The sequence below is a fragment of the Cinclus cinclus genome, chromosome 15 (assembly GCF_963662255.1).
Source record: "Cinclus cinclus chromosome 15, bCinCin1.1, whole genome shotgun sequence".
NCBI lineage: Eukaryota > Metazoa > Chordata > Aves > Passeriformes > Cinclidae > Cinclus > Cinclus cinclus.
This window is the reverse complement of record NC_085060.1, coordinates 14655443-14727317: the sequence shown is the minus strand read 5'-3', so window position 1 is coordinate 14727317 and position 71875 is coordinate 14655443. Positions and strand designations below refer to the sequence as shown.

At 45.6% G+C, this 71875-nt stretch overlaps 2 protein-coding genes across 2 annotated transcripts; one reads left to right on the top strand and one right to left on the bottom strand.

The window, feature by feature from the left end:
* Positions 1-17439: 17439 nt before the first annotated feature.
* TENT5D (terminal nucleotidyltransferase 5D) lies at positions 17440-18615 on the bottom strand. Its single transcript, XM_062502989.1, has one exon. The coding sequence runs from the start codon at positions 18613-18615 to the stop codon at positions 17440-17442; it is 1176 nt and encodes a 391-aa protein (XP_062358973.1).
* A 28344-nt stretch (positions 18616-46959) lies between these two features.
* Positions 46960-53308, top strand: CHMP1B (charged multivesicular body protein 1B). Its single transcript, XM_062502744.1, has 8 exons — positions 46960-47064; positions 49226-49323; positions 50033-50179; positions 50971-51039; positions 51194-51301; positions 51639-51682; positions 51981-52053; positions 52622-53308. Exons 1-8 carry the CDS (start codon positions 47049-47051, stop codon positions 52664-52666), a joined length of 600 nt encoding a protein of 199 aa, XP_062358728.1. The 5' UTR covers positions 46960-47048; the 3' UTR covers positions 52667-53308.
* Positions 53309-71875: the final 18567 nt, after the last annotated feature.

The window sequence follows — 71875 nt, the reverse complement described above, 5'->3', positions numbered from 1 at the left end:
AAAAAAATCCAACTCTTTTTTAGAGCAGATTTCCCTGTTTTTATTTTTTTTTTCCCTAAACATTTCTCCCCAGGTGTGGCAAAATTCCATTCCGAGCCAACCCATCCTCCGAGAAGGGGAGCCAGGCTGGTGCCCAGCATCCCTCCCCTGTCACCATGACAACAGCATCGCCCAGGGCAGCGAGCGAGAAACCCTTCGGAAACCTCCGGAGCTCAAGAGGAATGGAAATAATTACCACCCCAGACTCTTCGTGTCTCCAGGGACAACTTGAAGGACCAGGGTGACGCAGGCTCTGATGTCACCCGGCGGAGCCACCGTCGGAATTCGGCGGCTCGCGGTGCCACCGGTGTCACGGAGAGAATGACAATGAGCCGGGAAAGGTTGGCTGTGCGGGAGGACCTGCAGCGCTAATGAATGTTAACAGCTCCTAAAGAGCCCGTGCTCTGCATGCTAGTGACGGGCCCGACAGGAAAGTCATAATTGTGATATCAGAGGGAAAATAAATGGATCAGCTCCCGGGAGATGCGCCTCGTCTGCGTGGCAGGGTTTCATCTCGGTATGGCAAACGGCCAAAGGTGGCACGAGAGGGAAACATGGAAGTGCAGGTGATCTGTCAGCTGCAAGGAGCAGTTCTGGCTGTTGGTATTTGAAAGGGTTTTTCCTTGGAAGATGGTACAAAGCCTCACTGTTTCTCCTGGTGGCTCCGGGTGTTCCCACCTCACACCTTCTGCAGTCATTCCGTAGAATCCCAGGAGGGTTTGGGTTGGGAGGGACCTTAGAGATCACCTATTCCACCTCCTGCCGTGGCAGGGACACCTTTCACTATCCCAGATTGCTCCAAGCCCCATCCAGCCTGGTCTTGGACACTTCCAGTGATCCAGGGGCAGCCACAGCTCCTCTGGGAAATCCACTCCAGGGCCTCCCCACCTTCACAGGGAGGAATTTTCTCCTAATATCTCATCTAAACCTCCTCTCCTTCAGCCTAAAATTGTTTTCAGATCACATCTGCCCAGCTGCATGAGGAGCAACTCATTGGGCACTATGAGTGGTACACAGGAGTCTTCTTCACTGCCATTAAAAAAAAAAAAATTCAAGTCCCAGATTTTCAGAGCAGAAAATTTTAATTGGAACAGCGGTCAGGAGCACAGGTTTCTTCTGCAGTGGTTTGGAGCATCAATAACAATTAATTTCTGGAGCCCATTACGTGGGTTATTTGTGTAATGAGCTCAGGCAGTGTTTGGAGTCACTGCAGCTATTCCAGGTGAGAGCAGCTGAATTTCAGGTGTGATGATCTGCGCAGAAAATCAGACTCCTCCCGACCTCAGTGAGGGGTCTGAGCCCTCACCCAGGGGCTGCAATGTCACCACTGCATTGAGGGTTTTAGGGAACATCACAGCTTGGCTTCCCACAAGGAGAAAGCAGCAAAGACCAGGAAAATCAGGGGAGCAGCCACTTTTAGGGGAATCCCAAACACGAGCAAAGGGAATTTTGGCCGTGAGAGGGGAATTCTTGCCCAGCCTACCCTGAAGAACTTCAGCTGCTCCTCCAGGCTCAGCAGCGTTTGTGTTTTTCCAGCAAGCTAAAAAGTGCAGGCTGCTCTCTGCCCACTTCATAACACTCAGCTGGGAAATCCCAAGGATGTGGAGCAGAAATAATTGGATATAAAATGATAAAGTAGCATTATTATATATCACAGACTGAATCAATACATGTCAGGAAGCATTTTGCTGCCCCCAGCTATCAGCAAAGAAAGTTCTCCATGGCATTCCCCTAAGTTTAGTGTTTTCTTTCCTCCTGCACACTCTGCACCTGTGAAGGAGCCCGTGCCTGGGGCAGGGAGATCAGGGAAGGAGAACTTTGTTACAGAGCCACCTTAGAGGAAGGCAATAATCCCCTAATATGATTTTCCCTAACCAAATTTACCCTTCCTAACCATCCTATAAAATATTCACTCAGCCCCCACCCCCCTGCCTCAGAAAGTCAAGAGAAAAGCTTCCAAGTGTGTGGGTGAATTAGATGGATGAGCAGGTACGTTAAAATCCAGGATTTTTAACCCACATTATGAGGATATTTTCTGAACAGGCACCCAGGAAAGCACAGCCATCGGTGCCCAGATCCCCTCTCCTCAGTAGATTTCCACCCTGATTAATAAATGGCTTTCCCTAAAATAGCCTCATCCTTCCCCAGAGCTCCTCTCCATGCTGTGGTTTTCCATCCAACCCCTCAGAGCAGCAAGGCAGGGGCAGGTAAGGAGCCCCTGGCACACCTGTGACATACCTGGGAACTCTGACAAACCCCCAGCCTGAGCATCCTCCACTCTGCTCCCACAGAAGTTCCTTTAATGACTGCTCCAAGCCCCAAAGCACAGCTCAAACCATGTGGGCACAGCTGGAATAAGGTGACAAAACACCCAAGCAGGCAGCAGTGCTGCTGCACAGCTCTCCAAAAGTTCCCTCTCCCTGCTCCTGAACAGCACCTCTGGAGCAGCCCTGCCCCTTTCTCTGCTCATTATCCCCACAGAGATTTCCCACCACCAGCAACTCCTGGGATACAGCTCATTACAGCAGATTAAAAAAGCCACCACAGCCTATCAGTGCTGCAGTAAATAATACCAGAATTTTTTTCTTTATTTATTTATTTTTGAGTAGTAGGCACTATCTCAAACATAACCTCAGCTCCTGTGAACAAAGATCCCTCACCAAGCAAGGACAGGATGCCTGGAGCTGGAGCAGCCAAGGTGTTGCTCACCAGGTTCAGGTAACAAATGACCTGCCTGCTAATTAAAAGCTAATTATGTCCTGCAAGAAATTGCTACCAGATGTTCTGAGTAAATAAAATCAGTGGCTGGGCTAGTCCAGTCTTTTCTTCCAGCCCTGGGAAGGGGTGCTCTTATAAGGGTCTCTGGAATTTCTTTGCCTTAAATTCTATGCAAATCATAATTAATTTATTAAAGTTTTTTTTCGTTTGTTTGTGCCTTGGGTGCAGTGTTGTCTCCTGGCTGGCTCTGCAGGCAAATGTCCTTTTCTGTTTTGCTCTGCCATTCTTTTATTTGAGTAAATCTAACTTAGGTGTTTCTGTCTTCCTGAGAAACAAACCAAGGAGTCTGCAAAAAGCCTTTGGGAACTCTTAATGCTTGTCCCTGGTTACCTGCCAGGGGAAGAGGCTGGGGGAAGGAAAGCCCCAGGAACCCCACCCCACCTGGGGTGATAAAAGCACCTCTGTCTTCCAGTGTGGTTAAAATTCCAGTTCCAGCTCTAAATAAGCAGAAATTATCCTTCCCCATAGAATGCAAATCTCTAAATCCTCTGAGCAGACACAGCCTTCAAAACCTGGGCAGGGAAATTGTTTTTAGGGGGAATTAAAGGATGGAAGAAGCAGCAAATACCCCTCAAGTGATGAAATAGACCCCAAATTATTCTTGTCTGGCAGAGGTGATCTGGGGTCATCCCAGGCCCCCTGGCAGCTCCTGTTTCCAGTGCCACATCCAGGCTGCCACCTGCAGGTGCCATCACAGAAAAATTAACTATTTCTGGCCAAACAGCCAGAATTTGGCTGTTGTGGATGTGAGGTTGTGTCTTCATTTTCCTGTTTGGACACTGTGGAAGTGGGACAGGTCTGAGCTATTCTGGGGTGAAAGGATGCAAATTCCCTTAACACACACAATTCCAGTGCTCTCCTTTACTTCCCTGTGATGAAAGTCCACTGCATTCCTTTTATTTCCCTCTCAGCACAAATAACTTTATATGGTGAGTGTAGGATTTTCTCTTTATGAAAGGTGTGTGTTGACCCAATTATAAAAAGTTTGTAGGATTTGATGTTCCTGAAATTATGCAGCAGTTGGAAAGAGGGGACCAGGAAAAAATCTCCAATGTTCATAGCTCAGGTGGCAGAGTTGGGTTTATGTGGGAGGAAAACCTTGGATGAGCTCAGTGAGGCCAGAGGAGGAGGAGAGGTGGGAGAGGTCTCCTGGGTGCCCTTCAGGATCCTTCCCTGTGCATTTTGCTGCCCACATCCCATTTAAATGCCAAAGCAGAGCCTCTAGAACCACATGCCAAATCAAGCAGGACACATTTATCTGTCCCAGCCCACCTGGAAATGTGACCTGGGATGACACAGAGTCCCAAGGCACTGCAAACTTACCTTGTGCAGTGTTTTACAGCCTGTAGGGATTGCTCATTTAAATGTTTTGTCTCCGCTCCCACGATGTGCACAGCAATATCCCATTATTGTGTTCATTTATCAATATTACATTATCGTGTTCATTTGTCTGTGACATTTCAGCAGAGCTCTCGCAGACTGAGCAGCGCTCACAGTGATGCTAGTTTAGTTTTCTCCTCTTCAGAGCGAATTTTTCCACACCTCACAGAGCTGGGAAGGCTCATTTTAGGAGAAATCTCATCTTCTCTATCACCCAGTGTAGATTCATACTTTCCTTCAATCTCAAATCACCTCTGACTGTGGCAGCCTGGGCAGGGAGGAATCAGTCCTGTGGACACTCTCAGGATTCTCTTCCAAGTTTGGCACCATTTTATTTCCCAGTTTGAAGGGCCATGGTGAGATCCCAACAAACACCCACAGCAGCCAGGATCAGGTTTAATCATTAATGTGATACAGGCCCCTCCTTCCCACCCCTAAACGAAATTCTTGTTGAGACTTCAAATGGATAATTGACTGGAGCTAGCTAAGCTCCTCTGATGCAAAACAAGCTGCAGGATTTAAATCAATACAATACAATTCCCCACTTTTATCCCAACCAGCTGAGCCCCCAAGGAGAGGGGAGGTAGCCATAGAGTGGATAGAAAAGGTGTTCCCTTGCCAAACCTTCCTGCCTTACCCAGTGGGTAAATTCTGATCCCAATAAAGCTGGCGGGGGAATATTTCTTTCCTTGATCACACAGTTTTACTCCCTCAATATATGTCTGTGTTGCCTGGACTAGCCAGGGGCTGGATGAAGAGGTTTGTATTGGTCAGTGGAGTTCCATTTCCAGGCATTTCTCCTGTCCCTGTGCTGTTACAGGAGGTTGTGCTGGGCTCTGTTTGGGAATGGAGGAGTTACGAAGGAAGGAGTTGCTCCCTGTGAGGGTGGGAAGCCTTGGAATGGATTTCCCAGAGAAGCTGTGGCTGCCCCTGAATCCCTGGAAGTGTCCAAGGCCAGGTTGGACAGGGCTTGGAGCAACCTGGACTAGTGGAAGATGTTCCTGCCCATGGCAGGAGATGGGGTGGGATGATCTTGAGCATCCCTTTCTACCCCAACCATTCTGTGACCCCACAAAATAGCCTTTATTTTGCATTGTGCATAAAGTTATAAAGTTTAAATTTGCTTTGTAGGCGAACCACTCAGGCACTTGCAGCTCATGGGACATCACCCCTGGCTCAGACCACGCTCCCCTCACTCCTGCCACCATCCCAGACAGCTCCGTTGGAAATTTCCAGCTGGGATTTGTCCCTTCCCACCTCTCCAGGGATCCTCCAGCCCAGCAGCTCCTGCAGCAGCCCAGTTGTGCAATGGTCTGATGGCCCTTCCCCTGCATCAGGCCAAGGCTGGGGAGGTGCAGGGGGATCAAGCTCTGCCCAGGAGTGATTCTATTTCTGGCTGGTGCTGCTGAGCCTCTGCCCTGCTCTGCGTGGGCTGGGGGGAGAAAAAAAAACCACTCACACGGTGATTGGAGAGATTTTGCCTTGAATGGAGACGTGCAAAACCCCTGATTTGGGTAGGGATGGGATCGATGTGCAGCTCTGCCCTTGAAAAGCAGGAGGAGGTGCTTGTGCCTCTTCCAACAGAGAAAAACTCCTGACTCATTGATGCCTCACCTACACACGCATCCCAGGTCCTAAATGGAATTCTCAGGATGCCTCAAAGTCCATTAAAACCGGCAGAGTTCCTCCTGGTCAGGGACAGCAGGCTGGAGTTTGTCTTTCCATGCATTAACATCACGTGCCAGAAACGTGGAGCTGAGCGTCCTCGCCTGACCCTCAGATGGATCAAAAGATCAATCAGATTTCAGTTTGCATCATTTATCTGTAATTTCAGATGCCTTTAAGCAGCAAATTTACTAAATTCTTTATTATTTTGACTTAATGAGGAAGCAGCAATCATTTCTTCCCTCAGAGTGGGAGCATGGAGATATTTGCTCTTAAATTCAGTGCCTGGCGTGGGTTTCTTCCCAAACTCTGTCCTCACTTGCTGAGCAAATATTTACCAAGCTGCAGAGAACAAGGTGGGAAAGGCCAACTTCATTTATTTAGCCTAAACCCCTGGGCAACACAAATTCTGGGCTGCCCTGATGCCATTTAAATATTTATATCAAGCCATCAGCTGTGTGACCTGTTCCCTTCTTTATTAAACAGATCCTCTGGATAAATGAATGAGGCTTCTGCCACTTCCATTGGGATTTAGAGCCAAATCCCACAGTTTGCTGTGACTTGGGGGTGGCATTCTCTCTTGCCATAAGTAATCCCCTGATGATGAACTTTTCTCCCAGTCTGATGGATCACTTTTCCAAAAGTGTTTCCAAAGCATTTCCCTTCAGGATGAGAGCTCACACTCCTCCACTCCCTGTGCTGATCTAATCAGACTTTTGGGAAGAGGAAAATTCAGAATGTCTTAGCCTTTATTATATTTTAATTTATTGTTTTTATAGCTTTCCTGATTGGTTTTGAGTTGGTTTTTTAACTCTGCTTTTCCTCAGTCATTTTTTACCTCTGTCTGTAGGAACCTGTCACGTTCTGCAGCCTCTGCCCTCTCTCATTTTTCACTCAGCTCCTGGAACTGGGATCTCTCCAATTCAGGGTTATTAATCACCTGCCAGGATCCGAGTTGGCATCTCCACAACAAACCCATAACAAACCTCCTGTCAGCAGAGCTCCCCATTCATGGTTGGGGTTGTTTTTCTTTTATTTGCTCCACTATAAATGTATTAATTATGTTATAGCCTCACACCCTGACAGGCAGTGGGTGTTGTTTTCCAGGGATGACGCAGGAAGGTTTGTTCTCAAGTGCTGCCTCCTGCTCCTGACAAAGCCACTGGTGTGGATGTTCCTACAGAACCTCCTCTTCCACAAATCCCTGAATCCATGAATCCATGAGGGCTGTGCTGATGGAATTTTCACCCCCTGGCACACCCTGTTTCAGCCTCTGCTCATCTTCCTCACCTCCTCAAGAATATTCCACCATGTGAAGACTCTTGAAATCCTCATTATCAAGTTTTCCTTAATTTGCCAGGAAAAAGTCCTCAGCCCTTCACCCGGGGTTTTATAAATCCTTCTGGACTTGTGGAGCTGTCCTTTGGGCTTTTAGTTGCAGTTGGTTTTATTTAAAAGAAAAAAAAGTTTGGTTTATGTTTCAAAACCCAACCAAAAAGTAATACAGTGGTTGCAAAGTGTTTAAAATGCATCCAATGTAAAATTATATTTAAAGAGAGAGAGAGAGAGAGAGGGAAGAGCTGCCTTCCATGTGCCCCCACACCTCCCTGGGCAGGGGTCACCTCCTTTTCCCTCACCCCAGCACTGGCAGCACCTTCTGCACTTTTGGGGTTGACCATGGGGAGCACTGGGACACCCCAAAGGTGTTGGCTTGGTAATGCTGGTTTAGCATTCCAAGATCCAGCTGGATTTCAAGCATCGTTTCCCAGCTGGGCAATGGACTCTACCCTGAAAACCATCAGAAAATTGCTGAGTGCCCACCCCTGTGTTCATTATAGAGCCAGGAGCTGAAAAAAGCCACTTTGTAACCTTCCCAAGGAAGATTCGGGTGGAACTAAAAAAAGATACCTGTAATAAACCTGCTCTGAGCTGGGCTGCTGCTCAGCCACGTCATCAGCAGAGGAAGCAGTTCTATTTCATTAATTTTGCAGAAAATGTATGGCAGCTTCTGCCTAATGAATACTAATAGACCCTTTAAAGCTCATTTACCAAATCCTTACAATTAAAGGACAATGGGTGGCATCACTTACAGAGCACATCTGAGCAGCCCCAAAATATTCTATTTGTTTATCCCAATAATTGCAAAATAAAACACATTGATTGCTCCATATTTATGAATTCAAGAGCTTTTTGGGTCTGTGCTCTGTGTAATGAAGGTTATAAAAGCATCTTAATGCAAGATACAAGGAGAACTCAAAAACTGCATGAAATTTGGGAAATAAGACCTTGTGAGTCAGTCATTTACTCATGTTCTCTCCATCCAAAACACAGGGAGGATGATGCAAGCAGGATGTGGGAGGATTTGTGGATATTTATGAGCAGGTGCTCTTCAGCTGGAGTCAGGTTTGAACTAATTGGCACCTGGGGCAGAGGCTGCCAGGGGATTTCAGTGGGAGCAGGAATTCTGCTGCAGAGTGTCCTTGGATTTACAGCAGGATCTGTACCAGAGTCACCTCAGGCACAGCACTGAGCAGCACAAGGAGTCCCAGGATGGTTTGGGTTGGAAAGGACTTAAATCCTATCCCATCCCATCCCATCCCATCCCCTGTCATGGACAAGAACATCTTCCACTGTCCCAGGTTGCTCCAAGCCCTGTCCAACCTGGCCTTGGGCACGTCCAGGGATCCGGGGGCAGCCACAGCTTCCCTGGAAAATCCATTCCAGGGCCTCTCCACCCTCGCAGGGAGGAATTTCTTCCCAATATCCCACCTAGCCCTGCCCTCTGGCAGTGGGAAGCCATTCCTGCTCCATTCCCCTCTGACCATGAACAGGCTCTGCTGGTTGCAGCCTCTTTCCATGAGATCTTCCCAGCAGGAATCTGGGAGAGGAGCCCAAACCCACTCTGCTGAGGTGGAAGTGCCCAACTTCTGGTCCCACTGCTTTTCCCAGAGCTGGGGTGGGTGCAGCAGTTTGGGCCCTCGAGTCCAAACCTTGCAATAAAGGATTTCCAGTCAAGAGCCACCTGCTTCCTTTTATTTCCAATCTGGAGTAATTTCATTTTGACATTGTTTCCTCTGCAAAAACGTCATTTTGCCAGTTTTTTCTGCTTTAGAGCAAAAAACAGCTGCAGCAGAGAGCAGGCAGAGGATCCTCAAGAACTCCAATAGCTGTAAAGGAATGTCAGAGGTGGGTGCATGGTTGGATCCAGGGATTTTCCACATGGGGTGATGGGAACAAGGGATAAATAGAAGCTTCACCAAAAGGGGAAAAAACAATCCCATTACATTTAAAATGTGGAGCTGAACCCCAACTGCACTACTTGTCTTTGCTGAAAAATATCCACCAGGCACTTGGGTTTGTTCTCAGGGCTTTATGCACATCTCCACAACATCCATCTCCCTGTGGTTTCCATATTCCCTGGTTAAACCTGTGCCTCCAGCAGTGCTGGATCTGTTGGGTATCACCTGCTAACGAAGGCATCCATCTCACCAAGGTGAGGGGAACCAGACTTATGTGGTTCTCAGTGGCTCTTTAGTGATTTTCATTATTTTTAACTGATTTCTCTAAATCCAGAAGTTTTGCTTCCAGTTTTCAGCTTTAACGTGCCCATCCACCCCTCCTCTTATTTCCCCTTATTCAGAAAACACCACCTGCTGCTCTGGGGAGGGATCAGCCTCCCAAAACACACTGATCATCCCCAAAGTGCTGCCAGCCCCAGCCAGTCGTGGTGGCAGCACCTCTGGAACAGCTGGATGCTGATGATCAGCCCCAGGCCCACCTGCCCATCCACTGAGATGTTCCTGGGGGGAAGCAGCTCTGTAAGGCTGCAGAGCCAACCTGTGCAGCCTTCAGGACAGGGATTTAATAATTCAGTGGTTTTTTTCTTCCAAGCATCGTTTATTAGCTCTTTACAGAGCTGTTTGCTGCTCAGTCAGAAACTGAAGCCAATATTCTTTGTGACTGTGTGGCTCTAATGCTGTTAAACTCCACCAAACATCCTCAGCAGTGATTTGGCCCCAGGTATGAGCAACTGAGGAGGTAAACAGCAGCATTTTCCTGCTTGCTTGTGGATCTCAGGAGCCTGGCAGGCTCTTGTTGCAGCAGATCCTGGCTGGACATGGTCACATTCCCCATGGAACCAGTGGATTGTGCCAGGCAATGAATGGTTTGGACACCCCCCAAAAACTCCTCTGAGTCATTCTGAAACCTTAAAGTGCTGATCAGCATTGCTGGGACTGATGAGAAAGCCCTGAGAAAGAGGGAGGAAAGCTTTCACTTTGCTCTTTTAAAAAAAAAAAAAAATTATTTTTTTGTAATTATCTTTTATTGAACAAACTCTTTTCCTTCAGTGGATCCTGAGCTGGGAGCGCTGCTGAAGTCCCACACATGGGGATGGCACCAGAAATATTTCAGGCCACAGCACTCAATAAATCAGACTGAATACATCAGCAGTCCCTTGCTCTCCAAATAGTCTCTTTTAGCCAGTGCAGGAGTGGGATTAGCCACCAAACCTGCCCTGGGAGAGTGGCAGAAAGCTGTAACACTTCACCCTGGTCCTGTCACATCTCGGCGTGTCCCCTCCGAGATGTAGAGCTCGGCCATTCCCATGGAAACATCGCCGGCCCAGGGAAGGGATGTGGCCATGATTCAGTGGCCCTGACACTAATGAGATAATTAGCTGTGTTAAAAGTCACGTCTGGGAGCAGCTACTTTGTTTCCAGGGTGACTGAAGTGCCATAAACGGTGATGTCCAGCGGTGTTTCCATAGAGCAGCAGTCCTGGCAGAGTGGGACAGGGGATCCTTCGTGGCCACCAGGAAGGACATGGACGTGGCCAAAGGGGCCGTTCTGCCTTCCAGACTGGCAGAGCTGAGATCACCCAGCCTCACCCAGACCAAGGGAGCAGCTCCAGGCTGGGATCTTCTTCCTTGGCTTCCCACTGGCGTTGAGCACCCCTTGTTTTGCACTTTCACAGAAGCGCAGATTGGTTTTACCTAAACCACTCTCTCCCAGAGATCTTCCTTAGTTTTTGTCCTAGAACCTATTTTGTTGTTATGACCTGACTTAGAAACCATGGGGAAAAAAATCCCATTTCAGTTCAGGAAAGCACCCAAACGTACCCAGGGCAGTGTCTCAATTAAAGCACACATGTCTGGATCACATCTCGGATGGAACTTGTGACATTTTCTTTTCCTGCAATAAGAGTTGAGAAATTCATTCGCTGGATACACTGTTTCCACATTTTTCCCAACCTAAATGATCCTAATGTTCTGCAACTGAGTGTTTGGGATGGTATTTTGGGTTTTATCAATTTTAAGGAAGTGTGATGGGCTGTGGGTACTTTAACATGGGAAGGTCACAGCTCTTTCTCCTGATCTGGGGGTGAATCAGCCATTCAAGGCAGGTGGTGAGTCCAGATCCTTGCTTGGGCAATGCCATTCCCTGGGAACAGCCAGGGATAAGCAGGCACTACAAAATAAAGGGATCTAATCCAACATCCATTCGGATCCGTGAGACAGAACCACGAGCTGCAATTCCAGCCCATTGCCTGGAAAATGTCAGGAGCTGAGAAAACGCTGGAGGAAGGAATTGTTGGCATGAATGGTGAGAGCATTGCAGGGTCACATCACCTGGAGCTGGGAATCGTCATCCTCCTGCTGCTCCATGGGGAAAGTGGGAGGGCAAAGCCAGCCCTGGGCAGCTGCTGGGACATGGAAATGCTGCTGGTTTTGTGTGTGCAGAAATCCAGGAACATATGGGCAACATCCTGTCACTGTCTATCCCGGCAGCAAACCAGGAGTGTGAACAAACTCCTATCAACAACAGGATGGGAATATTTAAAGCTAAATGAAATAGAGGATGGGGGGAAGGGATTCCTGTTGGAGGGTGGGCTGGGGAAAGAGTGGGGCTGCATCGTGAAGGGGTTTGCTGTTCCCATGCACCCCGACATGAAAATGAAATAAATGACATTAACCTGGAGATGTACAAGCACACAGTGCCCATAAACATAATGATCTGCATCCAGTTCTCCAGAGGACTTATTTTTACTTTTATTTTGGAATCCTAAGCAGACTGAGTCGCCTTTGAGTGTATTTATTATGGTCTTGAATTGCTTTCCATGGTAACTAATTGTGATTTCCGAGGCACAGGTTCTGCAATGGCTCAGGATGAAATGGAGCTGAATATGGAGGCAGCTGGGAAGAAGAAAATCGCTTGCTTATGAAATAGTATTTAATGATGGGGATTGATGGAGCAGAAAAAATGGGGGTGGCAGGGACTAGAACACAACGTAGCTCCCAGCTTCATGTATTTCCTCAGATTTTGAATTCCCCAGGAAAGCATCTGGTGAATATTTAAGGAAGGGAAACTCCCCTATATGTGCTGCCTTCTCAGTTTCCCACTTCCAATTTTATTGAGGCAAACTCTTAAAAATCCAACTGTATTTAAAAAAAAAACAGTCAGGAAATGAAAATTATTATTGAAAGGTGTTTGCTGCTTAAGATAATGGGACGGATTTTGCAAAAATTTACCCACTGCACAGTGAAAAAGAGGTGGAAAAACCCTGTTTTGAGCAATGATGGATAAAATTGAGGGAAAAAAGGTTTCCCTGGAGAGCAGGGGTCTCGCTGCCCTCCCCCACCCAGTGCCTGGGATGGCTCCAGTGCCCAAGGTAGAGCTGAGCAGAGCTGGGGAAAACACTGATGATAATTTTGAGCTAACTGGGAATTTCCAAACTCTCACATGGGGTCAAAACCTCTGGAATGTTCCTGCCCCTCCTTTGTAAGACTCTGAGAGTCCATGGGATTTAACAGCTGTGACAGCTCCCCCAGAAAAAGAGTAATATTGTCTTGTCCTCTTTAAAAACTCTGAATTAATGAGCAGTAGTGCAAAACCCAGCCCATGAAACAAAACAAAACAAAGCAAAACACAAAACAAACAAAAAAACCAACAAACCAACCAATCAAACAAACAACAACAACAAAAAAACCCACAAAAAAACCTAAAACACCCCAACCAAACAAAAACAAACACTCTAAAAAATCCCAAACCCACTCCCAAAACTCAGAAAATCCAAGCAAACAACCAGAAATGGAACTGTGATGAGTCTGGTTGTGCTGCCCAGCTAAAACCCACAAGTTTGTGGGAGTTTCTCCCACCTTGGTCCAACATCACCAGAAATCCTGGATAAATATGGGATCAGATTTATGGGGATGTGCATATGTAAAGTCCAGTCCTTTGTCATTGAAGTATTAATTTCATTGACCCAGCAGATAGTGAGGTTTTTATTATATAAATATAGAGATGTAGGCACTTCAAATGTGAGTTTTGACAAGAGCCTGGTGACAAGGAGCACATTCCAAGGGATGGGAGATCCACGGGAACCCCTCTGGAACCTTCCCTGTGGGTCTGCCAGGCTGAACCTGAGCCTCTGCTTTATCCACCTGAGGAACTGTAACCAAATTTCCATCTCTCTTGCAGTTACCACACTCCAGTTTGGCTTCCTGGAGAAACCTGCCTGCTCCAGCTGGAGCAATCAAGGGATTACAGGAAACCACACGTTAAATAAAATGTTCTTTTAATGATCACCCCCCAAATACCCAAAGGCACCAGTCAACACCGTGGACTAATGACCTACAAATAGGTGGCATTCTTACACATTTGTAGCATTACAATATTTTTTTCCACAGCTTCAGATGGCACATTAAGAGGAATATTTCATCTGCAACAGCTTTGTCCTGAACGCCCTTCCATGTGATTATTTAATAGAAAAAGGATCAAACCAAAACTGAGCTCGCTGCCCTCCTTTCTCCAGGTGATTCTGAAGCCCATATTGAATCCACTCCTGTATAACTCCAAATTTATTCCCAATTTATCACTGTAACTCCTCTAACACCACCCAAATCTCCTCACAGATCCTCAGGCTCCAGGTAACACACGGAGAGGCAACACCTGCACTGAGGACAATTTGCATTTCTTTTATCCATTGCAAAAACCTCTGTAACGTGTCGAGTATAAAGCTCACAAAATACATTTTAAAGGAACTACCATAAAGTATTTGCTTCAAATAGACCTTTTACAACAAAACACAAAATTCAAAGGACATTTTTTAAGGAAAGCACTTGAAACTGGAACACTTAGGTCCTGACAACATTAGATTACTTTAAGCTGTAAACCCTAAGAAGATTTGTGATTAAATAAAATCAGCATTACAATTCCCAGGCATTACAATAATTGAACAGATTGTAACAACGAGATATAATTATAATGCAAACATGAAGCTCAGGAGACTGGCACTGAGAAAACTCTCAATTCTTTGTAGATTTAGATCTGCACATGATAAAATCAGTAACAACTGGAGAAGAGGTTCCAATATTTCATCCTACACACTGATATCAGTGTTTTGCAAGCAGAAATCAATACATCATCCCCTTTTTAATATTACTTTACAGAGTCATTATGACCTTGAACAACAAAAAAAAAAACCTCCAGGTCAATTACTGCTGCCAGGTATCAATAGAACATCTGGAAGGAAATAATTAAAACCATCAGGTTTTGTTAATTGCCCAATAGGTGTAGATACATGAGATTTTATATATGTAAGGCTAAATAAATTACATCTATATATGCTTACATATGCAAAACCACAGCCTCAACCTTCAGAACTGAACTGCCTCTAGGTAAGAAATATAAGACCTTTTTTCCATAAATTTAAAGGGTTTATTTATACCTGAGAGATTTTTGCATATTGATGTCTTTGTACCTTTGCCTGTAGGTGCTCCCCTAAGTTTTTCCTCTTTCCTGGGGTACAAAGCCCATTGCAGCCAGGTGCATTCTTCCCACCAGCTCCCTGGACTTTGGCTGAGCCCTTCCCTACTTAACCTGGATCAACAGAGAGGTGACAGAATTCCATGTATATTTAGATAAGGTTCTGTACAAGTGCACAGGCTGGTTTATACAAATCCACAGCGAGTTCACCACTCCTGACACTTCCACAATATTCCATTTAAAAATTGTTTTAGTCCTTTACCCAATGCACGTTTCTACTTGTTGGTAAGAAAACACCTTAGTGAAGAATTTTTCTGGGTATTGGATCACTGGCCATGCGAGACACGCTGAAAATGCTCCTTCCTGCCTGACCTGTTCCCTGGTTCTTGGGAAGATGAACCCATTTTTCTACCCAGCAACCATGGAAACCAGGAGTGGAGGAGTAATAAATCAATGTGGCAACACTACATTAAGGTCACAGGTCAGTGCAGATGGACTGAGACTTTCCAACATATCTAAAGAGATTAGGAGCCCCATTCCTCCTGAATTTTAAGGCATTTGGATGCCTGGTTCCCACAGATTCCCCAGTCCAGCTCTCAGCTCCTCATCCCTGCAGACCCCAAGCAGTAGCAGGGACATGACCCATGTAAGGCTCTTACAGAATTTCACAGTGCTATTTAACATGGCAAACACCAAATTAAATGGAAAAGTTCCCTTTGTCATCCCGACAGTTCAATTAAACAGAAAGAAAAGGAATCCACCATGTCTCACTCCATTTTGAATGAATGAATTCCCTAGAAGTGCTTTCATGCAAACATGGTGTTACCATAGTTGATCACAGAGCAATTAGAATTGGTGGTTTTATTAAATATAGTTTAACCAAAGGAAAGGTCTTAGTGGAAGTGGAATAAAGTGTGCTTTCAGACACCAAATTGGACATACCTGAAAAATCAGCAAAAGTAACAGTACTCTGTTCATGAAAGACATCACAAAATGAATCAGCTTCATCAGCAAACCCTTCTTATGTTGCAGAAATACAAGTTTTTGCACTGTATTTTACAGAAGAAAAGTTGACTTTAGTGATGATGATATTTGAACAATTCCTTGTTCAAATGTACAGGAATATAATGGGGGAAAGGGAAGCTACATTTCACTGGCAACCAGACTTCATAGACCTTAGAAAATTTAGAAATGCTTGATTTAAAACAGCACATTTATGGACCACATTCCTCTGTAAAATAAATCAAACTCTTGTTCCCAAGTAGAAGAAATTCCCAAGGCCTGACACCTGCTGCAAATGGATGCAATGCAGCCACTGCTCTGGAGCAGGAGGAGATGAGGACGAACAGTGACAGGGACAACACAGTGACACACAAAGTTGATGTAAGAAAGTCTGCAGCTTGCATTTCCAGTTGGCTGTTCCCATTTTATAGCCACACCCCTTCCTAAACCTCCTTTTCCCACTAATCCTTCTTGTTCCACATTCCTTTCCCCATGTTTGGATTTGGTGACACCACCTTAGATCCATCTGTCCCAAACCTGCTCATCCTGGAGCAAACCCTCTGCCTGCCGCTGCTACAAACAACTCTGCAACCCCAGGGTGTGTTTCCCTTTCCATGTTTCCCTTTCCATAATTCAGGAGCTCTCTGGCACCATTTCCAACATTTCATGGAGCAACTGGCACAGGGAGGCACTTATGTGACATGTTTAAAACTTATCTTTGGTAAACACTCACACACACACAAATATGTAACTCCTGTTTTGCTTCCTGATCGTAAATCCTCATTTGCTACTGGTGGATGTGTGCAGGTACCTAAACACAGACAGAACTTTACCAGTATAAAATAGTTTTTCAAATGCCACTGCCAAGGATTTGTTTTAATTCACCTAAAAATAGAGCAGTCCTGGGCTTTTGGAGTTTTATCCTGACTCTGTTTGTTGTGCATTAAAGCAGCTCTGATCAATAACAAATTAGCAATAGAAAGTGAGCCCGTTCTGCTGAATTTTCACCTCCTTTCTCATTCTCTTGCCTTGGTTTTCAAGACCAATTTAATCAAAATAGTTGTACCTCTTACAGCTTTTGTTATCTGTGGGGCAGATCCTGGGCTCTGACGCTGCCTGACTTAAGCAGTCAAATCTTTCACTGGGATCAGTGGAAATTTTGGATACACAAAATGAGTCTGCTCTTGGTAGGGGCATTTCCTACTCACCAGTGCAAACCAGTACTCTGGGGAGGGGAGTGACCCCAAGTCTCTGACTGACCTGAGGAATGATAGCAGAGCTCACACCACCAAGAAATGACCCATCAATGTGTATTTTCAAAGGTGCTACAAATAAATGTTGCTGGAACTGCATGGATAAAATCAAGGGATGATTGACTTCGACATACCCAGAGCACTGTCCCTTCGAACATCAGGCATTTCTACAGAGAGGTATTTCACTGGCTTCAGTTTTCATGGACACCATTTGCATTTTGCTTAAGAATTTTTTGTTTGTTTGTTTGTTTTAGAACCCAGAACTTAGTGCATTTTGTTTTTATAAAATTAGAATAATTTATATCCTTCTCTTTTCATTGCAAAAAAATACAGCCCAAACACACGTCAAGGTATAAACACTTCACGAATGACAGACGCTTCACTTATTTCACCTGCTTGATGGTGAGTTAGACATTGATCAACCAAACAACTTTGGCAACTTGCACAAAAATATGTCCTTAACTCAAAAGTGCTGATAAAACTCGCTTTAATGAGGCCTTTATTAAGGAGAGAACTGGAAAGAGAGGAGTGGAGAGTGCTTGGAGGTCAGATCATTCCTACACCATCCCGCTCTGTAGCTGTATGTGGAAAGGGTAAGGCTGGTAGAACACAGGGGGTTGTCCATGAGCAATGTAGTAGCTGCTGAAGTTTCTGTCACTGATATAGGGAGCAGGCTGATAGTAGCACGTGACATTGGCCGCGTTGGGGATGATGTTTTGCTCTCCGAGCACTTTCAAAGCCAGAATTGTGATCATATTGAGGGTTTGCCTTCGCTCGTGCCCCATGAGGCAGACCGTGCTCTTGTTCACCACCCCACGCAGGGTCATCAAGTAGTCATACTTGCTCTTCTCCTCCCCGATGAAGTGGTTGCGCAGGTAGGACTCGATTTTCCTCTGCTGCTCGGCAACGTCGGGAAAATCAATGAAGAACCTGGAGCACATGTAACGTTCCAGAGATTTAATTTCAGCCTCATCCGCCGGCTTAAAGTCACGGACCAGGAGGTTGCTGTACTTCAGGAGGCCGCCCCCCCTGATCTCCTCTGGGTTCCGGGTGGAGATCAGTTTGTACCTCAGGTGGTCCATGGCTTGGTTGAAGTCCCCGTACATGCTCTCGGCGATGACGGCGGGGTGACAGTCCTGTGTCAGGGGCCGGTCTGAGGCTCTGTAGATGGCCAGGATGGAGTCCAGGATGATCTGGAAGGAGTCCACGCTGAACTCGAACTGCCGCCGCAGCGAGCTGACGAACTTCAGCTCCACGTTCTTGCCGCTGTTGTTGGACAGCGAGATGAGGCTCCAGCGGTCGTGGTCGGTGGAGACTTTGACCATCTTCTGCACGTAGGCATCTTTCATGGTCTGAGCTGTGATTTTTTGCTTGTTAACACATTTTGGCAAGAAGTCCAACAGGCAATTGAGAACTGCTTCCTTAACGACCTGGAACTCAAACTCACTGGGAAGCTCCACTCCAAAAATGATGTCCAGGTCCTTGTAACTGGTGCCATTGTGCTTCACCAGGATGTGACTGGCAGTGGAACCGTTCAGGCGGATGTCCCTGACATGGATCTGCTTCTCAATAAGCTGCTCCTTTACCATATGGATTATATGCTTTGGCTTTACCTCCAGGGTTGGAAAATTTCCTCTCCCATGAATAGGTATAGCCTCAGTTAAAACCTGATCCAGGACTTTAATCTGATCCCATGTGAGATAACTGAATCTGTGGTCCGAGTCCTCAGTCATTGTGGTATCAGTTGGCTAAACAGGGAGAAACAGGAATTAGAGACAAATGTTAGAACTTCCTGGAACAGCAGAGAGGACATTTCACTTGGTTATACCAAACTTCCTCCCTCAGTGTAGTGACAGAGCTGTTCATTTTAGAGACACAACCCCAGTTAACGGTCTGAGTCAACCACTGCACTTGTCGCAGGCTTTTAATTGAATTTTAATGTACTCAGGTTTTAATCCTGCTGAGAAGCCACCACGTTATTGTATAATCCATGACTCAAAGTAAATGCAGAAAAACATATAGACCCAATTTAAAACTACTCAAAGGTTAATAACATGAAGCACTTGGTGGTTTTAATGGAACTCCAAATAAATTTCACCATGAAGAGCTAAAATGAGCAAAATTAGCAAAATTGTTCTATCTGCCCTGCCTAGACATTTCCCTTGATCTTCAGTGATTTGAATATTTCAAAGTACTTAAAGACCAGGACATTTTTTTTTGTGAAAACCAGGAATGTTGCCACCTGCTCCCTGTTTTTATCCAGCCATATGGCTTGGATGAACTTTGGTCTCTGTGGATCATCTAAACATACGCATCCTTTAATATCACTTGTGGTTTAAGGACTGGATATCTGATAATTGCCAAGCTGTTTCCATGATGTTTCTGGGGAAGATATTTCCCTTCTAAGCCACAAGCCATGTTTTACATTGATGTGTTAATGCTGCAAGTCATGGTTTGCAGATCTGGTGAGAAAGCCCCATCCAGTCTTGTGGAAAAAGGACCTCAGGAAAGCCCATAAAGAAGCACCTACAGAACACATGGGATAAAGCTCAGCTTCGGGAATTTCTCAGTTTAAAATGGTATCTTGACATCATAGCATCACATTTAGCAGGGAGATGAGACACTCACGTGAGATCTACCACAGTGAGGCACCAGCTGGGTGGAAGAAGAGCCTTTGGGAACCTGCCTGCACCCTAAAACATCCAAAACACCCCCAAGTGTTTCTGCAGCCAGATGGCTCAAACATATTCTTTCAGCCAAAGCTCAAAAATAAAAATAATGTAAAATCATAGTAAGTAACACTACTGAAAACTCCCCACTGCTGTTTCTTAACCAGTGGTGACTCCATATGTACGCTGTCATATTCCCTTGTCTTCAGATTCCACGTTCTGGAATATTTTAATAATTCCAAGTAACTTGTGATCTGCCAAATGGCTTGGGAATATGGCAGAGCTCTATTTCACATACTTCTGCTGGAATTTCAGCTCCTATTAAACTGATCAGGAGCATATGCAATTCCAAGCACCTTCCTGGCCTCATGACAAAGAATGGGACTAGCCAGATGTTTGAAGCTGAAGGAATGCTTTAAAAGTTGCCTAAAACAGGACTGAAGTTGGGAAATAACTGACAGTGTGAAGGTCTTGGCTTCAACCACGTAGCTCCTGGCATTGTATACACAGTGTATAATTCCACACCTGTAACAGGTATGTTTCCAGGTGTATTCAGAAATATCCACGTTTTTCCTGCAGGCATTTAGAGGACACAACATTTGAACTGAAAAGGAGAGAAACTGCCCTCCACAGCACTGCCAATTTGACATGCTAATGATTTCACCACTAAATATTCATTAGAATTCCCTGCTTATTCCTCTAAAACTACAGCTAGGCATCCTTCAGAGCCTTTATGACAACTCAGTACAAGTCTATCCTAAAAGCCAGCTTTTACAGAGAGCTACTGTTAATTCTGGAAGTGGGACAACCTTGGGTGGAGGCAGCTTGGAAGGAGAGGGTTTTGATCTAATGTTTTTGCCGCCATGTTGTCACCAGAGTCATTCATAGAATCACAGAATTAAGGTTAGAAAATACTTCCAAGATCATCAAGTCCAGATTTTTATGTCAGATTATGGTGAAATTATCAGCCCAAATGATCCCCTAGCAAACTTCAAATTGTCAGAATTGTTGTCTAAGCAGTAGTTTTTATTATGGCATTTGTTTGGTACTGCAAAACTTTGACCTTTCTGAGGCTGATGCTGTGATGTGAAGAAAAAAAAAGGGAGTAGAGAAGGGAATGTTGAAATTCAATCCTCTTTTAGCAGAGGGACCCTCTTCAAACACTTGGAAAGTCAAAAGATGGACATATCCCTAAATAAGCTTAGAAATCCTTCCTTTATTGCTACATGTTTTCAGGTATTTCAGACTTATTGCAATATGCTGGGTTTTGAAATTGAAAGGAGAAGGTAATGTCAGTAAATCTCTCTTTTGTGTTCAAGAGGCATCCCTCAAAATGTCATTTCTCTGAAGTGATTCCTGGAGAATCTGGGGAGGCTTTGGGAGCTCAGTCTCACCATTAATGTTTTATGATAAATATTAAAGAATTATGTGCTGAAATGACACCTTCAACTCTGACAAGTGAGGAAAATGTACTAGGAAAAATCCCCTGGAATTCAGTTTTCAAAAATATAATTAATTTGCAGTTAAGCCTAAACAAACATTAGTAGTAGTATTTTTTTATTATTTACTAATTTGCTACTGGTTTGCAACCCAATACTTTAACCCCGCACTCTCCTAGAAGGATTTTATCTTGTTATTTTCTTCAATCTTGCCTGGCAACAAGAACAATTTCCAGGCATTTTATAGTCATTAGGAACCTGATTTCTCAAAGCAGTGGCAAATTTGTTTACTGAGGTGCTCAGGTTAATGCCAGGAGTTATTATTAATGTAATTAACCTCAGTTACAATACATCAGCAGCAACATTGAGGTTGTAATTAGTCAAAGTGTTTTTTAAAACAAGAGATCCTGGGATGAAAGGAAGGAAGGAAATTCCCTGCATGTGACCACAGCACTTGGATGAAGCCAAGCACAAGAGAGTGTACTGAGCTGGTTAATTGGAAAAGGGGCTGGAAAATCACTTTATTCCTTGGCAACTGGTGCTGTTTGCAGTGGAGGATGATCGATTTACATGGGAAGAGAGTGGTAGGACAGGGCAGTGGTTTTAAAGTAAAAGAGGGGAGGTTTAGATTAAAATTAGAGAGAAATTCCTCCCTGTGAGGGTGCTGAGGCCCTGGCAGATTCCAGAGAAGCTGTGGCTGCCCCTGGATCCCTGGAAGTTTCCAAGGCCAGGTTGGATGGGGCTTGGAGCAAGCTGGGACAGCAGAAGTGGAACTGGAAGCAGATGATCTTTAAGGTCCCTTCCAACCAAACCATCCTGGGATTCTGTGATCCCTGGATGCAGATACATCTCACCTCACCGGCCCCTCCAATCCCAGCCATCCCTCAGCCTTTCCCACTGTACCCTGCCAAAGAATTCCCTTTGTGAAACTCCTTCCACACAAATACCCCAAAGCAACTCATGTGTTCCACATTCAGGGTGTTCTTGCCCTAAAGTCTTCACGTGGGCAAATGGAAGCTGCACAAACATCACCACCATGGCAATGACATTCAAAAGAGGGTGTTTTTTCCACACTTCATAGATATTTTAATTTACTTAGATATTCTCCTAGTGATATTTCTGAAGGATTTTTTTTGTTTGTTTGTTTATGGGATTTAAAATGTTACCATAAACTGCAATAGACCCTGAATCCAATCTGATTTAAGAGGTCTGCCCCACAAAAGGATGAGGAAAAGCAGTTTTTAGGGTGTATTCTTTTATATACACCAGCTAGATAAGCACAGAATAAGATGGATCAGACCCAGTCAAGTTTTGTGATATATCACCCTTATTATAAGGTTAGAAAAATATTCCCCTGACTCAACTTCCAGCTTGTCCTTGAGTGGTCACCTTCACCTGATAAAGCAGTCGCAATGTGGAAAAATGTTTGGATACTGTTGGATCATTAAACATAACACTGTTAAATTTTATCATTTATTTTCCCATTGAAATTAGAGTCTCCAATTTTCTTTTTTGGAGCAAGCCACTCTGAGTTTGGGCTTACAATGATGCTAAAATGTTTCATTAACCACCTCTTAGCACTCCACTGTGCATGAGCTTCATTAAAAAAATCCAAGCAGATCTGGCTTTACATCTGAATGAGGCAAATCTGCCATGCTAATGACAGCTTTTATGTTCCTCACAACTTTCATAGAAACAGATACTTGCAGTCTAGAGAACAGTCTCATCAAATTTAGCTCATATTTTACTGATAAACTGTTTAGATTCTCTTTTTATATATTCCATAATGTTGATTCAGTGTGTTTTCAAAGGGTTTGCCATGTGCTGGCATTTTCAGGCAGGATACAGCTGAAATAGTTTTTGTGCAGCTGGGGCAGCTCCATCCTCTTCCCTTTGCTTCTACCTGCTCCCATGTTTTTCTGTTTACAGTGAAGGTTGGGAATACTTAAATGCACCAATTCTTTATACTTTGCACTCAAAATCGGTTGCTCAGGGACCTTTCACAGATCACAGAATTCCAGAATCACTGAGGTTGGAAAAGCCCTCTGAGACCATCGAGTCCAACCAGTGCCTGATCCCCACCTTGTCCCCAGCCCAGAGCACTGAGTGCCACCTCCAGTCCTTCCTTGAGCACCTCCAGGGATAGGGACTCCAAACCTCCCTGGGCAGCCCCTTCCAAGGCCTGACCACTCCTTCCATGGAGAAATTCCTGCTGCTGTCCAACCTGCACCTCCCCTGGCATGGCTTGAAGCTGTTTCCCCTCATCCTGTCCCTTGTTCCCTGAGAGAAGAGGCTGGAAAAAAGATGTAGCAAAATGTCTTGGGAGCTGCTGTGGTGGTCTTGTTTTGCTCCAGAAACACTCACAAGAAGCTCTGCCATTCCTCTCATCTCTGCACTGGCTTTCCTGCTTACACATTACATACATCACTAGCAATTTACATGATCTCCTGCTAAAGCTTTATTTTAATTCAAAGATCCATTTCTCTATTAAGGTGGACATTTGGAAGTATTTTGCTCACTTACTTCAGGACTGCAGCTGGCATAAGCTCCAAAGGCAGGAATGTCAAACGTGGAGGGACTTCCAGCTGTAATTTAAACCCAGACGAGACAAGGAGAAGCAGTAAAGCATCTGGGGAGCCTAAATGGAGACATATTTAAACTGGTTTGACAGTGTTTTCCATGAGTTTTTCCTTCCATTAATGTTAATGCAGGCAGTGAAGGCAGTGTTTATTTATCCTTTTATCAAGAGATAACGCATGAATTGCCATCAGTTTTCAGCCCGGTTACCATCGAGTTTCCCTGGGATAACAAATGATAGCTCAGCTCTTCCCTGGCAGATAAGGCTGCAAGGTGGGCAAAAAGCACTGCAAAGCTGTGGGCTTGGGCTGTGCCACAGAATGGCACCTTCAAGGGTATAAAAAGGAAACACAGGATGAGACTTGATCCACAAAAATGTGTCCTACCTTTTCCACCCAACCCAAGGAGCATGGATGATGGATTTAAGGGGTTAGATGGGATATTGGGAAGAAATTCTTTCCTTTAAGGGTGGGGAGGCCCTGGCACAGGGTGCCCAGAGAAGCTGTGACTGCCCCTGGATCCCTGGAAGTGTCCAAGGCTGGGTTGGATGGAGTTTGGAGCAACCTGGGATAATGGAAGGTGTCCCTGCCCATGGCAGGGGCGAAATGGGACAGGATTTAAGGTCCCTTCCAACCCAAACCATCCTGAGATTCTGCTCATACTGGAATGTTCCAGGATATTGGCTCAATGAACTGGGAGTTCTCAGGAGGCATGAAATGAGGAGTTTAATTTGGGCACCCAGTATGAAATCATAATCCATATTCTGTCATGCTGGGTATTTGGGGTTTTTTGGATGTCCCATTTTTCCATCATGACTCATGGTAGATTCATTCATAGCCAGATGGGGATCCCCTCACAGGGAAATGCTTTCAAGGGCAAATTTATTATGACTTGATATCAGTTCCCACAACACATGAGGGCCCTTCTCACAGGGCCTCCAGTCTGAACCAACAAAGCCCTATAAAAACCATGAGGCCAGCAGTATCTCAACTGCTCTAAAATACTTTAATAACTTTTAAAAACTACCTGCCATATGCAATATTTGGTCTGTTTGGTGGTCAGAAGGGAGTCATCCCTGGGAAGTTCCTGCTTTGGGAAAAGATTATTTGTACTACCAAACACATGCTTATGGACTAAATCCTGAATAATATTCCCAGCAAGGATGCAAAATCCCACGGACTCACCGTGGCAGGATGACTGGAAGCATGTATTCCAGCAGAGTTAATAGGATGAGTCACTGGATCATTTGGTAGAAATATGAATTGTCATCTTGTCGCCGACAGAAACACGAAGCTCCCCAGGAAAGCTGCAGGAAATAAAACCCAACAAACAATCACATTCATTTGGAGATCAATGTTAACCACCAGTCACCTGCTGGACATAATGAATGATGCATTACAGCCTGGCAGTCCTGCAGGTATAACAACAGACTTTAAAGTTGGGAATGGTAAGGTAAAAGTAGTGGAAAAAGCACCAAAGGGTTTAGAAAGACTCTGGGTTTCAGGTCATGCTTAATCCTCTGCAAGGATATTAAAAAACTTGCCATTTTCCCTAGGGGATTTTGAGTGGGAATTTAATATTAATAATAGACATGCAAATTAGCAGAGATGTAGTAGAATCACATGAAACTTAGAATGAATAATAACTCAGCAGAATGAAGTATTGTGAATTGTGTAGTGGCTTTAGATTCTTTCTATCAGAGTGTGCAGCTGACAGGAAGGTCCTGTTTCCTGGCACATGAGCTTGTTGATTCATTTACAGTAAGTCCAGGATCCTGTTGCTGGCATTTCCATATTCATGGACTGGCTGTGCTGGTATGAAATATTTCTGTAAATATTCACCTGCTATCATAAAGGCACTCTTTTATAGTTGTTTCTCATTTCAAACATGTGCTGACAGTATTCTCACAGTCTCACAGGCTTTCCTTGTGAGACCTCCCATTCCAGCACCCCATCCTGCAAAGCTCACAACACCCACTCAAGTTCCCTGACTATCTCAAGCAGGGCATGTCCACTGTATGGTTTGATATTTGCAGGAATCTACTCTTTGTTGGGTTGTGTTACACAATCTCAGTATTTTATAAATGGTTTTTAGTAAATATATTATTTAAAGTATGACTTAAGTGTAAATATCTGCATCATCTGCAGGAAAAGCTGAAATTACAGCCCAAGCAGGTATGGACTGTGTTAATTCCTTTATTAGGAAGATAATGGCTTTTTCCTCCCTGCTACAGCAGGCAGATTTTTATCCCTGAAAATGCCATTTTAGTGCTGCCAGAAGCACAGCACTTCTTTTGCTCACCCTGTGAGGACCTGTCTGTTGTGCCAGGGCCTGTCTGCAGCTTTCATTTGCTTTCCAACTCCTGATGGGTCACTAATTAGCTGAATGCATGCTCCTGACCTGCTCCCAAATCCGTGCACTGACGGCTCACGTTGGCAACTGGAATAAAGGGTTAAGTCTGGCAAGGGCTGAGCTGTGCTCTGAGCCTGGCAGTGAGTGACCAGTTAGGCCTTGATGGCAAAGGGAAGAGTTCTGGGCTGCTTAGATAAAAGACTCTCAGCATCTCAGGCTCTCAGTGGAGTCTGGAAAAGTCAGACAAATCAGTCACTTTGCAAAAAAAAAACAAAACAAACATAAACTTGTTTTTAACACTGAAATATTGTTATTTCTTTCTGTGCAAAGATGGAAGGTTTAATGGATATATGATATCCATAAATGGATATATCACCGCGATAGAACAGATTAACACTAGAGCAGAATTTACGGCTTCCCCTGGTGATATTTAGGGGAAGAAGAGAGAGACCTTTATATCATTTTTTTTTTCTGTAGAAGAAGAAGCATTATTATATAATATGTTCATAGAAGCAGCAGCTGAGATTGATGAGCTGCTTTGCCTACTGGGACATTATTCCCAACAGCTGCCTTTTATTGGCTCAGTCACTACAGGAAAAAAGCATCATTTCCTTACTCTGCACTCAGGGTTCCCAGGATTTTTTTCAGCTGAAGGAAAAACAAAAATAAAAATGATGATGTCAACAATTACCCTGTGCTTTAAATAGAGTATTTCCCTGTTCCTGAATTCAGGATGTAAATTGTGCCAACATGCACCAACAAACCCATTCCTAAGCCTTTTCCCCTGGTGTCTCCATGCCTAAGGAGCTCAGGACTATCCTGAGATGCAGCAGGGTCTGGGAGATGTTGTGGGACTCTGTGTCTTGGATTTCCCTCTGTGCCACAATTTCCCAGCTGCTCACTCCTTTGGGTGTCCTCACTCCCAGGTCCCACCCTGAGCAATATCGACCCTCAAAGCTTCCAGGTGGACCTCAAATCCTTAGTGGACGTGGAAGTTGTTCAGATACTTCAGGACCTCTCCCAGGGCATTTCAAGGCAATGCCCCCTGAACTGGCAGGAACAGGAGCCATGGATCCCAGAGATTCCTTCCTCCCTCTTTGTGCTGCAGCTTCCCCTGATTGCTCTGCTCAGCTCCTCAGACTAATCCCAAAATCTATTTACTCACTCGAGATCCCAGTGACTCAATCCAAAGCTCACTTATCAAAAACTCTTATTATTATGACTAAACTGCAGCAAAAGCAGGCAAGGTAAAAATTGAAATAATCCCTCTTTTCCATCTATTAACTATCTTCATAATCATCTCTCCACTTCAAATGCCAGAAGAAGAAGGATGAGAGATGCCATATGCCACTGCAGCCCTAAAGCTGGGCTGCTTTCAGGGTAAAAAGGGCATTACAAAGTCAAGGCTCTCCTCAGGAACTCTCCAGAACCATCCTCATCCAGAACCATCAAATATCCCCAAGACCTGCCTGGGTCATTAAACCAAGAGAGGATCCTCCAGGATCACATTTCTGTCTACTTTGAGAGGGTTCCAACACAACCACATCCACTGAATGGATTTCTCTTGTTTTTTTGCCTGATCACACCCCAGAACCCCATGCTGGGAGCTGCATTTCAGTCAATGAAGTGTGGGGGTTTCCCCTCGAAATCAGGACTGAACCATTGGGGTATCGAGGGTGGGTTTTGATGGTTCATCCAGAGCGGATTTGAAGTTTTCCTTGGGAAGAGCCTGAAAGGTGAAAGAGATGCACCCTTAAGGCATCTCTGCATCAGCCCTGCTCCACTCTGCACAGGTTACAAAGTGTTTCTGTTGGACGATTATTCTGTTCCACTCCAGGAGTATTTTCATCTCATGGCAGAAGCCATGAGCTCTAGGACCGGGCTCCAGGTTGATTTGTGAAACAGTTTATGATCCCTACACATAAAAGCTCTTCCCGATTGCTACAGCAAGGGGGAGTTTAAATAGACTTGGGAAAACTTCTGTATCCTGGAGCAGGCTGGGCTGGCACCTCCACAGGACTGTGTCCCACAGGCCACTCAAAGATTACTGCGTCTTCCACATTTAATTATGTTGCTATTTGTGTTTACCGTGGGATTTCATTTTAATGCCATTTTCCCAATTTTATGAGTTACATTGCAAAAGTGGGGAAGAACAAATGAACTATTCATTACCCTCAAAGTATTTGCTGTGCAGGAGTTTATGTTTAATTTTGCATCATTAACAGCCAAGATTGCCATAGAAAATAGTTTTTTGATATGTGAAGTGTTTTCTGGAGTTTGCAGTTGAGAAATCTGCAGAGTTCTGATCAAACTACAATAGGAAAAAGAGTTCTGGCTGCAGCAGCAGCAGAGCAGGGAACTGCTCCTCTTTTGTGGTGAAGGCAGCACAAAATCTCTGTTGACATTATTACTAAAAGGCAGAGAGGAGATAAAGTGATGATTAAACCCAAGAAAAAGGCCCAGGCCCTGCAGCACAGCTGTGCATTCGTGACTTTTCCATCACTATCAATAATTCATAATGACCATCATGCACCTGACAACACCAAGTTGGGGAGAAAGACTGAGTCAAGCTTTCACCAAATGTGCAAAAAGCATCCAACCCAGCATTGGATGTCAGGGTGACAGGACCTGCTGGATAAGCAAAGATCCAGCAGGAAGGGTAATGGAGAAGAAAATCAGCTGATGTGGACATAAATCCACATCTGCTGTACCCGTTTGTGGCATTTCATGGAGGAAAACTCTCCTTTTGGTGATACAAACTGAAAGAAACAGTTTTTAGAGCTTCTAAAACAACTTTTTTTCCCAGATGAGAACTGAAATAATGGTTTACCTGTGAGCAATTCTGCAACATGAAGGAATCATGCTCAATATTATGCTCAAGCTTTGCAGCTGGGTTCTCCCTTGCTGTACCACACTAACTCAGCAGGGCCATAGCCAATGGCACATTGCTGATCCCCTGGGCTATCTTAGATTCTCTGTTGATGCTTTGAATAATTATTTTTGCATGAAGATCATGGTGGCAAAAGCAAAAAGCCAGACTGCAATTCGCAAAATATTTATATTTTTTAAATGTTTGAATCCAAATGGCATAAATTCAAAGAATCATGGAATGGTTTGGGTTGGAAGGGACCTTTAATCCCATCCAGTGCCACCTCCTGCCATGGGCAGGGACACCTTCCACTAGCCCAGGTTGCTCCAAGCCCCATCCAGCCCGGCCCTGGACACTTTCAAGGATCCAGGGGCAGCCACAGCTTCTCTGGGCTCCCTGTACCAGGGCCTCCCCACCCTCCCAGGGAACAAATCCTTCCTTATATTGAAGCAAAATCTCCCATCTTTCAGTTTGAAATTATTACTCTCCATTCTACCACTGTAGTTCCTGATAAAGGAAATGACTGAATAACAATTCAACTCAGCAGGAATTGCTCTGGTGTAAATGGGTGCAGAAATGGCCGAGAATGCTCATGGCTGAGAATCTGAGTTCACTTCCACTGTCCATGGACCATCCCTCACACCATGTTACCCACCCTTTGATGGAATTTACTTCCAAATCCTCTAACTGTTCATTGACTTTCATCTATTAAAACCAATGGGTTAAACATAGACACATACGAGATATTCAGCATGGAAGATATAACTATGTGTTAAATCCATAAAAATAAAGTTTATACCCATATGCAGAGACCACCAAGGTACTCAGAACTCAACAAACACTGTCAACAACCTCAGGACAACCCACCAAGGGCTTCTCAACATGAATGAGAGAGGCAAAGCAGAGCAAAAAGGTACCAAGATTCCCCCCCTGTTGTAGCCAAGCATGAGTAGCACAGCCCAACCTCTCCTGCAGTCTGATCATCAGAGCCCAGAACCATGAAACCACTCAGGATTAGGAGTGTTTTGAAACACAGGTAGAATTTAATTCCTTCAAGCACTGTTAATTAATGAATTAATTTCCACTGCCAGCCTAAATGCTGCTTAATTGACTCTCCAAAATAACTCTGTCTCAATGTGTTCTTTCAAGGAACTTGGTCTACTTCTGTCTCCCTGATTTATGGTCGATTCATAAATTATGGGACTCTACTGTGTCAGCAGTTAATCCTGAGCTTGAGCAGGAGCTCAAGCCCCTGATCTGCAGGGCAGGAATTTAGGGTCAGGCTTTTGCTCACAAGGGTCAATGTGTCTCTGTGTGGCAGCTGAATCATTCCAGAGCACACAGTCCTTACACAGCCCTGTGTGTCTGGTGCTTAATGAGGCAACAAAACTAAATTTACTGTAAAGTTACGCCTGGGATGCACAGCTGGGAAGGGAGGGTGTGCAGGCAGTACTGCCCCGAGGTCAAAGGTCTGCAACAGTGCAAATTAAAGGAATTATTGGTACTCCCTTTGAACTAAGCTGTGGGAATGCCAGAGGGATAAGACATAGGGAATAGAAGGTATAATGCAGACAGCTATTCTCCCTCCACACATCAAGCCCATATTTCCGAGTCCTGGATGCTGCAGGCGCAGCACATGGAGGATGAAAGGGCACAGGGATTGTTTTCAACATTTCTGAATGGGACAGACACATCACATCTACCTCTGGAGCATAAGGAGAAGTCAGGAGAATGGAGCGTGGGAGAGTTCCTGCTCTGGAGTCTCTGTCATTTATTATTCATCCCTTGGCCTTTAGCGGAGAATTCGGCACATCCCCATTCATTCCCACCTGGCTGCTTTTCATGGGAGCCACGAACTGGCTGTCACTCTTCAGGCAGCACACGGAACTCAACGTGTGAGCCTGCAGAGCCCACCCTCCTCTTTCCGAGGGAACAATTAATGCTATTACAGATTTGCAGCGGCTTAAAGATGTAGCAGAGATGCCTGTGGCAGAAAGCAGGGAGCACATGAGAGTGATTCCTGGCTGGGAAGACACAGAATTCCATCCCCGAGTTGCTGGAAAGCAGTTTTGCTTTGCATGCAGGCACTTCCGAATAGTTTAGGGCACAGAACTGCAGCTTGCTGTCACTGTCACTTCACTGTCACTGTCACCTCCACGCTGTGACCTCCCCCAAAACACGGATGGTCCTTGCAGAATACACAGAAAAGGCCTCCGCTACCAGGGCTGTCATCATCTAAGTGGGATGACAGAGCTTCCAACAGCGAGTAAGGAAAGCCACGCTCCTACTACCGCTACTACGAATGTGGCGAGGCAGGGCTTGCCCAAATCGGGGGAGCTTTTAGGATTCGTGCAAAGGAACGCCCGTAGCGAGACGGAGCTCACGTGCAGCCGGACACACACAGCCTCCGCCAGCACCGCCGCGCCGCCAAACCGCCCCTTCCACAAGTTCGCCCCTAAAGTTTCTCAGGAAAACACCTTACGGGGAGAGAAGGGAAAGGCCCGAGCCGCGCCGAGCCGCGCCGAGCGCTCCGGGTTTCTCCAAGTTTTTTTAACCGAGCCCAACCGATCCCGCAACGGCCCCGCCCGGCCCAACCCCGCGGGCACCCGCGAGCCGCCGGCCCTGCGGGCTGGGCGCTCCGGGGACACTCGCTGGCCATGCGGGGACACCCGTTCCCCGAGCGGCTGCGGGGGACATTCACTCACCGAGCGGCTGCGGGGACACTCGGTTACCGAGAGGCTGTGAGGGGCGCGCTCCGTGCGGCTGCGGGGACAGTCACTCGCCGTGAGGGGACACTCACCGTGCGGGTGTGCGGGACACCGGCTCACGGTGCAGCCGCCCCGCGCGGTGCCGGGGCCGCCGCTGTCCGCGGCCGCGCTGGTGCTGAAGGGGCGGCCCCGCCCCGCGCCCGCCCCCGCCCGGCCCCGCGGAGCGCAGCGCGGCCGCCATGGCAACGCCGTGAGGGGGCCGCGCCCGCCTCCCGCCAGCCCGGGCCCGCCGGCACCGCCGGGATCCCCGGGACCCCGCACACCCGGAACCCCCGTACACCCGGTACCACAGCACACCCGGTACCACAGCACACCCGGTACCACAGCACACTCGGTACCCCCACACACCCGGTACCACAGCACACCCGGTACCACAGCACACCCGGTACCCCCACACACCCGGTACCCCCACACACCCGGTACCCCCAGCACACCCGGTACCCCCACAGACCCGGTAGCCCCGGTACCCCCAGCACACCCGGTACCACAGCACACCCGGTACCCCCAGCACACCCGGTACCACAGCACACCCGGTACCCCCAGCACACTCGGTACCCCCACACACCCGGTACCACAGCACACTCGGTACCCCCACACACCCGGTACCACAGCACACCCGGTACCACAGCACACTCGGTACCCCCACACACCCGGTACCACAGCACACTCGGTACCCCCACACACCCGGTACCACAGCACACCCGGTACCACAGCACACTCGGTACCCCCACACACCCGGTACCCCCAGCGCACCCGGTACCCCCAGCACACTCGGTACCCCCACACACCCGGTACCCCCACACTCGGTACCCCCAGCACACCCGCTACCCCCGGCACACCCACAGCCCTGGCTCGGAGGAACCTCACACCGGCACCGTGGCCGTGCTCTGCCCCACGGTGACACCGAGAGGACACGGCCACCATCGCCTCATCCACCTTCCCTGCCACACACTCGCCGTGGAGGGCATCAAACCGTAGAAGCGTGGAATCAAAGAATCATAAAATCAGGGAATTGTTTGGGTTGGAAAAGCCCACTAAGGCCACCGAGAAACCTCAGCACTGCCAAGGCCACTGCTAACCTGTGTCCCCAGGTGCCATATCTACATGGCTGGTAAATCCCTTCAGGGATGGGGACTGAGGTCCAGGAGCACTTGGACAATGCTCTCAGGAGCAGGGTTGGATTGTTGAGATATCTGTGCAGGCCCAGCAGTGGGACTTGGTGATCTTGATGGATCCCATCCAACTCAGCATCTTCCATGGTTCTGTGATCCCACCACTGCTCTGGGCAGTCCATTGCAATGCTTTAAGAACTCCTTCCATGAAGAATTTTTTCCTAATATCCAACCTGACCGACCCCTGGTGCAACATGAGGTCCTGTCAGCCCGTGGAAAGAAAGTCCCACTCAGTTGGTGGCAAGCATTATTATCCTGGTGATCCGGTTCTCGGATCACTAAAACACAAGAAAAGTCAGAACTAAACCTTTTAGGTTTCGAGATCCTTCCTGCACGAAAGTCTGTTTGGCCTCACTGTTTCATAAAATCCTGGGATGGTTTGGGTTGGAAGGGACCTTAAAGAGCATCGTCCTACCCACTGTCATGGGGTGGGACTAGCCCAGATTGCTCCAAGCTCCATCCACCCTAGCCTGGGACACTGCCAGGGATGGGGCAGCCACAGCTTCTCTGGGCAAGACACGTGCACAAGATGTAATTGCCAAGAAAATCTAAGGAAACTGGTGTCTCAGAAGTGCAAATAGAAGGATTAAAATGACTGAGGGGAAATCAGTGATGTGATGCACCAGCACCTGCAGTTTGGCCACTCAGTCTCTTAAATTCTGCCTCACCTGTAACTCTGCCCTTTCCAGAGTAGAAAAGTGCTTGGCTGATCTGTGATCCTCAGCTCTGGAGCCAGGATCTCCTCCAGTGTGGCTCTGCTCAGAGATGGTCCCGCTGTAAACATTCCATATACTCCTCCCTGTACAAGGCATGATGTCACAGACTTAGTTCTGGCTCTGAACACCCAATTTTAAAACCAGGCTTTCCAATGTGAGCTTCTAAAATGTATTATTTTTGATCAATTACTTCACTGGATGGATGGGACAAAACCCAGCATGGGATGAAGTTATGGCATTTGTGCCATTTTTTTGGTAATTTCCACTGCACTGTGACACTGAATCCCTTTGCTGCTGTGCAGTGTTTAAGTTTGCTTAGACACAGACCTAAAAAGAGAGATAATTTACTTGACTGTTCTGAGAAAATATGCCAAATGGGTAAGCCATGATTAGTTTTGAAAAAAAGTGCAGATTTAATACTACAGTGAGTCATAACAATGAGCAAAAGGTCATGAAAGTATTTTAAACTGCATTTTATTATAGGGAAATATAAAATCACCTTAAATAGCTGAATCTGTACTTGACCTTCCAGCACCCAGATACTTCTAGGCTGGCTCTTGGGTATTACACTAAAGCAGGATTTTAACCTGTTCTCCTAAAAGAAACCATAGCAAGGAAATGCAACCCTTGTTGAACATAAAAATCCCCAGACCAGCTGTTACTCTTTAGGACCCTTAAAAACATCTTTCCTCTTGGGAATAGTTTTATGATAGAGCAATTGCAGTGATTAAAAAGCACTTCACAGTTAAAGAATCCCACTCCTGAGACACATTCATTTTATGTCCTAAAGTTAGTTTTTAATATTTTATATTTCCAACTCTGAAAAGTATTTATATTTAAATTACTTTATATTATTATACTAATTGATTATTTTCTTTGCTTATTATTATTATTATATGAATTTATACTCCTAGTTTACGAATTAGGGAAAAGAGGTGAGGAAGCATTTGAAAATCACATCAATTCCAAACACAAACCAAATCTCAGCCCGTAAAAGGTCTCTTTTCCAGTTGCCTGGTCCTGGACCATCAGAGCCAAGCTGGAGGGAGCCCAGAGGCCCTGGACAGGCAGCATTGATGGACAGAGGAACAGAATGGGAACTGCACACTCAGCCTGTGCCAGGATGAAGCCCATGGCTTGCCCAGCCATTGTATGTAGCTATTGAGTGATTAATTGGGCAAATTAATTAGTTAATGGTCTTCCTGCACTTAGGAAAAGATACATATCTTTTTTTTCCCCCACTTTTTATCATTAGGAAGTTGCAGCACCACGGCATAGCTGGGCAAGGAAATAGTGTTCAGTACGCTGACAAAAGCTCATGTTCAGTGGGTGATGAACCCAATTTAATGTCAGCTGGATTCTCTCTGGAATTGTGCCTTTACCTCTTTGCACATTTTCAGGGAGGCAGATGTAAAAATATGTCACGGTGATGTCACCAGGCTGCTGAGACTGGCCTCAGGCAGGCAGGTCAGGAATGGCACCACAGGGCTGGCAGCACCACATTCTCCAAGGGGAAAAGTGGCAGGAGACTGGGTGAAGGACAAGGACATCTCTCTGATGACATCCCAGGGCCACTGAGGTTGCTGGGACTCCTGGTCCTGAGTTCACTCAAGCCAGGATTTCACCCAGCTCCATTTGTTTGGTTTAGAAATAAGGAATTTAGAGGCCACCCCTGAGGCCAGGTCTCCTGTGCTCATGTACAAGAAACACTCCCTAAACCTGGACTCTTGCTACCTCCTCCTGCTTTGGCCTTAATTCCAGAAAGCACTTAATATATCCATAAATACATTTCTCACCAGCAAAGCTCTTGAGCAAACACCTCATTTAAAGATTTGCTTATCTCTAATTCCTTGGTGAAGAAGTAAGGTATTACTCCAAAGGAGTAAAAAGGGATAATCAAGCTGTAAATCCTCACAGTTTCTATCATTTATAACCAGAGCTTAGTCATCTTTTGACCAGTGACGCACAGCACTGATTTCTTGCTGAATAAAATCATAGAAGCACAGCCAGTTTTTCACAGAGCTTGGAACTGTGCCCTTTGTGAGGTTTTATGAATGCAGAGCCCAAGGTCCATAGTATGCCATGGATAACCTAATGCAAGGTCATGTTTTTCTGGAATAACAGCACCTAAATCCTCCACAGCAACGATGGGGTCCAGCCGTACATGGAGATTTTATCAAATTTCACAGGGATTTGGCTGTGCAGAACAAGTTCAAACTGTGAGAGCAATAAAGGCAGTTGTAAAACGCTGAAGATTGGAACTGTAAAGGTCAGAGCCTGACCTGCACTCCCCCAGTTCTCATATGTATTTAGATCTGAGATACCCTGTGCATTTAGCTCGGCGCTCTGCAGTTCAGCAAGGTGGAAGAAAACCATCTTTACCTTTGGAAAATTCCATCACAGGGTTATGTTTTCCTTCTAAAACTCCAGGTTTTCATGTCATGAATGATGTATATTCTGTCTCAAAGGCAATCACCCCAGAAAAAAACATTCCTTATGGCCTTAACTTTAGGCAGATGCTGCTGAACCCGTATGGGGTGGGTAAAAGTGCATTTCCCAGGTGAACTGGACATTCACTTCTGCACACACACACAGATAGCACACAGGACTCTCAGAACACTGTAAATTCTTTCCTCTCACCCCAAGCACCATGCATTGAGCACTTTGGCCACTATTTATATTCAATTTAGTAGCCACTGAGTGGAAACACTGAGAGCTCCTTGCTGTGCAAATTTCTTCTAAGAAAATCCAAGAAGTCCATTGTGGTCAAGGATTTTATAGCTCCTGCTCTCTTTTATGTAGTTTTACTCTTAAATGTGAAGCAACTTTTGAAATTTTATATTCCTAAACCCAGAAGTGGAGAATATTTTGATTCATCCAAAGAAACTCTCTGAAGGCCATCAAATACTCAGAATGAAAATAAACCAAAACAATCAATCCCCTGAGATTAGTCAGAATTAGCTCTTTTCCTGTATTGGTCTGTTTGAAATAATTCCTTGACCTATGACCAGGGAGAAAAAAAAAGTTAAAAAGCACAAAATAAGCTATAAAAATGGCCATTAAAAATTTCCTCAGGAAATCTATTTAAATGCTGATGTCATTTTCTCCAGTCATCACTTCAATTTTTCTCTGTGTTAAACCAGAAAGGCACCATCAGAGTCACAAGGAGGGGAAGGTTCAGCCACGAAAGAGCAGGAATATGGGAGATATATCCAAGGGGGAATGCACTTGCAAGGGCTGCCAGGAAGACAGTGCTCCAAGATGAAGAAAGAAACTGAGGAAAGAGGGTCTCCCTACTCTGGAATCTGAGGTGTATCCCGGGACATGGAACACAGAATGGTTTGGGTTGGGAGGAGCCTTGGAGATCTTCTCATTCCAACCCCTCTGCCATGGGCACTCAGCAAGTCTTGCTCAAGATGTCCAGGTTTGGAGAAGCTCATGGAAGTGTCAAATTTAAACAGAGGTTTAACAGTCCAGCAGGTGAGAGGCTGCAGAAAATCCACTCAGGAACATGATTCTATAATCGGGTGAAGAAGAGGCCTCTAACTCAAAGCACAGACTGGTAAGTTGTCAGTCTGTTGGAAAGCCAAGGGAAACAGATGTGGCCTCATGAATCTGGTTATTCTTCCAAAAATATACTGCAGGAACATGAGATGCTACTGGGAACACACACAGTACAGCACAGTGTTCAGCAAAGCATGGTAACCTAATTTCCGTGTTACATGAAAGAAGAAAACCCTGACTCATTTTTTATGAAAATTGTAATGGTGAATCAGCAAATTACTTCTGTTTATCTCCTCCAACGTCAGCAAGCTGAAGTCTGGAGCAATCTGAACTAATCCCAGGGCACTTTTAAATAGAATATATTCAGGCCAGCTGAAGCTGGGCTAAATGGGAACAAGCAGGAATTCGTCATCAATGGACAGCTGGGAAGCTCAGAAAATGCTCTTTCCTGCCTGTCCAGTCAGAAGGAAAGACAAGCTCTGCGTGTGCCCTTCACCTCTGGCTCCTGTATCAGATCCCAAATAAAAAAATGTTTACACTTCAGAAATGTGTGGCCGTTACACTAAGATATCCCTGGATGGCAAATGCTGGTGGCTTTGTATATGTGCCTGTTTACACATATCCCTGTGGTGGTAGGAAGAAAATAAAACTGCACAAAAATCTATAACCTGATCTGGTTTGTTTAGCTGCTAATCCAATCTTCTCTCCTAGTAGAGCTCAAATAATTTGATTGTGTTGTGTAGGGCACTCTGGAGCACCTGAGGGATGAGAATGAAATAGTGTAGATGAGCAGAGAAACTGCTGAAATGCCTTCCTGCATCAGTGCCCCGAGTACGTCATGAGATTGCTGCTGCTCAGCCTCAGACCCAGGTGAGGACACAAATCCATGAAGCATTCCATAGGTGGTTTTGTCAGGCATTGGAATGGGGCTGCCCAGGGAGGTGGCAGAGTCCCCATCCCTGGAAGTGTTCAAAGAATGACTGGAGGTGGCACTCAGTGCTCTGGGACAGTGACAAGGTGGGGATTGATCATAGGCTGGACTCGATAACCTTAGATGTCTTTTCCTACCTTGATGATCCTGTGATTCTGTGGCCTCCTGCTCCAGGGCTTTTCCAGCCATCCCAAGCCATTGAGAGGAGCACAGGGAACACAGCAGGACCGTGTCCCTCCTTTGGGGCTGTTCCCACAGCCAGGACTGTGCCACTGCCTGGACCAGGCACATCAGCTCCCATTGGAAGCAGCAATGTCCCCAGCGGGGTCACACCTGGCCGCACACCTTCCTGTAGTTTTGTTGCACTCACTGGTGCTGTAACAGCATTAAATTCCTGTAAATCCCCCTCCCTATATCGTGAGGAAGTTGTAACTGTGATGAGTCTCCCCTCAGTCTCCTCTTGTCCAGCTGTACAGACCAAGGAACCTCAGCCACTTCTCAAGACCCTCTGCCAGCCTTTGCCTCCTTTGGATGCTCTCTAATAGTTTAATGTCCTTATTATTTGTGACGCCCAACACCTCCCCCAGAACTGGAGATGAGGCCACACCAGTGCAGAGCAGAGTGGGATCATCCCCTCCTTTGCCTTGTGTCCCCCAGAACAGGGATGTCCCTCCTGGCTGTCAGGGCACTCCTGACTTAGATCCAACTCCCAAAGATGTGGACCCGCAGGACGAGCAGCTGGGACGTCCCTTACCCTCCAGCGGGGCAGAGGCTGGAGCAGCCCGTGTCCCAGAGACAGGAACAGCCCGTGTCCAGAGACAGGATCAGCCCGTGTCCAGAGACAGGATCAGCCCGTGTCCCAGAGACAGGATCAGCCCGTGTCCAGGGGCAGGATCAGCCCGTGTCCAGGGGCAGGATCAGCCCGTGTCCCAGAGACAGGATCAGCCCGTGTCCCAGAGACAGGATCAGCCCGTGTCCCAGAGACAGGATCAGCCCGTGTCCAGGGGCAGGATCAGCCCGTGTCCAGGGGCAGGATCAGCCCGTGTCCCAGAGACAGGATCAGCCCGTGTCCAGAGGCAGGAACAGCCCGTGTCCAGAGACAGGAACAGCCCGTGTCCAGAGGCAGGAACAGCCCGTGTCCAGGGGCAGGAACAGCCCGTGTCCAGAGACAGGATCAGCCCGTGTCCCAGAGACAGGATCAGCCCGTGTCCCAGAGACAGGATCAGCCCGTGTCCAGGGGCAGGATCAGCCCGTGTCCCAGAGACAGGATCAGCCCGTGTCCAGAGACAGGATCAGCCCGTGTCCCAGAGACAGGATCAGCCCGTGTCCAGGGGCAGGATCAGCCCGTGTCCAGGGGCAGGATCAGCCCGTGTCCCAGAGACAGGATCAGCCCGTGTCCCAGAGACAGGATCAGCCCGTGTCCAGAGACAGGATCAGCCCGTGTCCCAGAGACAGGATCAGCCCGTGTCCAGAGACAGGATCAGCCCGTGTCCAGGGGCAGGAACAGCCCGTGTCCAGAGACAGGATCAGCCCGTGTCCAGAGGCAGGAACAGCCCGTGTCCAGAGACAGGATCAGCCCGTGTCCAGGGGCAGGATCAGCCCGTGTCCCAGAGACAGGATCAGCCCGTGTCCAGAGACAGGATCAGCCCGTGTCCCAGAGACAGGAACAGCCCGTGTCCAGAGACAGGATCAGCCCGTGTCCAGAGACAGGATCAGCCCGTGTCCCAGAGACAGGATCAGCCCGTGTCCAGAGACAGGATCAGCCCGTGTCCAGGGGCAGGATCAGCCCGTGTCCCAGAGACAGGATCAGCCCGTGTCCCAGAGACAGGATCAGCCCGTGTCCAGGGGCAGGATCAGCCCGTGTCCCAGAGACAGGATCAGCCCGTGTCCAGAGACAGGAACAGCCCGTGTCCAGAGACAGGATCAGCCCGTGTCCAAGGGCAGGAACAGCCCGTGATCCAGAGACAGGATCAGCCCGTGTCCAGAGACAGGATCAGCCCGTGTCCCAGAGACAGGATCAGCCCGTGTCCAGAGACAGGAGCAGCCCGTGTCCCAGAGACAGGATCAGCCCGTGTCCAGAGGCAGGAACAGCCCGTGTCCAGAGACAGGAACAGCCCGTGTCCAGGGGCAGGATCAGCCCGTGTCCCAGAGACAGGATCAGCCCGTGTCCAGAGGCAGGAACAGCCCGTGTCCAGAGACAGGAACAGCCCGTGTCCAGAGACAGGATCAGCCCGTGTCCAGGGGCAGGATCAGCCCGTGTCCAGAGACAGGATCAGCCCGTGTCCTGGGGCAGGAACAGCCCGTGTCCAGGGGCAGGATCAGCCCGTGTCCAGGGGCAGGAACAGCCCGTGTCCAAAGACAGGATCAGCCCGTGTCCAAGGGCAGGAACAGCCCGTGATCCAGAAGGGCAGAGGCCCTGGTGGTGGCAGTGGTGTCCCAGTGACCGTTCCGTGCCGGAGCCCGGGCCCAGAGCTGCAGCTGGGTCTGACCTCAGCGTGACGGCAGCAGCGCTGACTCACCGGGCACCGCAACAACAGCAGGAGTTCGCACATTTGCAGACTGGGAAAGGCTTAAACCAGACCGGATGGGATCGTTCAGGGAGAAGCAGCCAGGCTCTGCAGTGGGATTCATGTGCTACAAGGAAATGTTTCATGGGATTTGTGAGAAAAGGGCTGTAGTGAAGCCTGGTATTATTATTTACTGAGCTGTGCAATATTGCAGCAATCCCAAAGAATGACAGAGGCAGAGCGATTCCTTCAGAGAATGAACCGCTCCGATAAATACTGCACCGAGAGGAAGGATTTGTTTTGATCGTCATTGAGAAAACATGTTTGAAACACTCGGCACAGCACAGACAGCTCTGGCAGCAGAAATCTGAATCCCTGGAGCACAGAGCAGTCACGTAGGCTCCTGGAGGTTCCCTGTCACATGATTTCAGCTGGGGAAAAAAAGGGGAAAAATCCTCTAAAAGTATGCTGGAGGATTATTTCTTAAATGCCTCCAAATAAAATGCAACAAAATGTAAAGCAAGGACATAAAAATAATGTTTTAACTTGAAAAAAATTGCTATCCCACATAACAGATTTTGTAGTCTCTGATACTTTGGAGGTCCTAATATTCCTCCAAGGCTGGGCTGAGTTTAACCACAGCTATACAACTCCAAGTAGCGGCAGAGCCATTCCTGGCTGCTGTATTGATTTATTATTGAAAGGAGGTTAATTTTTTTTAAATAAATATTTTTTTTTTTAATCTTCACGCTGGTTCTTTTAACTGCTTCTCTCCACTAGTCTTTTTCCAGAGAAAAATCACTTGCCTGTCACATTAAGTAAGTTTAATTTTCTGCTTAAATCTGTCCCAGGCTTCTCATTCGCTCAGTGGTTGACAGACTATTTTCAAAGGCTAAATATTAATCTATTTAAAAACAGACAGGAAGAATTTTGGAGGGAAAAAAACCTTTCAAATCTTTTTCAGAACTAGCAGTTTGTTTTCCTCAATCTATTTCAAGTGAAACCCCACATCCCTATTTTAAATTGAACATCCACAAATCATTACAGAACACAACCAGCACAGCTCAGTAGAAGGTTGTGCCAATGCTCCTGGCAGAGATAAGCTGAAAATGAAGCTTATTCAGGAAATTCATGGTAAGAGAACAGGAAAAAAAACAACAACTTATTAGTAAAAATAAATGAGCCCAGTGATGTAAAGCCCTTTGGTTTTCCCTGTCCTGCTAGCTTTCAAAAAGACCTAACTTAGGTTTACACCAATTTTCTGAAGATGACACAATCTGGGGGACCTCCGAGGTGGAGAATCAGATCATTAATGCTGCTATTGGAGAATTAAATGGTTTTATTGAAATTATTCTTTCATGCCCTCTGGCTGCTGCCTTTCAGATCCTGGAAGATTTGAATTCTGAAACACTTCTTCCTGGGCTTTTGTCCTGTTTGTCTTTATTGTTCCACAAAGACTCAGGAGAAATCCCTCTGTTGCTTCAGATAAATAAAGCCCATGGTGGAAGAAGTTTTCTTGCCATGAAACTTTGAAGGAGATGGCAACATTTCAAAGTACAGCCAGAAGACTTTAAAAGCAATGATGTTTGAAGAACATGAAATATGACTAGGAGGAGGGTGTTTGTTTAAAAAAGACAACCAATTAAAATTTAAAAAGAAAAACATGAGATTTTTTTTTTCTAAAGCATTAATTATCTGTCTTTGCTTTCCTTGAAAATTTTATAATTTCTGGTGTGCACTCTAAAGGAGAACAATTTTTTGTGAATTTTCTGTGGAACAGAAATTCAGTTTTGTCCACTTTCAGTGGTGTCTTTTAGGTGGAATCATTACAGGAGTGTCTCCGTGAAAGAACAACCAGCAGTTCAGTGCTGAACAAAACAACATTCAGTTGCCCAGAGAAGCTGTGGCTGCCCCATCCTTGGAAGTGTCCAAGGCCAGGCTGGGCAGGACTTGGAGCAGCCTGGGAGAGTGGAGGGTGTCCCTGCCCACAACAGGGGGTGGAATTGGATGGGGTTTAAGGTTCCTTCCAATCCAAACCACTCCATGACTTTATGGTTCTATGATTAAATCAACATCACTGGCAACCTCAGTGTCTCCTGTTGTTGCCTTCTACTTGTAGTGATTTTATCAAGTCATGGAAATACTCATTTTAGGATGTAGCCATGCAATGTGTGGTACAAAATATTTCCAGCATCAACAGGATGTTTACGCCTGGAGGTACCTGGCTCCCTACAGCCACAACATCCCTGTTTATCAAAGTCCAGAAAGCGGGCAGAGCTGTATTTTGCCATCATCTCTCCATGCAGAGCCAGGACTGATTTATCATTCCCTTTGAACTGGGCTCATGCAATTGCCAACCACCTGCAGTGGAAATCTGGTGAGTCACCAGCATTTTGGACCACCCGTAATTCTGAGCTGCAGAGTCCTCCTGCTGTGGTGAATCTGCTGCAAGTAGAAAAGCAAAGTAGCCGGTGGGCAATGCGTGCACATCCCGGTGCCAGAGCTCCTCCATCCAAGGGGAGGAGGCCAGGCTGCCTGGCTCATCCCAAGGGATAACATCATCCCTCCTCCCATGGCCAACTGCTTCTGCCTCGGAGATGCAGCCAAGATCCCACATCCCCCAATGTCTTTATCACCTTAATTTCTTTTTGCTGTATGTAGACTTCAAACTCAATGTGAGTCCAACCCTTGTATTGCTTTTATTTGCATTGACTAAAAACTCTGCATTTTAATGACAAGTGTTCTTGCAGGGTCAGAGTTCTCAGCAGTGCTGTATCACACCTGGATTTGCTTGTTCTGATGTTTTAGCCCCTGAATTCCTATTTAACATTTGCTGCCTCTTGCGTCTCATGCATGACTGACACTGGGAATGACTAAGGGAACAGATCAATTATTGTTATTAAAATTGATCCTCATCGCTCTTGATGCCACAGTTCACAAGCCAGAGCTCGTGAGCTCATTTGGCTTGGGCATGTAACCATTACATATGGTGAGAATCTCACTGAGCAGAGTAAAATCATCACTACGTCAAAATTAAAGGATTTGATCATCACAAGAATAAAAATCAAGCTGTGTGTTTGTTTCTTTATAGCTAATGGTAAAGTCATATTTAGGTCTGGATGCATTTCAAAACTGACATTTTATAGTAGAGCCATTGTTTGGGAGGTTTATGCAATATGGGATCTCAGGTGAAATAAGATGAAACTTTTGTTCCCTCTTGCAAAACATGAAAGGTATTCCTGTGGGCTTGGCTGAAAGGCATCAAGGAAATTTTTGTAACACTGCACTGTAAAGCTCATTATATTTAACAAATCCTGGGTTGGTCAATTCCTGCATGTGAAAACACACAGGAAAGGGAAAAAAGAGATGGAAAACAATATGATGGAGGCAGAATAAAAGAAACAGAAAGACTGAGCTGAAACACCACAGAGAGAAGGAAAATTTTATGTACTGAATGTTTTCCACCTCATCACCTCCTTCCTGCTCTAAACATCATCACCACCTGTAAGTGCACTCATTAAACTGGCAAATCCATACACCTCCATCATGCCTGGAAATTGAATTCTGTTGAGTTTTCAGCACTTTTATTTAATAATTCTGATTTTTTTTTTTCGTATTTCCAGCTCACTTCTTTCCTAGCTCATCTTCTTGTGCAGCTCAGTTTGTCAGTTTTATTTCTCCAAAGCGCCAGGGAGGGAGAAACCTATCATTCACAACTCAATAAAATTTAAGGAAAAATAAATATTTGCTGCATCCAAGATGAGACGGAGGATGTGTAGGAGGGGAGGAGGCAGGAGGTAGACTTGAAATTGCTGCTTTTGGAAGAGATTTGAGAGTTGAGAGTTGCTACCTCAGTGCAAAATGGCTGGGGCTCTAAAATGGATTTATCAAGAATTGAAATGAAAAATGGAGGAGGGAACTGTTCAGAAATCGTGTCTGTGCAAGGTGATTTCAGTCTAATGAGCAGTACTGGACACAACCATGATTGTTTGAAGGTAAACCAATTTATTTACAATTTTATTGGCTGGAAAAAGCCTCCAAGTGCACCTTTCAAAACCTGGGATACGGCAAACTTCTCCTCATTTTAGACGCAGAAGGTCTCTACCAAGAGTTCAGAGATTAATCAACAGCTTTATTCCCTTCTAACCACTGATGACTCAGATGTCAAAGAACTCCAATGTCAAAGTTATTCTTTTTCTCCTAGGTGAGAGAGGCTGGAGGGTCTAGGCACTGAGCTCCTGTGAGCAAAGCCTCACTCTGCAACCAAAGCGCACCTCAGGAGGGACTCTCCTACACCTCCAGAATGTTATTGTAATGAAAAGATTTCTAAATTATTAAATTACACAGGTTTTATTGCAATCCATGCCAACATCTTGGTATGTCTCTACACCTGCACGCACAGTAGGTAACATATTTAATTCAGGTTGCTGAAGATAATTGCTTGGTAATGTGTTTCTTCCAAATCTAGAGTATTTTATTGATGAAAATTCAGTGATGATTGTCAGGAAAAAAACCCCAAAACAATAAAATGTATTTCTTTTTTAACTCGGGCTGCTTTTTCAGGTATATCACCAGGATATTTCCTCAGCAGTCAAAAGGAAAGAGAGATTTCATTTGGAATTTGTGAGCTAATGTCCTGAGCCGCTCTGAGGAAGCTGCAGCCCAGTGTGCTCCCTCCTGTATCACCTGTGTGACACTGATTGATGCTTCTCCAGGTTTAATTGGGGTAGAACATTACATGCTCCTGTTTCTGAACAGGTTTTGCTGCTTTGTTCTCTAACATTGTTGTGGGTAATTAGGTCAGGTTCACTTCTCTTTGACAGCACTGAAATGAATCATTTTTTTCAGAATAGATGATCACTTTAATACTTCCTATCTAATATCACCGCCACCTCCAAATTGTGTCCTAATGAGAAAGTTCCAGGAATATTAGAGAAAAAAAGAGGTGGATATTCAATGATCTAGTGTCTGCTTCTGACCCTGGAAAACCTTATTAATTTAAAGAACTATTACTCATGAGAATTATTGTGCAAGCTTCCAGGAAGCTGAACACAGGATGGTTGTCCAAGCAGGAACAGACTGTTTTAAACAGAGAACTATTAAATATGTTAAATCTCTCCTACAGCCCTCCCAAGAATAGACTTAAAACCATAGATAATAACACTTCTGTGAGCTGGTGATACTGAGAATTATCAGATCCAGAAAATCTCATCTTTTCCCATCTCCTGGATAAAAAGGTCCTTCCTGCAGACCTCTCCTATTACGTAAACACATGGAGTCTGTCACTGCTGTGGTGTCACCAGTTCAGTTTCAAAGCTTTCACAGCCAGGACTCAGTGATCTTTATAAATTCAGACTCCTGAGACACCAGCAGCAATAGTTACTGGCTTTGCTCAAGTGTCTTCTGCCACACTCTTTGCAGTTCATTTGCCATGAGCGTTATTACCATATCCACAACTCCTACAAGCATTTCACCTGTGAAGAACTGCCAGCTCAGATGCATCACTCCTCTGGCAGGTTTTGTCTGAGATACCTCAGCAGAAAATCTTGTTAAATATAGATCCTGGTGGGGGAGACGCTGGACATGCTCCAGCCCACAACCCCCCAAGCCCTGGGCTCATCCGCAGTGTAGGCAGCAGGAGAGGGAGAGGATTCTGCCCTGCAGAGCTGCCTCCAGCCATGGGACCCAGAAGGATGTGGAGCTGCTGGAGCCAGTCCAGAGGAGACAACAATTGATTAGAGGGGATGGGGCAGCTCTGCTCTGGAGAAAAACTGGGAGAGCTGGGGGTGTCCACTGTGGAGAAGCTTTGGGGTGACTTAATTGTGGCATTCAGTACCTGAAGGAGCTGATGAGAAGGATAAAGAGAACAGTGTTTATTTACAAGGGCTTGGAGAGTCAGGACAGCTGGGGGATGGAATCAAACTGAAGGAGAGATATCCAAAGGCAGGGACATGAAGATGGTGAAGTGCCTTGAGGAGCAGCTGAGGACACTTGGTGTGTTCAGCTGGAGGAGACTGAGGGGAAACAGCACAGTTACAGCTCCCTGGTAAGGGAAAGCAGAGGGGCAGGCACTGCTCTCTGTGGTGACAGGGACAGGATCCTGCTCCAGGGTCAGGCTGGATTTGAGGAATGGGCTCTTCCCCCAGAGGGTGTCGGTCCCTGCCCAGGCTCCCAGGGAATGGGCACGGCCTCAAGGCTGCCAGAGCTCCAGGAGGGTTTGGACAACACTGCCAGGGATGCACAGGGTGGGACTGCTGGGGTGTCTGTGCAGGGCCAGGAGCTGGACTGATGGTCCTGTGTGTCCCTTCCAGCTCAGGACGTTCTGTGATTAAGATATTAGGAGAAAATTCTTCCCTGTGAGGATGGTGAGGCCCTGGAATAGATTTCGCAGAGAACCTGTGGCTCCCCCATCCCGGGAAGGGTCCAAAAGCCAAGCTGGCCGGGATCAAGAGCACCCCAACCTCTGCCCGTGTCCCCGGCCATAGCACGGCAGGCCCAGCATGAGCTGAAGGATTTTGGACAGCCCAAAGCCGCAGGCGCGGCCCCGCCCCGGCTCGTCACGGGGCCGGAACCCGGAGCCGCCGGAGCCGCCGCAGCCGCCCCGGGCCCAGCGCTGCCCCAGCCCGGTCCGGAGCCGCGCCGCTCCCCCCGGGGCCGCCAGCATGTCCAACATGGAGAGTATCCTCGGGCCGGGAGCCGCCGGGGCCGGGCCGGGCCGGGCCGGGCCGGGCCGGGCCGGGCCGGGGGAGGTGGTGGTGGCGGCGGTGGTGGTGAGTGAGTGAGTGAGGCCTCCCCGCCGGGAGGAGCCCCCGGAGCGCGGGGGAAGGAGGAGGTGAATCCGAATCCCCCTTCATGGCGATGGTCGCGGGGGCAACAGCAGGGGCAGGGAGAGGGCTGGGTGTGACACCGGCAAGGGCTGAGATCGCTCAACCTCGGAATTCTCTTCTAAAGATGAGAGAACAGAGAAGAGATCTCTTGTTCCATACCAGTATCTCCAGGGGGTGTCAGAGGATGGTGCCAGGCCCTGCTCAGTGGTGCCCAGCACTAGGATGAGAAGCAGTGACCGTATAAGCTAAAAATCGAGGAGTTCCACCTCAGCACGAGGAAGAACTTTCCGTGGAGGGGGCAGAGGACTGGAACAGCTGCCGTGGGGGCTGTGGATGGTTTCTCCCTCTCTGGGGAAATCCCAAACCCACCTGGACACGTTCCTGAGTTACCTGTTCCAGGTGACCCTGCCAGGGCGGAGGAGTTGGACTGGGTGATCTCCAGAGGTCCCTTCTAACCTCACTTATTCTGTGATTCTGTGGTTTCACTGCCCTGAAGGGACAAGGAAGTGAGTGGGAAGTTTTGGTGTCTCTTCCCAAGGTGTGATCAGGCAGCCTGGGCTGGGAGTGAGGAGAAGGAGGCAGGGCTGTGGTGGATGGAGGGACAGCCCAGTTCCTGAGGCAGAAATCACAATTTCTGCTAAAAATAGTACAAATTGTGCAGCAGCGACAGTGTTCCTGTGTATAGACTGGAGTGATGTCAGCAGGGCTGTCCCCCAAACAGCCACCACATCAGCTGTGCTTCCTGCTCTTGGAAAGAATTTATACACAAGAGCCCTGTGTGGACTAACTGCAACTTTCTTGATGTATAAAACCATCTTAAGGCACAGGGGCAGAAAGCTCTTAGAGATTCCAGAGGTCTCAGTGTGGTTGGAATGTGCAGGCAGTGCCACCATTGCCGGTTGTTCTGGTAGGGACTGACAGGATTGTTGGAGCAGCTGACTGTGAGTCACAAATAGGTGGAAGCTGGGTTCCACTTGGGTTGTGGCATGAAGGGAGGAGCAGGAATGTACTCCTCAGGGATTGGTGAGCTGGTTTAATGTCAGGTAAATTCCCTAGCTGAGTAACTGAGGGAGTTATTTCCAAGTAAACTGCTCTGTTACTGGTATCTACATTAATAGATATCCTAAGTGCAAAGTCACGCATGTTACTTGTTTCTAGCCTGCCTGTGATGTTTACAGGATATCAAAAACATCCCTAATGTCTCCAGGTTGCTGTCAGAGTGAGAGGAATGGCTCAACTTTAAAGCAGAAAACAGCTCTGGAATAATTTATATACTTGAAATATTGAAGAAACCTCAAGTACTCGTAATGTTTAGCTTTGTGCTTCCACTTAATTGTTAATCATCTTAGTACCTGCTGCATCTTCCTCTTGGGAGTTCACAGGTGGCAGGAAAGAAACCTAAAAAGCCTTTTACTTATATATTGTTTGACAAAGACTGATATTATTTGGAAGCTTTCTTCAACAGTACTTTTAGAGAATGTTTTTTATTGTTATTTTTGCAGTACACATTCTGTTCTCTGTCAGCAATAGTTTAGTGCAGCCATTCAAATCACTCTAAAGGTTTGTCTTGTTTTCTTGGAGCTTTTATTTTAAGCAGTTGAACTTTTGTTTTTAAAGTTTCTCTTTCTGACTGAAGTACTCTGTACGTCTGACAAAAGTCAGATGGAGCTGTCGGGGAGCCCGGGATCACTCACATGACCCAGGGCTGGGAAGGAGCTGGATGAGCAATTTAAATCCAAGATCCTGCTGGGCTGTAGCTGGCCGTGGCCAGTTGAGCTGGTTTGCTGTTACACTGTTCATTTGTTGTGTTCCTCAGTGGCTTTGGGCTTTTTTTTTGGATGAGGGGATTTCCAGGCACGTCAGGAAACCACATCATTTCACTGAGAGTCACAGGCTTTGTGTCTGGGAGTGAAAGTAACCGGCAGAGAACCACTCTCAGTTCCTCTTGGAAGGTGTTTGGTGCTTGGATTTATCACTCTGAAATAGATTTGGTCCCTTAACTTGCACTGCAGAACACCTGTTTAATTTGAAGTTTGCTGCCAAGGAGCTCAACAGGAACTCCAAAAAATGCGACAAAGAAGAAAAGGCTGAGAAAGCTAAAATTAAGAAGGTAAGTCCAAACCAAGCTTTTAGATCTGTTGCTTGCCTATGAGTGCAGGAGGACATCTGGTGTTTTGTCATTTCCCTGGTGTGCATGCTAATAATCATGCGGTCAATGTTTGTGATTGAAAATATGTGACTATAAATATTCCTGTGCTTATTAATAAACATGAAGATAAATCCTTGTGCACCCTCGTGGATTGTTTGTGGCATTTACTTTCCTAGAGGATTGTCTTGTATGTGCTTTGGTAGAGACTGTTGTTCTCAGCGTTAAAACCACTTCACCTTTATCAGCTTGTATTAAAAGGGCTTCTGGAGAGGAACTTCAAAACAGCTTTTGAGTCCTTGAAGTAGTGAAGAGGGAGATTGGGTTGATTTGATGTATTTTTGCCCATAGGATCCAGCTGTAGCACCTGTGCCTGTGTTTGTGTCTTGAGACTGAAAATGTTTTCAGGAACAGAAATTAAGTTTCTGTAGCTCTTCAGAACTTCCTATTTGAAGTGCATTCCAGATGGCTTCCTTGGAAAGAAGTTAGGAGTTCTCATCTTGGAAATGTTTGGGATCTGTTGTGGGAGGAAGGAGCAATTTGTTTTCTTTTTTAATAGAAAAAGATAGAGCGGGTAATTATTTACTGCTTTCAAAGCCATAACACAGGAATCCTGTGTACAAGGGCGGGGATGGGTGAAAACTTTTCCTTTTGTCTCTCCCTCCTTGCCAAGGCCATTCAGAAGGGGAACATGGAAGTGGCGCGGATCCACGCGGAGAACGCCATCCGCCAGAAGAACCAGGCCATCAACTTCCTGCGCATGAGCGCCCGCGTGGACGCCGTGGCAGCCAGAGTCCAGACTGCTGTCACCATGGGCAAGGTGAGGCCCTCCCCATCCTGCAGGGGCAAGGAGGAGACCTCTCATCTTCTCTCGAGTGCCTTCATCCCGACTGGAATGAGCTGGGAGCTACCACTCTTGGTTTTAGAGGTAGCCGAGTGTAAATTGGGTGCTGGAACTCCTCTGGCAGTTGCTCTTTGGGTTATTTCACAAAGATGCTTCTCCCCTTGTAAATAAAGCCGTGAGGTGGGAGTTGTGATTCCAGAGATGTTTTTTAGCTCAGATAGTTGTTTGAGGTAAACCAATTTACTGCTCTTCACCTTGAAGGTTTATTGTGGACCAAATGTATCCCTTAACAGTGACAGCTCTCAAGTCTACAGAAGTGAATGCCATATAAAGCTCATTTTTAGTGAATTTTGCCTCAGAATGTGTATTTCAAGTGGCTGAGTTAATTTCTAGAGCTGGGAATAGTAGGACCTATTTAAAATGACATTCCAGATGGCAATAGAATGTTCCCTCCTATTTGATACTGTCAAAGCTCTGTGGACAGAGATGAGAGGTGGGTAAGAAATAACAGAATCCCACAATAATTTGGGTTGGAGGGGTCCTTACAGCCCATCCAGTGCTACCCCCTGCCATGGGCAGGGACACCTTCCACTATCTCAGGTTGTTCCAAACCCCATCCAGCCTGGCCTTGGACGCTTCCAGGGACTCAGGGGCAGCCACAGGTTCTCTAGACAACCTGTGCCAGGGTTTTACCACCCTCATAGGGAAGGCTTTGTTCCTAAACTGTTCATTTTTTCATTGTAATAATTTCCTTCCCCTTGTTTCAGGTAACGAAGTCGATGGCAGGGGTGGTGAAGTCTATGGATGCCACCTTGAAGAGCATGAACTTGGAAAAGGTAACTAGAGCTCTGTTTTCTTGGAGCTGACATCAAAAGCAGAAGGGACAACAGGCACTAGTTTTCAAAACGGAAATTCAATCAAGAGTTTTCCAGTTGAGATGCATTTTTTCTGTTACCTGAAGATAAGTGATTTGATTAATATTTTTCATAGATATCTGCACTAATGGACAAATTTGAGCATCAGTTTGAGACACTGGATGTTCAGACACAACAGATGGAAGACACAATGAGCAACACTACAACATTAACGACGCCACAGGTAAGAATAATAAAATCTATTTTAGCAAGGTGATCTTAAATTATGTGTCTAAACTGTTCATTAACAGCACTTGAAACACTCAGGTATATGTTTGGGGTTTTTTGTACAGATAAGTTGAATTCTGTGGAATTCAAAGTTCAATTAATGTCATTTTAACTGCTGAGCATCTCTGCTCCTTATTTTTGAGTTCATACCTTCTAGTGGTTAAGCAGAAAACTATTCTGTCAAGGCCATTTGTCTTCAAATCAGCTTTGTTAAAATAATTCCTGTTCTCTGAAAATCTAACCAGAGGTTGTCAGAAACTCCAAATACAACAATCTGTTTTGTTTTCCTTTAGAACCAAGTGGACATGCTCCTGCAGGAAATGGCAGATGAAGCAGGGTAGGTGAAATTTCTATTTCTTGAATAAGTCTTGGCTCCCACACCCTTTCCTGATTATATCTAAGGTCAAATACCACTGTTTAATAAGTCTGTCTCTTGGAAGCAGAGAAAACCCACAATTTTCCTTTTACCTCTGGACATGTCTGACTTGTCCTGGTAGTGAGTCAGAATTACTCACCAGCTTGTGTAACTCTGGAGTGTTTGGGGGTGCTGTCTCATTCCTCTGCTGTCAGTTACTGTGCTTCCCCCTCGATCCACCTGTGCCTGACTTGGTGTTTGCTCTGTTTTCTCCTCTTAGCCTTGATCTGAACATGGAACTACCTCAAGGACAGACAGGTTCTGTTGCTACAAGTGTGGCCTCAGCAGAGCAGGTAAATGTTGGATTTCAGTGAGGTCAATTTTTCCTGGAGAAATGGGATGTGAGAATTAATGTTTCACTCAGTCAAAACAAAATGCTAATTTCTGTTTCAGCTGTCCCAAGGAAACTGTGTGGTTAAAAGTCTTGCTATCAAAGTAATTTTAACAATGCATTTGTTGAATGTTAAAGGGAAGGAACCTTAAAACTCATCCAGTGCCACCCCTACCATGGGCAGGGACACCTTCCACTAGCCCAGGCTGCTCCAAGCCCTGTCCAGCCTGGCCTTGGACATTCCCAGGGATGGGGCAGCCACAGCTTCCCTGGGAACCTGTGTCAGAGCTTCCCCAGCCTCACAGGGAAGGATTTCAGCCCCCTTGTCCTGTCAAATATTCCACATTCTTTGCAAAAATTCTCTCCTTGATTTTGTGTTCTGAAACTCCTCCCTCATGACCATGCTTAAAGTCTGAAGCAAATCTTGTTAAGCCATGAGATAATTTCTCATCAGCTGGACATGAGATGGCAAAAGTTGCTTTTCCTGTTGCTGATGCTTGGTTTTCCCTTTTTGTTTCCCAACTGTGCAGGATGAGCTGTCACAGAGACTGGCCCGCCTACGTGATCAAGTCTAACTGAGCAGAGCTGCAGTTCTTTGGACCTGCTTCCAAATTCCCTGTCTGGAACTAACCCTGCACTGCACTCAAGGCGTAAAACAGTCCAGCTTAGGTGTTTGAATATTTGTAATATAGGGTACTTCACTCCCAGCTTGCTACTCTTTCTGAAATACATTAAGTGACCCAAAAATACCAGCTCTAATATCCTTTTCTCTACATTTTGAAGTCGATCTAATTTTGCAAGCTTTTTTCACAAATTCAAGTTGATGTTCTAAGTCAGCTACTAATGGTGGTGCATTGTAGTTCCAAGCAGAGTGTCAGTGAGATGTATTTTAAATTATGAAGTGATGTTTTTTAAAATTATGAGGACTTTTTATGGTTGGAGAGCTGATGTATCAGTTCACATGGTTGTTGTAGGTAATTTTCTTACAGAGCCAAACTCCTGGAACACGCAGGGATGGACAGCGTGGACCTCTTGAAAAATGCACTTGTTGAAACAAATAAGTGGACTTCGAGTTTTTTAGTTTTTAAAAGTTGTGATAAATGTGCTGAAATTAGCAGTTCAGTTCAAAAATGAGTTACCAAAAGCTGATTTCATATAACTGGGGACTTATATGGTGGCATCACTTTAGCACAGGAGGAATAAAATATATTTTTGGACTCTTTTGTCAGGTCTGTTGCTCTCTGCAGATACAATCCCATTGTTTGTTATATTCTGGTTGTATGGAGGAGCTAGTTTTAGCAATCCTTTTATATTTCTGCATAGTAAGAGACTCTGGCTGCTCTCCATAGCTTCAAACTCTTGTTGCAGTTTTAAAGTAAGAAATGGTTGTAGAAATTTGTAGCTGAGACCATTTGTGATGTGTTGTGATAAACAGTGACATTCAAATTCTCTTCCTGACTTTTTTGGACTTGTTTTTATGTTTTGTCTTTGTAGGAGTGAGGGAAGGTGTGGAACATCAGGCTTGGAATTGGTTCTTAATTGCCTGATGCTCAGGGCCCTTTGGGTTTTCCAGTGTTAGGGAATTGTTTAAGAAAAAAAAAATCACTTTTTTATTCAAGCAGGATTTTTTCAGAGAAAGTGTCAAAACAATGAAACATTTCAGAGCAGTTTCAGACATTATTTTGAATGTGTTACCCAACTGATGAGGGTTGAGCAGCATGTTATGTACTGAAATAATCAAGATTACTGTAAAAATCAAGTAAGGCAAATAAGATAGACAAAACAACCTGAAATGTTGTGGGATTCTCTCTCATACTGGCATCTGAACTAAAACTGTTTAAAATGTGATCTTTTCACTTGTTAGAAAGAAAATGGGTTTAAAAATAAATGTAAACACTTTGATTGTTCCTCCTGTAAACAGGAGAAGTTAGAAGGTGTTTAAAAACCATGTACTGACAGCTGTAGTCTGGCTTCGTTCCCTTCAAATGAGTAATAAAACATCCTAGCAAGGGACTTTTTCCTGCATTTTCTTCCCTGGCTGCTTCTGAACTTTGTAACCAAGGTCATGGTGTATCTATGCAACCCAGTTACTAGCTGGGGTGACTGTGTGTGTGCCTTTGCCTTGCTGGACTTCCTTCAGCTTTTTAATATTCAGTTACTTCATACCATGACAGTGCTGGAAGCTTCCTGCTGTGGAATCACTCCACACCAGAGTTTACGTGGAGCTGTCCATGAAATCCTGAGGATTCAGGGCTGATAGCAGACAGCTGCAGCTACTGTGTCTGGCTTCTTTTAATGGTAAAAACTATGCTGCTGTTAGACTGGTTTGGGCCATTCTGGAATTAGTTGAGGGTCAAACAGCAATTCTGAGCTCCCACATGGTTGATTTTTCCCAGTCTGTTGCCTTGCTGTGAGCCTTGGAGGGATTTAAAAATAGGCTGGGACTGAGACTGATGCAACAGAAAGGTTAAATAAGCTTCATGATTTTATTGATTGTTGTGGAGTTTTGATCTTATCCCAGGCTGGTGAACTCCAGGACCAGTGTAGATTTCCAGTGTTGTCTCTTGAAAGGAGTTAACAAATATGAAGGTTTAGCTGACATAATTAAAGTTATGTGTGGGGGACTGTGATGCAAAGAGCCTTAGGAAGAAATAGGCGTTTGAGACAGGGATTTTTTGCCCTGTTGACTTCATCCCTGGAGCTGCTGTGTATTTCAGCCATGCCAGGGTTTGGGGCTGGCAGCTCCTGTGTACAGAACTCCTGCCCTCTCCTGGGGAAATGCTTTCACTCGTGACTAGGAGCTGCATCCAGGAAGGTTGAAGTTATATTTTAAATATATACATTTTTCTCATGACATTTGGAAATGCTTAAAGCTGAAAGATACTCTTAAAGCAATATTTGAGTTTCATCCTTCCTCCCTCCAGGCTCCTCAAAACATTTCCCTGAGCAGCTCTGGCTCCTCACTCTGACCTTGTTTTGTCTCTGTAAGTTGGTTGTTTGTAAAGTTGATTTCATGTTAAATCACTTGTTTGTGCTTTTGTGGAACCTTATTGCCAGCTAAAATTTCAGTATTTCTGCTGATGGGCAGGCACATCTAAAGTGAAACATTGCTTGAAATGTTGCTGGATGTTTTGCTTGGCATTTTTATTCTCTGTTATTAAAACTGTTGGTTTGTGGTAGCTTTGTCTTCATTAGAGTTCCAAAACAAAGCCATGCAGAGCTTCCGATGAAAGGAGAGGGAAGCAAAACTAGAACCAGAACTTTGTTGTCATGATTGCAATGGGATAAAACTTATCAAGTTGCCTTTGTGGAGATCCTCAGAGCCAAAAAATAGTGAATTTTTGTTAAACATAATCAGCAGTTGTGTATAGACATAAATTCTGAAGCTGTGTACAGAGAAGAGAATAATTTTTGTAGCTCTGGTTGAGTTCACTTTGAAAACTGCTTTACTTGTATGGGACAGTTTGTAAATGTAACTGCAGGTGGTAAATAAAATTGTACAGACAACTAATTCTGGTTGTGTGTCCAGCTTGTGTGGCTGCTACAGGTCTCTGTACATGGATGGACAAGCAGATGGGATATCTTTCCTATGAGAAGACATCCAGAAAATTCGATCTTTATGGAGAGAAAACAAGAAGAAAATAAAGTGGGTACTACTGAGAGAGATTTGGGGCAATTGGGGAGTAATTAATATTAAGTATAAAAACATAAACTCTAATTTTATGGGGTTTTAAAAAATGTTTAGTCTCGGGGTTTTCTGTCCTTACACACGGAACAAGGAAACCTTGGAAAACTGGTAAAGAGGTGGCGTGGGTTTGAGTTTGGGATTGGCTAAAAACCTTCAATTTTAACATTTCAGTCATTCAAGAACCAGCAGAGGGCACCTCAGGCTTTGTTTTCATGGATCCCTACAGAAAGGAGTGGTCGGAGTAGTCCGAGGAAAGCCGGTTGCTTCAGGGGGGTCTCTCCCGTGGAACCTTTGTTGGGGCAGTGTCCGCTCGCTGCAGGACGCGCCTGTGCCGGGGCTTTGATCCCAAAGGCAGCTCGGCAGCACAGCCACAGGGCTGCCAGCTGAATGGGGTCAGCCTGCACTAAGTACTCAAAACTTGCTGCCTCTCGGGGTAATTGAGGTCTCTGAGATCTGTTAGGAGTGTGACAGCGAATAACCTTGTGCTTAAAACTTGGGTTTAAATTTCACTTTTAGTTAACTCTTGAGGGTTTTTAGCTGTTGTTCTGCTTTTGACCTGTGATAATTCTTCTGTTTTATACATAAGGAAACACTCAGTATTCACTGATGGATTTTAGTGGTAAATTTTATTTTTTTTAATCAGAGCTTTGGTTTGATGAAAAAAGATTGACTTTAATTTAGGACTCTCTCTGCAGTTCTTGCTCGGGCTGCTTTGAGCTCAGGACAGCACTTGGCTCCCAGCGTTCTTGTTTCAAGCAGTGTTTTTCCAGTGGAAGCCCGGGGAGGGTCAGTGGCCTTGCTTGTTTCGGAAGCAGCTCCCTTCATTACGGTTCGGCGAGGGAAAGGCCCCACGTGCACAATCTGTAACTAATTTCACGTGCCACTGGAGCCACCTTCACCGGGAGAAGATGCACTGCGAGCGTCTCCCAGGCTCCTGCTTCCCTTCGCTGCTCTTCATTAAGGAACTCAGCCTGGATCAGCTGCACGACATGGTTCAAAAGGGAAAATCAAAGGAGCTGCAGGATGCAGGTTTTGGGAAAGCTTTCCAGGGTCTTCCAATGGTGCCGGTGGTGCAGGAGCTGCCAGACCCAGACTCAGCACAGAGGCTGCTCTCAGCCCTTACCTAAATACAGGGGATCTCAGAGAATTAAATATTTGGTACTGCATATTTCTAATCTGAATATGAATATTTAATAATCCAGATAATCTAGAGAATTATATGAATGTGCTAATTATTTATATTTTGTTTTATTATTCTATATAAATAATAAAATATCAAAATAATCTAAATAAAAATGTCTAAAACCAAAGTGTTTTACAGTCATGCCAGTGTGTGTTGCTTAGGATATTCTAAATTTATTAAACCTGAGTGAAACAATCTTTTTGCAAAAGTCTAAAGCAATGAACATGACATAATGTGTGTATCTGACAAGATAATAATCTGCTTAATTTAATTTTCCTGCTATCTGATTTATAATTCTTTATCACAATCAATTTCTGTCAAAATGAGCTGTCAGAGATAGGAAAACATTTGAAAACTTCCTTTAAAGACGCTCAGTATTTTTTACTAAATCTTTTATGACTGCTTTTTCTTTTCAAAGATTAGATAAACATACCCCTGGAATCTCTACAGGAGATATTTCCTTTATTCTTATCACAATCAGGGCTTTGTTTCTCATGCTGCAAAATGGGTCATTACTGGGACCACTAAGCTGGATTTCTGTTGCCAGTGGTTTTGCAGTTCCAGGTTCCATCTGAAGTCCCAGTATTTGCCTGGAAATCCATCGGAGAAGCTGGCGGGCCTGTTCAGAGTGTTGTAAATTAGTTCCAGTCTCCACAAGCCTGCTGTGACTAATTGATGTGACCTGGAAGTGGATAAAGTCCATAACAGTAAGATCAACTTTTCCTCTGGTAATTTGACAAATAGAGCCTTTTTTTAAAGTCCCTTGTAGGCTCCATTCCCCATTTGTTCTGTCGTGATGGGCATCGTTTCCGTGTTTGAGTGATAATGATTTTCCAGATTTCTGCTGATTTGTAGAGCAGGTGCCTTTATTTATTAATGCCAGAAGAAGGGAGAGATTCAACAGCACCAACAAAAAGAGAATTCCTGGCAGCAGCTGTATATCAAAGCCATTCCTCATCCAGTTACCTCGCTGTATTTGACCACTGCTTAAAATCTTCATAGTTCCATGTAAAATGTAAAATTATAACCTTTTGTTGTAGTTTTATGTGTAAACAGAATAGAAGCAATAATTTATTAGTGGCAATTATTGCATTTAACTATAGCACTGTTTTTTCATCCAAATATTTTAGAAATCCAAAAATTAATACTCACCAAACCCTGAGTTGTCTGGTGTGTGGTGAGTTTAAAGCAGCAAATATGGAATATCCCAGGTTCTCTTCTAAATTTAATGCTTTTGCTGAAGTTTTACAGGTTTGTTGGGTTTTTTTTGGTTTTTTTTTTTTTTTTTAGCCTGTGGTTAGAGTAATAGATAAACCAGATATTCCCAAAATCTTCATTAAGGTTTATGGGATGTTTGGGAAATCTGGCTGTTTTCTCAGGATACTCTTTACCACACAGGATTTCCTCCTCCTGCACTGCAGAAATGTGCAGGAAGGCCGGTGGTTTGAGGAGTCTCTCCAGCTCATTTATTTCCTACAGCTACAGGGAAATCAGGAAATCTCAGTATTGTGTGGGCTTCTGCTCTTGCAGAAGGGGCTGCTGGAACGGGATCTGTGCAGTGGAAACTCCTCATTGCCGCCTAATTTATTTTTTAAGAAGAATTTTAGGCAGCCACTCTAAGTACTGTATTGGCTGTAAGTAAATCCTTGCTGCTATTTGGATGGGCAGGGATTTAAGGAATTCCTCTGCTCCAAGCCCACATCCCATTCATCCTCTCCCATCCCCACCAACTCCGTTGTGCTCCAAAATAGTCTCACCATGACTATAAACTCCCCAGCAGTGAGCCAGGGGAGTCCAGTCCCTATTTATTTGTGCTCCAGTGGGATGTGAACCTTGGTCTTCTAGGGTGAAAGGTTGAGGGATGAGTGTCTTGTTTACCTGTGCTTTTCAGAGAATGTTTTCCTTTAATCTATTAAGCAGACGCACCATTTTGTCCCGTGGTGTGCAATGGGATTGTTAACGATGCGTTTAATTACTACCAAACCACATCTGAGTGCCCGATGGCAGCAGGGAGGAGACTCAAAGCCCAGTTGGTCAGGCAGGAGGGTCCAGCGAGGTTCCCCCACCTCAGGGTTTAATAGAAACATCTTTCCATGGGCTCCTGCGACATCTCCCTGGTTTATACACACCTTAGGTGATGGACAAAACCATACTGGATGGTTTCATATCAACTCTGACTGATGGCTGAGTGAAAAGTGGGAGTGAATGAGGAGAAACCAAACTCTCAGTGGATTTTAAAATCCAAATTGGATTCTTTGGAAGTTGTTTTCAAAAGCAAATATCCAAATCGGACTCCTTGGAAGGTTATTTTAAAAATCCCAAGACCTGAGTTAATTCAACCACTGTAGCACTGCTGCCTTTAACACACCTGATTTCTCTTCTCTGAAGCACTTATGTTCAGACATTCACATCCCAAAGTGGCATTTGCACTTAATTTTTTGGCAGTGCTGCAGATTTTTTGTATACATTAATCAGCCAATGTATAGGGCTCGGGCACATCCTCCACCAGGCACAGACACAATAGGGAGAAGGTCCAGCAAACACAGCTGGTGAACATATTTACCATCCACTGGTTAGTCACACTTGTGGAGTTTTAATTGAATTACCTTTGACAGTGAACAGCAAACCTGGTGGGTGATCTACTAAATTTAACTGATGAATGGGCTCCCTAAAATCAATTAGCATCCAGGGCTGGGAGCATGAACGCATCCGTGGCTCGGCGGGGACCGGAGCGGGCTCGGAATGACAGCAGCAAATGTTGGCCAAGTGAAAGCACGGATCTCCTGCCGCCGCTGACCCCTGCTCCCCACATGAAAGCAAAACAGGAGCCTAACAGGAGCTGAAAGAATCTGACAGTAAATCATTTAAGCCCTGTTTTGCACAACTGATACAGGATGCTTCTAAACTGCTTGATTAATGCTGGGCAGTATATTAAAAGCAGGACGTGGCAGAGCAAGGAGTCTGTGGCCAAGCACCAGCTCCACAAACACCATCTGCTCGCTTAATTATTTTTGGGAGATTCAGGATAGCGGAAAGCCAGGAGCAATTAGAAATGGCCTTTTTCTTTTGCTACAGTGATCAGGCCCTGTCTGTGGGCACGGAGAAGCCCCATCAGTCTTTAGGTTGTTCGTAATCTGAATAATCAAGAGATGGTAAAATGCAGGCTGGAGGTTCCTCTGACCATTGCCTTGGCACAACCCGACCCTGCGTGGGGCTCAGGCAGAGCATATAATGAGGGACAGCTGGGATGGACTGGAAAAGGGAACACACACACCATGGCTGAGGGAGAAGGGAACACACACACCATGGCTGAGGGGAGAAGGGAGCACACACACCATGGCTGAGGGAGAAGGGAACACACACACCATGGCTGAGGGGAGAAGGGAGCACACACACCATGGCTGAGGGGAGAAGGGAGCACACACACCATGGCTGAGGGAGAAGGGAACACACACACCATGGCTGAGGGAGAAGGGAACACACACACCATGGCTGAGGGAGAAGGGAACACACACACCATGGCTGAGGGAGAAGGGAACACACACACCATGGCTGAGGGAGAAGGGAACACACACACCATGGGTGAGGGAGAAGGGAACACACACACCATGGCTGAGGGAGAAGGGAACACACACACCATGGGTGAGGGAGAAGGGAACACACACCATGGCTGAGGGAGAAGGGAACACACACACCATGGGTGAGGGAGAAGGGAACACACACACCATGGGTGAGGGGAGAAGGGAGCACACACACCATGGGTGAGGGGAGAAGGGAACACACACACCATGGGTGAGGGGAAGGGAACACACACCATGGCTGAGGGAGAAGGGAACACACACACCATGGGTGAGGGAGAAGGGAACACACACACCATGGGTGAGGGGAGAAGGGAGCACACACACCATGGGTGAGGGGAGAAGGGAACACACACACCATGGGTGAGGGAGAAGGGAACACACACACCATGGGTGAGGGAGAAGGGAACACACACACCATGGGTGAGGGGAGAAGGGAGCACACACACCATGGCTGAGGGAGAAGGGAACACACACACCATGGCTGAGGGAGAAGGGAACACACACACCATGGCTGAGGGGAGCAGGAAACACACACACCATGGCTGAGGGGAGAAGGGAGCACACACACCATGGCTGAGGGAGAAGGAGCAAATACACGGACATGTGAGCGGCTCCTGGCTTTGCACAAACTAGAGAAGGCAGAGAAGTCTCCACTGGGGTTTTTGGGTTTCGAGGGGAGGAGAGGAGCAGCAGACACTGTGATAGCCCTCCCTCCCTTCACCCTGTTTTGCTGGATCACCAACTAAATCCTCCTCATTGGGAAATCTGGAGCAAACCTGATTTATTGGACTATTGACTTAAGCAAAGACTCAGTCCCGACTAGGCCACATGTGATTTTTTTTTTCACCAAAATAAAAAAATAAAAAGTGTTAATTTCAATGATGCTCAAAGTGAAACCTGCCCAATGGCCCCTGGAGGTGCTGCACTGGGACATGGCAACTTAAATCTTTCTTTTCTGTGGGGGTATCCTCCTTTCCAGGCTGCTGCTTTGGGTACCACTTTGTAGGGTGTTCTGCAGTCCAGGGAAGACACAGTGAGGCTTTTCTTTCCTTGCCTTCATTAGTCATTGACTTTATGCATTGATTTCAGAGTCAGTGCATGGAGAGCATTTTATTTTATTTTATTTTACTTTTTAACAAATGGTATAATTCATTACTTTTTAAGAAAAAATTCTCACCTTGCACAGAAATGGAGACATGGGAGATGTTGGACTGTAATATCATCAAGTTATAGAATGAGATGAGCAGAGATGGGGTGGAGCAACACCAGCCTGACTCCAAGTGTTCCATGACTGCTTTAAAAATGTGACATTTTAACCTGTAAAATAAAAAAGAGGGTGGAATCCAACACGCACTGACACTGTGCTGTGAAATGCTTCATAAATTACAGTGTACTTAACACAAACCTATTTTTAAATGTAATTAATATATAAACAACAGGCTCCTGCCCCTGCAGAACAGCCCAGAGGCTTCGGTGCTTTCTCTTCTCCTGGCTTTGCTCTACTCCTGCTCTCAGAGCTGCCCTGAGGTCTCGTTCCGAGGCACGGCTGCTGCTGCTGCTGTACTGACAGCCCTGCTCCAGAATGCACCTCCAAACACACCATTCCCCAGCCCATCCAAAACTGTGGCTTCCAGACAAACACACGGGAACGCGACTCCAAACACCCGGATCAATCCCCTCAATAAGATTTCATGCATTTTCAAATGGTATCCATCTTGATTTGGAAAACAAAAAGCAAAGAGAAGACAACGGCAAAAAGCCTTCCCAGTGCACCAAGTGAGAAATGTGGCTTTAATTTAGACAACTAATTGCTTCCAGCTGAACCAGCCATTAAAAACAGTTGAAGAATTACAATGTAAATAGATTAATGCAGACAAAGCAACATGTGCGCTATTCCATGTCTTCTTGTTACCTACAAAATACTTGGGCAGTGACACACTGTTAGTCTAAGCCACTTGTTAGGTTCTGTGCTAATCAGCTAAAATTAAATAAACATGACTGATAAAAATGACTGTTGTGTTTGAAAATTGATGCACCAACAGAATTTACTCCAGGAGATAATTACAGATGATTAAGTAACAAAGAAATAATTCCTACGGCAAAGGGTGAATTCCTACGCCGGCGGCACAGGGAAGGGGCACTTGCCAATGTGCCGGCCTTGTCGTTTGGAGGGATGATCCAAAGCTGCAGAAAAATCCATGGGGGGGGGCCAAAATCTCTGAAGGAGCTTTTCTACCCCAGCAATCTCCAGTGACAGAATGCAAAAGGGATGGAAAATCAGTATTTTGCTGTTGCAAAAACATGTATGTTTCCCCATCTCTTTCTACTCAAGGGATCAGTCCCTTCATAAAACTCTTTACTTTTAAATGCTAAAAATGTGCTCACAAGTGAACCATGTAAGTGAAAAATATTTTATTTCCTAAATAATAATGTCAATTTCAATATGAAACCTAATTTCCTTTGTCATCAGAACGAAATTAGATTGAGACTCACTTTCTAAAATTCAACATATTCTTCAGGCAGTCATTTTATAATGTTAATTCTTAAAGGAATTTATTATGAGAATGATAATACTGATTGGAAGTCTTGGAAAAGGGGTGTTTTCTAAAATAAAAAATAAATCTGGGAGAGTCTTTGCATTTTTCTTCTCCTCCATATGGCTTGTTGGTAGGAGCTCTGTGGTAATATGGACATCCAAAAAATAAATGAAAGGCTTTAAACTGAAAAAGGGGAGTTTTAGATGAGATTTTGAGAAGAAATTCCTTCCTGTGAGGGTGGTGAGGCCCTGGCACAGGTTGCTCAGGGAAGCTGTGGCTGCCCCTGGATCCCTGGAAGTGTCCAGGGCCAGGATGGACAGGGTTTGGAGCAATCTGGGCTAGTGGAATGAGATGGGCCTTACCATGCCTTCCAACCCAAACCATTCCATAATTCCATGACTCCAAGGAGCTGAATCCTCCACAGACCTCAACACAGCCATTTCTACACAACTTTCCCCCCTATTTTCTTTAGCACACTCATATCCTTGAGCATCTCACTGGAACACATGTTTGAGTCAAGATTAGCCCCTATGAAATGAAAATCACTTGGGCTGCAGAGGGGGAAGTGGAATATTATTCTTCATCCTGAATTGAAATATTAGAAGCTGACTCCTGAATTATACTCCGGGGTTACCGAGCTCTAATTGAGATTGAAATTGGGCCGCTATTTTTGGTGCAGCCTGGAAAGCTCCAAGCCTTATTCCCATTTGCGCTGGTGGAAATCCCCACCCATCATCTCAAATTCTGCTCTGCCTGCACCTTCGGGGTGAGGAGAACCTTCCTGGCCCCTTCCCCCCCTGAAATAATGATAAATGACAGCTACTCCAAATTGGAGCTGGCTGCTGCTCCTCACCGAAGGGCCGAGGGGAGGGTGGGAAGGGGCTTCTCCCCAAAAGCTGATTGACATTTGGGGTCAGGATGGGGGGAGCGTTTGCTGGACCCTGTCAGATCCCAGGGAGCTGCTGACAGCTCGTGCTGCCATTCCCTTCCTTCCCTCCCGGGCCAGATTTATGCTGCTGTACAAAGAGTGTGGGATAAACTTTGCCCACCGCAAAAAGATAATATGCTCTTATAAATCTATTTTTTTGTTGTTGTTGTTGTTCTGCCAGTGATGTCTAGAGGGGTTGAGTTTCTCTGGAGGAACAATTAGCGATGATTCCCAGTGCTTTGAATTATTAAAGCATAGTTGATGGGACATCCCAGTCCTCAAGTCAGCATCATGTAGCAGAAACCATATTTCTGAGCAGACGTGAGGGTGAGGAGGCCCGGGCACAGGGTGCCCAGAGAAACTGTGGTGTCCCATCCCTGGAAGTGTCCAAGGCCAGATTGGACAGGGCTTGGAACAACCTGGGATAGCGGAAGCTGTCCCTGCCCACGGCAGGGGTGGAACTGGGTGGGCGTATGGTTCAATCCAAACCATCCTGTGGTGGTGGTGGTGGTGTCCAGGGAGCAGCAGGAGGTGAAAATCCCATTGGTTGTGCTGGAAAGATGTCCCAGTTAAGGAGAAGCTTCTTTCCCTCCCAAGTCACTGACACAGTGTCTGGCTGTGGGACACAGGGACACGTGACACAAATGACCAGGTCGCAGCTCTCACCTCCCCAGCCCCAGGCTCTCCCCATCCCCAGGACCCCTTTGCACACACATCAGGGAGTCGTCCTGGGAGCTGGGCTGAGGTGTCCCCTTGCAAGGAAATCATGGGGCAGGTGCAGGCGTTGGGAATGGAGCCCCTCAGAATTAACAACCTGAAGGAATTTGGTTTAGCCCAATGTATCGATCGGTGCAAACAGGCAAAAAATATATTGGGCTGAGATGAGTAAATAGGATGAGGACTCTTTTTTTTTTCTTTTTTTTATTGCAAGCAGTGAAAAATTCCAAAGGCATGATCAAGGAATTTATATGCAGCTATAAACATGCTGCAGGGAAAGGGCCAGGGGAAGCAAACAGGACCCAAAATAGATTTATCTCCAAACGTCCTGTGAAGCCAAGGAATCTGCTGCTATAAACACAGGAATTGCAACAGGCCACATGAAACAAAGCCCCGCTTTCAGTGGCACCTGGGGATGGCGAGATGGAAGTAATTCCTCTTTAATGAAGATATTGTGATGAGTCTGAGGCTTTCTGCGAAGCAATCCCTGCTGCCTGGGAAAAGGGGAGATTAAGTTACAGAGGGGCTCTGCTGCAGGAGGAGCCCCTGTTTGAAGCAAACCCTTCACTGGCATTATCTGTTTAATGTGTTGCACACCATTTGCAACCTAAACATTTCCAGTTCATTTTAATTTCATATCGGAGAAGAATCATAAAGACAGAGGGTTATTGGTCACAGCTGCGGGGATGTGGCAAATGCAAGTTGAAGAATTATTCTGTCAGAGAGACAGAGCCAGATATTATTGTTTTTTCCCTTACAGTCTTGCCAGCAGTTAAAAAGGGAATTTTATTAAAAATATTCATGTAATTAAAATCTATAGCCTTAAAAGACTTTAAAGGAACTGGAGCTAAACCAGAATAACACGTTTTACATTCAGATGTTGTAGATTTGTAACAAAACAACACTGCATTTGGTCAAGAAAGCAAAACAAAAGGTTTTAAAAGTTAGATTTTTGATTTTAAAACATAGGCAGCTCTTAAGAGTTCAGTGATTGATAGAGCTGAGAAGTTTCCTCTAGGAAATGCTAAATTTGGATGGAGAAATTCATCAGTGATGGTCTGGGCCACCGGTGTGTCCTGAGAGGGAGAAATTACTTTTATTCCCCACACGTGTGGTTTCAACAGCCTGTGCCCGGCTTTTCAGCCGTTGTCCATCAGCATGATGGATCATCCTTCCCTTCTCTCACTTCCAAAACCCCGGCTGGAACAGAGAATTTTCCCAAAGCAAAGGCAATATCCCAGCGCAAACCAAGCCCAACAGCCACCCAGAGCCATTTCTTTTTTCAGCTCTTTTTTCTTAATTCCTTTTCTCCAAGCTTTGTCCAGTAATAAACAACTGTTCCAATCTGCTGCACTGATCAAAAGAAATGTTTTAATCAGTCCCAGGCTAAATATCATGCTATTATGTTATCACTGGAGCAAATCATCCAAAATACAAAACAAAAATATCAGTTTAATATGCTCCAGATCAGGAATGTCTTGAAGAAACTCGCCTTCCTTACAGGTGTGTCCTATTTTAAGGAAAAAAAGGGAAGAATTAAAGTGTGGGGGCTGACACCGGGGCCACGTGGCTGCCAGGGCAGGAATGCCGGGATCCAAACTGGCCAAGCCAAATTACTGCAAGTAAAACAATTTTCTCCACCCCAGAGATGATTTTTTTTTTTTTAAGCTGAGGAGCAAATCCCTGTTTTCACCTGCTGAGGAGCAAATCCACAGGGAGAAAGTAGACCTGTTCCTGCTACCTCCAAGCCATGGGTCTTGTAAGGAATGCAACCCCAAGGAGACACAGAAGCTTCCAGTTTTTTGAGACAGTTTTCCCAGGAGCCTGATCATGGTCTGGATCTGATGCAGGGTGATGGGAGAAGTCAGTGGATGCAGGAGCATCCCTGCCCCACGAGCCTGGTACAGGATGGCCAGAGCTGGATCTGATTTCCATCCTCTTCTCTGTTCTGTGTCCAGGGGACCTACCCAGAAAAATTCCTCCTTTTTATGGCTCATTAAGGCTCATGGCTCCAAATGCATGAGTGATATTCAAAAACAGTTTAAAAATAAGTGACATTTGGTCACTTGGGAGACTCCAGTTTGGAGCAGGGTGCTCTGGCTGTCTCACCAGCAGCACCTGGAGACTTGCAGGGTCAGCAGCTAAGACCATGCATTTCCAGATGGGTCCTTCATACATGTTGGATTGAGGAAATCCTGACTCTCCATAGGATCCTCAAGATGGGGAGAGAAGCTGGACATGGAGGAAAAATCCTCATCACAGCTCAAACACCACCCAAACCCATTTCATGGAATCAAGGGATGGTTTAAGGTGAAGGGTCCTTAAAACCCGTGCAGTGCAACCCCTGCCATGGGCAGGGACACTTTCCACTAGCCCAGGTTGCTCCAAGCTCCATCCAGCCTGGCCTTGGACACTTCCAGGGATCCAGGGGCAGCCACAGCTTCTCTGGGCTCCCTGTACCAGGGCCTCCCCACCCTTATAGCGAAGAATTCCTTCTTAATTCTTTGACCAAAAATCTGACTAAAAACCACCTCAGAAAAGGGGGACGTTTTCTTGGGAAGGAGGAACAGCAGTAGGGATGAAGCACCTGGACCTTACCAGATCCATGTGAGCTCTTCCCTGTTCTCTCCTTCCCATTCTGTCCCTCAGGATCTCCTTATTTGCAATTCCAAGGGCCAACATGGGAAGTGTCAGCACTTTCAAAGCATGAAGGCTTTAGAAATGCCAGATTTTGCTTCAGCTGAGAATGAAGTTTGGAGCTTTGCTTTACCTTGATTTGGTTTCATCTCAAAAATCTCCAGGACACAGAGCTGAATTTCTTCTACCAGCCTAAATTCTCAAATTCTGGGGATTCTGAGAAGTGAAGCAAAGGAGGCTGATGTTATCCATTAGAAGAGCCCAGATAGAGACATTATCCTGCTTTTATGAAAGCCAAAGGCCAAATTCATATTTATTTGAGCTGCAGCAGGATCTGGCTTATATCCTGGACATTACAACATACTGTTCCAATCTCTATTTTTATTAGCAATATTGATAACGTTAGAAGAAATACGATACAGGAAATAGCATATCGACTTTGATTAATTTTATAGTACGACTTTTAACGAACATAAAGGAAGAACTCAGCAAAGGGCTGAAGCTGAAAGTGTTGCTGGTAAAGGGAGACATGTGGTACCTGCATGTCCTGACTGGGGCAGCTGGATATTCAACATGGATTTGCCTCCATGGAAGAAAAATTGTTGATAATCAAATTTTTTGAAGACTGTGAGTTATCATCTTTAAGTATATTAACACTTTCAGACATAATGGTTTGCTGCAAGTAATGAAGGTATTGGTGCAAACTTAAATCTGTTTACTGTGCACAAGCAGAGGTGTTAAAACCCTGGCTGAATATTTATAGGGATAGACATGTGAAATACTTTCATTGCAGGGAGAAAAATCCCTAATTCCAGCCCCAAATCTCAAGCCCTGTGAGAGGATGGGACCTTATTGGACTAGCTTGAAGGTGTTTTTAATTGTCCCACAGATTTGGAGGGCACAGAAACCTCCACTCCTTGCATTTAATTGCTGATATTTAATATTATTATTGTTATTATTAATAATAATAAGCTCTTATATAGATATGAACCATTTAGCACTTGAAACATTGCTTTGTATCTGGATTTATGCTCTTTTTTGAGTTCAAAAGACACTCAGCACAGAGGGTATCATGGTGCTGTTGAGAATAAACCAGTCCAGCCTCCTGGATCACTCTGTTTTTTCCTGAAGTTGAAACCACCTATGAAACACAGCTCCAGCCCCAAAATGTATCAAGCTGCCTTAAACCTACAGGGTAGTTAAAGCAATGTATGATGGAAGATGATGGTTTAAACCACTGATTGCTTGAGGTGATGTGGGCACAGGACGATCACGGTTCAGTGTTTAATATACACCCAAACCTGCCTAAAAAAAGGACATTTCTGCTGGTTCCAGGGCCAGGGGGAAGGGATGGAGCAGCTCACTCTGATGGAGCAGGAGCTGAGGGCAGAATTCACCCCTGGAGGATCAGGTGAGTAATTTCAGGAGTAACTCCGAGTCACCACACAAGTCCTTGACTCGTTTCTTCCCCTTGGAGCCGAAGGTTTTATTTGAGGCCTGACTGGAAGCAGATGGACCTGTCAGGGCTCCTCAGGCAGGTGAGCAGACTGGGTGGATGAGCTGCTAAGTGCTCCCAGCTGCTGGGCAGGGCCCCAAGGAAATTGTTGGAGCTGGGACCCAGCTCCGAGGTGAGATCTGGAGCCAGTGCCAAGAAGGAAAAAGTGAATTTATCTGAAACACCGTTCTCTGAAAACTTGAAAAAGCAAGTCTTTTGAAATAAGAGAAAATAACTGAAAATATCTGAAAAATGTATCAAATATATCTACATAATTCAGAGAGCCAGAAGCCATCCTCAGCTCCTGCCCCCATCTCTGATTTTGTTCAGAATCTCCCTCCTTAGGCAGCAAAAATTATTTTTCCAAAGTTTTCTCCCTATCGTTGGTGTTTCCCTCTCCAGAAAGGTCTTGACTTTTACTTGCTGCTCTGTGTCATTTGATTTATAAGCTCAAGGGGTCCTTCTCAAAACCTGGGCTCCTTCTTGCACTTAATTGCTACAATAAACTGAAAACTTGGTGCTTCAGGAGCAGAAGTCTGGGAGGAAATGGTTTGATGGATGGAAGTAGATGATAGGTCCTTCTTGGGAATGTCACCAAAAGGACACAGCGGAGAAGTGACTTTATAAATAACTGTAAAATTCAGAACGTCCACGAGCTTGGGGAGTCCAGAACTCTATTAAGCACAAACAGCTTGCAGGGCAATTCCCAACATCTGCAAAAGTCCTCTCAGCCCCTGTAATTCCCAACAGCCTCGACTGCTGCATCCACCAGCATTCACTCCCCGGGGCTGGCTGTCTGGGATGCCCTAGATAGGGATGCCTGGAGTTTGCATCCTAAAATGAAAATGAACTAGTGAAAGCAAAGGGGATTAACAAGTCAAAGCTGTTATTCACATATGGAGGAAGGTGCTTTTCCTTTTGGGAATTAATTTATCAAAAATAATTCTTGGTATTTTAAAAGCTATTTTTCCCAGTGGGTGCAACATTGGTGGAGCACGGAGTGGGCCTGGATGGATTTCCTGCATGTTCCAAGAAATGCCATGATTTCTGTCATGACTCCAAGTGACATAGCAGTAAAGGAAATTATAGAATTCATCCAGTAAATGCCAAGGAATGAGGCTTCATTTGTTTCACTGAAAAGTACAGCTCCAGCCACCGAGTGCTCATAGCACAACCCCACAGGAATTGGGAATGCATCCCCTTGCACCCAGAACCCCAAATCCATCTGGGATGGGACAGCCACCATGGCACCAGTGATATTATAATTATGTGAACATCTCCTTTATCTTCCTGAGCTGATTTTTATGAGTCACCACAGATGTTGTGTGTTCTGGGGGACAACCAGACACCCAAAACTAAGAGAAAAGGGCACGTAAATATCGTGGCCTCATCTGTTTCCAATAGGCTGTGTTTACATATTAATGTGCAATACAAATTTGTAAACATGAGCATTTGAAACTTTTGGAGGAACCGATCCCGGCCTTTTCCCTTTCTGCAGCTTTATTGGAACAACATGTCCCCGGCCCCAGCCACACATGGACATGGTTTCCATACTGGATGCATTTCAAATGGTCTGGGTGCTTATTTGTTCTACTCTATCTTGCTATCCAATCCTCGTTTGCTTTGCATAATTGTGATACAAATTATCATCTAATTACAGTCCCAACCTCAGCAGATCAAATGTAAACTGAGGCGCTTCCATCGCAAAGAGCGACATCCAATGCTCCCTCTATGCCTTTGGCTTCTCCAGTGGATGGATTAAATTTGGGTGAAACCAGAGAGTAAACTGCACTTTGATTAGAAATCTTATTGCTGTGTTTTGTCTCCTTGGATTTTAAATCCACCCTCGTGCCTGAGCACTGAGCCCATCCCATGTCCCAAAGCTGGGTACAGACACGGCACCTCTGGAATGGCCAATTTTACATGATGAGTGCTATAAACAGACTCAGCTATTCCCAAATAACTTCAAACTCCTCTTGGGAAAGGTCAGATGACTAATAGCTGAGATTGTCCAGCAAGTTTCATCTTTAAAAAAAAAAAAACTCTTGGTTTTGTTTTCTCCCTGTTCCCATTTAAAAATAGCACTGTAATCCTGAGGTGCTATTTGTATTTGCCCACTAAATCCAAAGAATGGTGAACTTTGAAACGGCCATGAATTTTCCAATAATATTTGTAGCAAGAAATACAAAGCAGCACGTGATGGAATTGTAGTGACAGGCACAGGGGCCTGCCTGAAATATGGACCTCGGTTCGCCCAGTTTCACAATTAATAAATAATATTGATTAATATGGTTTATTTTCCTGAGTTCTGCCACTCACCTCCCACTAGCACCTGTTTTACAAAGGACCCTGTGAGCGTAGAGTGCAGGTTAGCTGCTTTTTGGGGCACATTTATTTTAATATTTAGGCAAAGCCATCTATTTTATGGTGTGAGTGAATCAGCTGAGTCACCGTTGTGGATATGGAAAATATTCATATGCCAGAAGGGAAGCTTGGTCTGCTCTGAGGTGGCCACGGTGGTACAGGAGAGAGAGCTGCCTGAAAACACCACCCACATCCTTTTAATTTCTTACACTGATTTTTGAAAGGATAAAACCAGGAAGTGAGAGCAAAGGAAATGGAAATAACCCTGAGATACCTGGATCAAGCAGGTCTCACTCTGCGCCAACCTCTTGTACAGACAAATTGATATTTCTGGATCTGCCTGATGAGCACCCTCCCCAAGTGTGGCACCCCTGGGACACGCTCAGACCTTGCAGGGACTGGGCTCTGGGTGTGTTTTCCATACAGCTGCAACGAGGGAGGATGGTGAAACCTGGGATCCCACGGGACCCACGGAGGCGCTTTGAGATCCAGCACAATTCCACTGGAATCAGCTGAGCATCATTCCTGGTGGAGCAAATCACTGCACCAAAAATATCTCTCCCAGTCACTATCAGTCACATTTTTAACCAGACACTGATTTACTGGATTACAGCTCATGACCATCAACTCTGGAATATTTTATGTAACCGCAAA

Bases quoted from the DNA above. Each gene is read 5' to 3' on its own strand.
- TENT5D (XM_062502989.1), bottom strand. From the start codon at position 18,615: ATGACTGAGGACTCGGACCACAGATTCAGTTATCTCACATGGGATCAG.
- CHMP1B (XM_062502744.1), top strand. The intron at 51,302-51,638 runs GTAAGAATAATA...GTTTTCCTTTAG, and splicing joins CAACATTAACGACGCCACAG to AACCAAGTGGACATGCTCCT. The intron at 52,054-52,621 runs GTAAATGTTGGA...CCAACTGTGCAG, and splicing joins GTGTGGCCTCAGCAGAGCAG to GATGAGCTGTCACAGAGACT.